Source organism: Anolis sagrei, chromosome 4 (genome assembly GCF_037176765.1).
Source record: "Anolis sagrei isolate rAnoSag1 chromosome 4, rAnoSag1.mat, whole genome shotgun sequence".
Classification (NCBI taxonomy): Eukaryota; Metazoa; Chordata; class Lepidosauria; order Squamata; family Dactyloidae; genus Anolis; species Anolis sagrei.
In genome coordinates this window covers 237,841,487-237,913,575 of record NC_090024.1, presented here as the reverse complement: position 1 = coordinate 237,913,575, position 72,089 = coordinate 237,841,487, and the positions used below count along the sequence as shown (strand labels likewise).

The 72,089-nt window shown below is 42.5% G+C and overlaps 1 protein-coding gene across 1 annotated transcript; it reads left to right on the top strand.

Annotated features, from left to right (window-relative positions):
* Positions 1–15,291: 15,291 nt before the first annotated feature.
* PRPF6 (pre-mRNA processing factor 6) lies at positions 15,292–59,598 on the top strand. The gene is made up of 21 exons (XM_060771920.2): positions 15,292–15,519; positions 20,158–20,326; positions 20,781–20,899; positions 21,186–21,264; positions 22,138–22,314; positions 23,274–23,429; positions 23,697–23,791; positions 24,268–24,424; positions 25,440–25,602; positions 35,755–35,873; positions 37,556–37,774; positions 39,367–39,489; positions 40,658–40,779; positions 42,907–43,045; positions 45,062–45,181; positions 47,240–47,416; positions 47,943–48,076; positions 49,404–49,495; positions 53,193–53,307; positions 57,338–57,464; positions 58,100–59,598. Exons 1-21 carry the CDS (start codon positions 15,308–15,310, stop codon positions 58,250–58,252), a joined length of 2,967 nt encoding a protein of 988 aa, XP_060627903.2. The 5' UTR covers positions 15,292–15,307; the 3' UTR covers positions 58,253–59,598.
* Positions 59,599–72,089: the final 12,491 nt, after the last annotated feature.

The following is a 72,089-nucleotide window of genomic DNA, read 5'->3' as shown; positions in this document are numbered from 1 at the left end:
TGTGCTGTGGAGTCATGGGATGGCACAGTTTTATAAGGCCTTTAGCCATCTCTACCAATAGTGTCCATCAAACTGCAACTTCCATGACTCCATAGCATTGTGCCATGGCGGTTAAAGTGGTATCAAAATGAATTAAATCTACAGTGTAGATCAGTGTTTCTCAACCTGGAGGTCAGGACCCCTGGGGGGGGTTGCAAGGGGGGTCACCAAAGACCATCAGAAAACACAGTATTTTCTCTTGGTCATGGGGGTTCTGTGTGGGAAATTTGGCCCAATTCAATCATTGGTGGGGTTCAGAATGCTCTTCGATTTTAGGTGAACCATATATCCTAGCAGCTACAACTCCCAAATGTCAAGGTCTATTTTCCTCAAATTCTACCAATGTTCATGTTTGGGCATATTGATTATTTGTGCTGAGTTTGGTCCAGATCTATCATTGTTTGAGTCCACAGTGCTCTCTGGATGTAGGTGAACTACAACTCCAAAACTCAAGGTCAGCAACCCCAGCAACCACAACCCCCAAATGGGAAAATCAACCCACCCACCCACCCCCTCCCTAACCCCACCAGTATTCAAATTTAGATGTATCGGGTATTTGTGCCAAATTTGGTCCAGTGAATGAAAATAAATCCTGCATATCAGATATTTACATTACATATTTACATATTCATAACACTAGCAAAATGACAGTTATGAAGTAGCAACAAAAATAATTTTATAGTTGAGGTCACCATAACATGAGGAACTGTATTAAGGTGTCACGGAGTTAGGAAGGTTCAGAACCACTGGTGTAGATGCACTCCTAATCCAGCACTCAAACTGCTATATTGCTTTGAGTCTCTGCTCTTGCTTTGTTTTATCAATTAAAGATGGAAATTTGATTAAAAAAAGGACATTAACTCATAGAATTATGCCAGTATTAAAAGAACCAAAAAAGTTACTTTCCCAAGTGGTAACTAAGGCAATAAAGAGCTAAATAATGCAATAATGGGTTGTTGTAGGTTTTTCTGGGCTATATGGCCATGATCTAGAGGCATTTTCTCCTGATGTTTCACCTGCATCTATGGCAAGCATCCTCAGAGGTAGTGAGGTCTGTTGGAAGTAGGAAAATGGGTTTATATATCTGTGGAATGACCAGGGTGGGACAAAGGACTTTTGTCTGCTGGAGCTAGGTGTGAATGTTTCAACTGACCACCTTGATTAGCATTTCATGGCTTGGAAGTGCCTGGGGGAATCTTTTGTTGAGAGGTGATTTGATGTGCCTGATTGTTTACTCTCTGTTGTTTTGCTGTTGTAATTTTTGAGTTTTTTAATACTGGTAGCCAGATTTTGTTCATTTTCATGGTTTCTTCCTTTCTGTTGACATTGTCTACATGCTTCTTGTGGATTTCAATGGCTTCTCTGTGTAGTCTGACATGGTGGTTGTGAGAGTGGTCCAGCATTTCTGTGTTCTCAAATAAAAGCTGTGTCCAGGTTGGTTCATCAGGTGCTCTGCTATGGCTGATTTCTCTGGTTGAAGTAGTCTACAGTGCCTTTCATGTTCCTTGATTCGTGTCTGGGCAATGCTTCTGCATTTGGTGGTCCCTATGAAGACTTGACCACAGCTGCATGGAATACGGTAGACTCCTGCAGAAGTGAGAGGATCTCTCTTGTCCTTTGCTGAACGTAGCATTTGTTGGATTTTCTTGGTGGGTCTCTAGATGGTTTGTATGTTGTGTTTCCTCATCAGCTTCCCAATGCGGTTAGTGGTTCCCAAGAACACTTTTCCTCTGGGTGGATCTTCGTCTTTATTCTCGTGGCTTGTTCTCGGTCTTGCAGCTCTTCTGATGTCTGAGGTGGAGTCTCCATTGGCCTGTAGAGCCCAGTTGAGGTGGTTCAGTTCATCTTGGAGGAGGTGGGGTTCGCAGATTCTGCAATAATCCAGAATAATGCAGAATGCAATAATGCAGAATGCAATAATGCATGTAATGTGGTTTGTACACTTGGAAGCGCTCTCCAAATGCAAAGCATTCTTGTTGAATCTTTCCTTCATGCTTTCAGCCACCTGAAACATTTTATCAGCGGAAGGAGGGGGCATGGAATTAATTTGGGGTCCTTGTATTAATTTCTGCAAGACTTTGAAATGAAAATGATAATGAAAGCCCCGGCATGGCCTTTCATCCGCCACCGATGGAAATTGCACAGTGCTTGGGCCCAGCCAAAGAAGAAGCTCTCATTCTCGGAAACGAGAGAAGGAATGCGGCAATTTGTTCGGGGAGAGCAAAACCCGATTACGGTTTTGCCACAGGGTGAAAACGAGAAGGGAAAAGAGAGAGAAGGAAATAATAAAGTGCCGTGACATTTCTACAGTAATGAAGTAGAAGGCATCTGAAACCAGAAGCTGGTTTCCGGAAGACAAAAAATAAAGCCCCCGAAGAAGCCGCTAATGGAGATATTTGCAGAGGAGTTGTTTTATCACAAGGGTGCATCCATCCTTGAGATGTTTCCCCAGTCCTGACTAAACAAAAGAAGAACATTAAAGCTGGTTGCATCTCAGGACAAACCCGCAGCAGCAAGAAACAGAATTGCTGTGAGGCTTAATTAGGCTGAGTATTCTCCAGAAAGTGTTTTCGGCTCAAAAGTGCTTCTCTGTTCAAATGTGTGGGTTTTTTTTAAAAAGGAAAGCAAGGAGGAGGGATTAAGCCCTTGGGATGATTGCTAAAGCAGCTCCCAAGTGGAAATGTTTTTCTAAAGCCTTCCAAGAGATGCAAAACCTATATATACACACACACACATAAACAAATAGAAGAGCTGAAATTCCATTTTGCCGGCTGCATCTCCGGGCACCCAAAAGACCGTGACAAACCCAAGAATCATGCATTGGATTCCGATGCCGTCTGAAGGACAGATGGGCAAATATAATGTGTTGAAAATGAGTGTGTTTCGGCAGCTTCGTTTTACACATTTAGCAAATGGTCGTTTGATGTAAAGAACTGTAAGGATTAGCATTAATCTGCCTGGATCAAGACATACATTTTGCTTTTGAAAATTCATGTAAGGCCTCCAGCTGGGTTTGTTTACCATCCTCTACAAAGGTAGGGAGAAAAGAAAGAACCATCAGTCGCTCGTGGACAGGTACAAAGGAAATGCAGGACTTCAATACAAATGGGACAAATGGAATGGAGTGCTGTGATAGAATGATAGAATCAAAGAGTTGGAAGAGACCTCGTGGACCATCCAGTCCAACCCCCTGCCAAGAAGCAGGAAAATCACATTCAAAGCTCCCCTGATAGATGGCCATCCAGCCTCTGCTTAAAAGCTTCCAAAGAAGGAGCCTCTACCACACTCCAGGGCAGAGAGTTCCACTGCTGAACAGCTCTCACAGTCAGGAAGTCCTTCCTAATATTCAGGTGGAATCTCCTTTCTTGTAGTTTGAAGGCATTGTTCCATTGTGTCATAGTCTCCAGGGCTGCAGAAAACAAGCTTGCTCCCTCCTCCCTATGACCTTCACTCACATATTTATACATGGCTATCATGTCTCCTCTCAGCCTTCTCTTCTTCAGCCTAAACATGCCCCACTCTTTAAGCCACTCCTCATAGAGCTTGTTCTCCAGACTCTTGATCATTTTAGTTGCCCTCCTCTGGACACATTCCAGCTTGTCAACATCTCTCTACAATTGTGGTGCCCAGAATTGGACACAATTTGAATGCTGGTGGGGTTGGGATGGGGAGATTGGTTTTGTCATTTGGGAGTTATAGTTGCTGGGATTTATAGTTCACCTGCAATCAAAGAGCATTCTGAACTCCACCAATGATGGAATTGAACCAAACTTGGCACACAGAACTCCCACGACCAACAGAAATTATTGGAAGGGTTTGGTGGGCATTGACCTTGAGTTTTGGAGTTGTAGTTCACCTACATCCAGAGAGCACTGTGGACTCAAACAATGATGGCTCTGGGCAGTGGCAGCCCTAGGTAATTTTCAACGGTAAGCAAACAGTATTTTGGTGCCCCCCCCCCCCCAACCAATCATTGATATATATTTTCTGTTCGTCGTGGGAGTTCTGTGTGCCATATTTGGTTCAATTCCATCACTGGTGGAGTTCAGAATGCTCTTTGATTGTAGGTGAACTATACATCCCAGTAACTACAACTCGCATATGTCAAGGTCTATTTTCCCCCAAGAGTGCTTCAAGAGTGCCCCTGGGCAAAATCAACTATACTGCGAATGCTTACTTTGCGTAATGGGTTGAGACACCACTGGATCTGGGCCAAGCTTGGCACAAATATTCAATATGCCCAAAAGGTGTACACTGGTGGAGTTTGAGAAAAAAATAGATCTTGACATTTGGGAGTTGTAGTTGCTGGGATTTATAGTTCACCTACACTCAAAGAGCATTCTGAACCTCACCAACAATTGAATTGGGTCAAACTTCTCACACAGAACCCTCATGATCAACAGGCAATACTGTGTTTTCTAATGGTCTTTGGCAACCCCTCTGGAACCCTCTCATGACCCCCCACAGGAGTCCTGACCCCCAGGTTGTGAAACGGTGCTCTTTTCCACAATGCCATGTTCATCTGCTGCCGGTTTGCCTCCTTCCCATGGCTAACCCATCAATAGCTCACAGTGTTGCAAATGTTCTCCTTTTCTAGAGGTTTTTAAGCGGAATATAGAAGGCCACCTGTCAACATTGTTTGAATTGTGTCTTCCTGCATACTAGAATGAGGTCAAACTGGATGGCCCTTGGGGTCTCTTACAATTATATGATTCTACCTACCTTTTGCAATGGATGCACTCTGTTTCTGTACTGATATAGAATCACAGAATCATAGAGTTGGAAGAGACGTCGTGGGCTATCAAGTCCATCCCCTGCCAAGAAGCAAGCAAATTGCAATCAAAGCAACCCCAACAGATGACCATCCAGCCTCTGTTTGAAAGCCTCCAAAGAAGGAGCCGCCACCATACACCAGGACAGAGAGTTCCACTGCTGAACAGCTCTCACAGGAAGCAAGTTCTTCCTAATGTTCAGATGGAATCTCCTTTCTTGTAGTTTGAAGTTATAGTCAAGTGACTGGAAGCCATGAATTCCTCTGAGGAATGGCTTAGGGATCTGGGTAAGCTTATCCACAAACTGTCAAGTTGGCACAATTTCACAAATGAGGAGAGGCGTGATATCAAAGATGCTCATCCCAGGATATATATTATCAATGAAAGCTCAACTCCCAAGGAATAGTGGCTTCATACTCAGTGTCATGAGTGTGAGGTTCATATCAAGCAGAAAGATCCAAATTAGCAAGGCATGAGAGTAAGGTGTATTAAAAAAAAAACCTTCTGCAGTATAAATAGGTACACACTTTGAGACAAGAATGCTTTCAGTGCTCCAATTTATCAACGAAATACAGATTGTTCTTTCTGACATAAGCATTCAGAACATTTCAGATCAAAGCACATCCTCCCTGTCTGGCATTAATCAATATTTCAGATTGTCCCAGAGATGCCTCTGTCTAGTCTGATCCATTTATCAAAGTAGATAGTAACACGATTTCTTCCTGTTGCTGGATGTATTCATTTTTTTTCTAACTGATGGTGGCACTCAGGCAAAACTATCGCAGGGGTATCTTGGATCAGAAGAGGTTTGCCATTGCCTTCCTCTGAGGCTGAGAGAGTGTCTTACTTACTTACTTGCTTACTTAGGCGATCCCTCGTAGTCCGAGGATGATGGTCCTCCAAGTTCGGTGTCCTGGCGGTGGATCCGTAGGTGGCTGTGGAGCTCTATTCTTGATCTGCATCTTCTTCCGCATTGAAGACATTGGTTTCCAGGTGGAAGGCGATCTCGGTCGGGGTTGGCTTGACACGCCTTCCTTTTGGCACGTTTCTCTCTTTCACCCTCCATTCATGCTTCTTCAAATTCTGCAGCACTGCTGGTCACAGCTGACCTCCAGCTGGAGCGCTCAAGGGCCAGGGCTTCCCAGTTCTCAGTGTCTATGCCAGAGTTTTTGAGGTTGGCTTTGACCCCTCTTTAAATCTCTTTTCTTGTCCATCAACATTCCGTTTTCCGTACTTGAGTTCGGAGTAGAGCAGTTGCTTTCGGAGACGGTGGTCAGGCATCCGGACAATGTGGCCGGTCCAGTGGAGTTGATGGCAGAAGACCATCACTTAAATGCTGGTGGTCTTTGCTTCTTCCAGCACGCTGACATTTGTCCGCCTGTCTTCCCAAGAGATTTGCAGGATTTTCCGGAGGCAGCGCTGATGGAATCGTTCCATGAGTTGAATGTGATGTCTGTAGACAGTCCACGTTTCGCAGGCATATAGCAGGGTTGGGAGGACAATAGTTTTATAGACAAACACCTTGGTATCCCTATGGATGTCCCGGTCCTCAAACGCTCTCTGCTTCATTTGGAAAAATGCTGCACTTGCAGAGCTCAGGCGGTGTTGTATTCCGGTGTCGATGTTGACTTTGGTGGAGAAGTGGCTGCCAAGGTAGCAGAAATGATCAACATTTTCTAATGTTACACCATTAAGCTGTATTGCTGGCATTGGAGAAAGGTTGGCTGGTGACTGCTGGAACAGCACCTTGGTTTTCTCGATGTTCAATGACAGGCCAAGTTTCTCATATGCTTCTGTGAAGGTGTTTAGAGTGGCTTGTAGATCTTCTTCTGAATGCGCACAGAAGGAGACTGAGAGAGTGTGACTTGCCTGTGATCACTCAGTGGGTTTTCATAGCTGAGCAGGGATTTGAATCCTGATCTCCTAGCATCCAAGTGCAGTGTTTTCTTTTAATCATGTCAGAAGCAACATGAGAAACTGCAAGTCGCTTCTGGTGTGAGAGAATTGGCCATCTGCAAGGACGATTCCCAGATGTGTTACCATCCTCTGGGAGGCTTCTCTCATGTCCCCGCATGGGAAGCTGGAGCTGACAGATGGGAGCTCACCCAGTTTCGCAGATTCAAACCACCGACCTTCAGGTCAGCAGTTCAGCAGGCACAAGGGTTTCACCCATTGTGCCACTGCGGCTCCTACTCCAGCATTCAAATCACTATACCGTGCTGTCTTCGTAAAGGATGGCAAATATTTCCTAATTTAACCTCAAGAATAGACTTTACGGCGAGGAGAGATCTAATTAAGAGAAGTTTACTCTTAATGCAGCTCGCGTCGTACAAAGTCACGATACTGGAAAATAGATGCAAAGGGTCGCGTACCCACTCTCTGTAAACAGGCCGGCTCCCTTTAAATCAACTTAAGTGATGCCATTTACCATTAGATGAGTTCTGGCCCATGAAAAACAGCAATTTTCTCCTTGATGGAGGGAAGGGGGAGAATCCTAATAGCTTCATCTTAGACAGAACAAAAGGTGTGTGTGTGCATGCATTTAAATAACTTCAGCTACTTTTTTTTCCCCCCACTGATTAATTGCAAACTTTTTCACTCATTTGCATTTGCAATTAAGAAGTGAAGGAGATGGTTGAAGTTTCGATTGAAGGAGAGAGTGAGCAAGAGCTGAGATTTCCTGCATTTGAGGTCGAGAGATATTGGAAAGTTTTGGGGGAAAGCGAAGAACTGCGTGCTTGTTTTAACAAAGCAACAACCTCACACCCTTTCCTCAATGTCAAACATGAAATTACAGAAGCTCTTACATTGTATATGTACTTACTTACTTACTTACTTACTTAGGCGATTCCTCATTGGACGAGTCGGATAGTCTTCCATGATCAGTATTCTTGTGGATCTGTAGGTGGCTGTGGAAACCCTATTCTTGACCTGCATCTTCTCCCACAGTGAGGGCATTGGTTTCCAGGTGGAAGATGGTCTTGGTCGGGGTTGGCTTGATGGTCCTTCCTCCTGGCACGTTTCTCTCTTTCACCCGCCATTCGTACCTCTTCAAATTCTGCAGCACTGCTGGTCACAGCTGACCTCCAGCTGGAGCGCTCAAGGGCCAGGGCTTCCCAGTTCTCAGTGTCTATGCCAGAGATTTTAAGGTTGGCTTTGAGCCCATCTTTAAATCTCTTTTCCTGTCCACCAACATTCTGTTTTCCATTCTTGAGTTCAGAGTAGAGCAACTGCTTTGGGAGGCGGTGGTCGGGCATCCGGACAACGTGGCCGGTCCAGTGGAGTTGATGGTGGAGGACCATCGTTTCAATGCTGGTGGTCTTTGCTTCTAACAGCACACTGACGTTTGTCCGCTTGTCTTCCCAAGAGATTTGCAGGATTTTCCGGAGCAGCGCTGATGGAATCGTTCCAGGAGTTGCATGTGACGTCTGTAGACTGTCCACGTCTCACAGGCATACAGCAGGTTGGGAGGATAATAACTTTATAGACAATCACCTTGCTATCCCTACGGATGTTATACATTGTATACATTGTATATGTAGAGCAAGTGGAATATAGTGGTCCAAATATTGCTTTAGGACTCTCAGAGATGCATCTCAGACCGGCGTACATATTTTTCCAGAACTTGCAATTCCTATACCAGCCATAGAACCTTATTTTCCTAAGGGAAACAGATGAACTGTAAACCACACTCCAGTCTCTCTCCCTCTCTCTCTTTGCATCCCATTTCTCTTTCTCTGCCAATGCCAGTGGGGGGGGGGGGGGCAATGTCACTTGTTTATTGATGTTCCAGGTCTTAACACTGTTGGCTGGAAAGTCCCGGGCACAACGCCAGTGCCGAGCAAATAATCATGAATAAAAATGTCACTGATTTCAGCCGAGAACAAACGAATTCTCAGAACTGCTCAAGAGTCCTGAGGAGAGAGCACCAACTCATTACCGCCGACATTGAAACCTCCTTTGATATCTGCATGGCATCCCAAATCATTTTCGTTCCACCCATCCCTTTGGTTCTGGCGGCTCAAAAGGGCCTATTTTTCTCTTTTGCTGCTTGCAAAATTCGGGTGCCAATGGGATTTTTCAAGGAGCCAGCTTAGAGCCCGGAAATGGAATTGAGTAGCAAGAATTCCTTTGCTCTCATCGCATTCATTTGGTTTCGTTGGATGCATTTACACTGTAGAAGGAATGCAGTTTTGATGCCATTTTAACTGCCCTGGTTCAATACTAGTATGAACTTCAAGGAGTTGCAGTTTTACAAGGTTTTTCGCCTTCTCTGCCAAAGGGAGCTGGTTTCCTCCCAAACTACAAATCCCAGGCTTCCATAGCACTGAGCCATGGCTGTCAAAGTGGTGCCAAATTATATTAATTTTACAGTGCAGATGCACCAAAATGCTAACTTCTGTTTTCTTTAGATAAGAAAGAAAATCTTCCAACATCTGATTGCCTAGAGGTCATTTCCACTTGCCACAGATGACCAGTTTTTCCCCCCCATGTCAGAAGCACCTTGAAAAACTGTAAGTCGCTTCTGATGTGAGAAAATTGGCCATCTGCAAGGATGTTGGCCAAGGGATGCTGGGATGTTTTGATGTTTTACCATCCTTGTGGGAGGCTTCTGACTGTGAGAGCCGTTCAGCAGTGGAACTCTCTGCCCCGGAGTGTGGTGGAGGCTCCTTCTTTGGAAGCTTTTAAGCAGAGGCTGGATGGCCATCTGTCAGGGGTGATTCGAATGCAATATTCCTGCTTCTTGGCAGGGGGGTTGGACTGGATGGCCCATGAGGTCTCTTCCAACTCTTTGATTCTATGATTCTATGATTCTCTCATATCCCTGCATGGAGAGCTGGAGCTGACAGAGGGAGCTCATCTGCACTCTCCCTGGATTTGAACCTCTGGCCTGTGGGTCTTCAGTCTTGCTGGCACAAGGTGACCAGTGAAGTGATGGCTTACAAAGGAGTCTAATTAAGACCCTCAGCAGTATTATAATATCTTTACCACCAAGATCCCTTTCGGTGGCATAGGGACTTCCTTCAAAGCTATTAATGTTACTTTAGCCCTCTAAACCTTAAATGGAAGGGCTGGAATACAAAAGCTTTGCACAAGCACCCTGTAGTTCCCATGAAAGCGCAATTTTTGCTCTGCTTCTTTCCCAGGCAATTTACGGCAGCCTTTAAAGTCTAAGAGTGTAATTCTAATTCTGATCTTGCTGCAGAACTCTCCTTGTTGTTGGGAGGTGTAGCATTGCACTGACACTTTTGGAGACGAGGATTTGAATCCCTGCTTAGCTATAAAAGGCAAGTCACACACTCTCGGCCTCAGAGGAAGGCAATGGCAAACCCTCTTTGAGCAAATCTTGCCAAGGAAACCCATTGATAAGGTTGTCATAAGTCAGAAAGGACTTGAAGACATAGAAGAACAAAGTAAATATGGTATCTGCAGATTCTGCATCCACATATTAAATCATCCATGGCTTGAAAAATTAAATAAAAAATAAATTCGAAGAATTGACTTTGCTGTTTTATATAAGGGACATTACTTTACACCACTGTATATAATCGTACTTGAGCAATTTTTGTATTATCAGGAAACCAAGCCCAGCAGATATTAAGGATTCCACTATACACCCAAGTGACAATAATAATAATAATTCCATCCTGCTTAAAAAGAGACCCAAAGCGGCTAACAACACAAGCAATAAATATATAATGTAAAACCTAAACAAATGTTGCTTCCTGGCTTGGTTTTTGTTTGTGATTTAAATGAGAAAACATTTAATACCAAAAAATCCTTAAAATGTGCTGCAGACTTTTTTTCTGTGTCAGGAGCAACTTGAGAAACTGCAAGTCGCTGCTAGTGTGAGATAATTGGCCATCTGCAAGGACATTGCCCAGGGGATGCCTGGATGTTTTGATGTTTTACCATCCTTGTGGGAGACTTCTCTCATGTCCCCGCATGGGGAGCTGGAGCTGACAGAGGGAGCTCATCCGCGCTCTCCCCGGATTCGAACCTCCGACCTGTTGGTCTTTGAGCTTGCTGGTACAAGGGTTTAACCCATTATGCCATCAGGAGATCCTATGTTCCACACATGTTTCCAGAAAATCCCACAATATCTGGTATGAACTGGGTTATCTGAAGGCGGTTCTAGACAGGCCTTTTATTTTACTTTTCAAAGTGGTTTGGGGGCTTTGGGGGAGGGGGAAAGGTCCCCAGATGTTCTGCCAGGCTGTGCGCGCTTTCTGGGGTGGGTGTAGACAGGCACCCAGGAACATCCACAATTTTAAAACGTGGCTGGTTTGGGCAGAAATTATATCATTCATATATATGGGAAACAAGCTTGCTCCCTTTTCCCTATGACATCCCCTCACATATTTCTCAGCCTTCCCTTCTGCAGGCTAAACACGCCCAGCTCTTTAAGCCGCTCCTCATAGGGCTTGTTCTCCAGACCCTTGATCATTTTTAGTCACCCTCCTCTGGACACATTCCAGCTTGTCAACATCTCCCTTCAATTGTGGTGCCCAGAATTGGACACAGTATTCCAGATGTGGTCTAACTCCAAGTCTACAGTTTAGAGTTGCCCCTAGTTAGTAGATGGTAATCCACTAACAGTCTTGATCAGCTGTGATCCACATCAGCAGCAGTGTTTTCAAAAAATGAATGCCCAGACACATGAAATAGTAGAATAAGAACTGGACAAAACTTATAGTTCAAAGGGGGAAAAGACAAGCCCCTCCAGCCCTGTAGATGCTGTTCTTGAAACAGGAATATATCTGTGAAATTGCTCTCTCGCTTGACAATAGCATCAATTTTCATGGCACCAGAGCAAACCTGAGATATATAAATGGAGTTTGCTGTCAAATTAAACACTTTTTGCTCTAGCATTTAATAAAGAACAAGATTGGTTTATTGCTCTGCATATGCCTCCGCTATGGGCATTATTTCTTAAATAATCAAGGGTGTGCGGGACAGGACACACCATCCACAAAGATTAAATTTAACCATGCCTTAGGACTAAAATATGATATTGATTTTTTCCCCCCTGTTAAGAGAAGAGAAGCCAATGCACTTGCTGTACAAAGCTAGGCTACAATCGCTTGGTTGAAAAGCATATAGGATTTTGTTCAAGCTGTGAAGAATTTATGCCTTTGAGGGATGAATTAATTTTGGCCAGAGGTTGTTAAAAGAAGGAAAGGGAGTGGAAAAAGAAAGGAAAGAAATAGAAGATTAGTACGAAGCCTTCATAGCATTTGCTGAAACTTATATTAAAAGAAAATGAAAAAATTGGACCAACATATTTTGTGAGAATATACAAAAAGTAATCTGCAGATTTTTTGGAGGGGGTGCATTGCTTCATACATATTTATATCTGTGTGTGTGTTGCACACACAAACATACATACACAATATATATCAAACTTTCAGTTAATCGGAACTTAAGCAACTGCAACTCTCAAACAACCGGACAAAAAATGGAAGAAATACAGTAATACTGCTGTAAAGGCTTCCTCTTCGTTGTCTGATACTCTATTCAATCTAGTATGCTGCCACCATCTGTGAGGTGCTAGGTGATGCTGCCACCAATTAATAAGGGTTTCCTATTCAGTTTATTAATGGATTCCCCTATTTTCAAATAGATTCACTGCTACCACTCTGTAGTGTTTCTTTTGGTGTGTAGCGAGTTTTCCCCCCCTTGAAATAGTACACTGAGACTTGAGTTACTAAAACAAGAACAAGTTTTGTTCTGTCGCGCGCTGGGCCTGTAAAGAATTTCCTTTAAAATAGGATGTGCAACCTTTGCCCAGCGGGAAGCCAGGGGCCCCCAAAGAGAAGTTCTCGGGGATTTTCTAGAAGTGATGGTTTTTAAAGTCTTTGATAATGCAACAAAGTCTTTATTATGGAACATACAACAAATCTTCAATTGTTCAAACAACACTTCAAGGCTTTCCCAGTCTAGTCCTCAATGGACTGGCACCTGACTTTGATAAATTAAACTTTCTCTGTAGGAAAAAACCCTTTTTAACTTCTCCCAGGCTGACTGTAATCTAATCCTTATTGATGTGGGCTCCGCTACCAGGTCGATCTGCATCTCGAGCATTGAGTGGACCTACCAGTAAGGCTAGTAGATTCTCCACCTAGAATTTTGTGGTCTTCCAAACTGTTTGCCCTCCAAAATTCCTCAAGGCTTTAGAGCTGTTTCCCTGGAAATCTTCGGAGATCTTTGGATGCTCTTAAGACTGCAAAGTCTTATGGGTTGAAGCTTTTGTACAGGAGAAGCTTGTACACGTCCTCTACATTAGCTTTCCTTACTGAGACTAACTAAAAATGGCTCCCTTCCCTATTGCCCTGAGCAAGGGGCGGGACCAAAACTTAACGATGATGGGCAGGTGACTTGCCCTACAACTGCAACCAAAGGAAGCCACCTATCTGCAGAGTCCCTGAAACCTTGGACTGCAAGCAAACATTTAATACAAAGCAAATAAAGTTGGAGCTCCTGGTACAGCCGTACTAGCACAAGTTTATTTGGAGTAATAAATAGTTTCAGAGTTCTCTTCTCCTGAGGTATAAAGCTTCACGAGTTACAGTTTCAACAAATCTTAACGTAACTTTAGGACGTCTTTTACTTCACCAACTAGTTCTTTAGTTGTTATACTTCTAAATATGTTTCCTTATTTGACAGATTAACTAAGGTTACCTAATGCCCTTGTCTCCCTTCAGCTTCCTGCTGAAGTAAAGATTCCCAGTGGGATTTCTTCTATTAGCACACAGCTAAACCACAAACCTAAATAAGTCCCCTTGACTTGATTAAATCACTCAGGCTAAAAGCTTTCCCTTAGTTTGGTTCACCACACGTTTGAACCACCTTCCCTTTAGCTCGCTGACTAAAGGACTGAAGCCTCAAAATGTCTGCCTCTGGTAAGTGCAGTTGGCTTCACCCTTTTCTCCATGGCAACCTAACTCAGAGTGGCAGGGTTTATATATCTATGGAAAGACCAGGGTGGGACAAAGGACTCTTGTCTGCTGGAGCTAGGTGTGAATGTTTCAACTGACCACCTTGATTAGCATATAATTAGCATATAGCCAGGAACTGTCAGGCCATTTTATGCTAATCAAGGTGGTCAGTTGAAACATTCACACCTAGCTCCAGCAGACAAGAGTCCCTTGTCCCACCCTGGTCATTTCACAGATATTTAAACCCTTTTCCTATTTCCAACAGACCTCACTACCTCTGAGGATGCTTGCCATAGATGCAGGCAAAACGTCAGGAGAGAATGCTTCTAGACCATGGCCATATAGCCCGAAAAACCTTACAACAGCCCACTCATAGGGACTGTTGGAATCAAAAATGTAAAATGTAGGCACCAGATGGCGCTGTGAATGCTCACAATATGCTCAAACAGAGAGACATATTGTAACACTACCAATTTGGATAAAACTTCAGAATTATATATAAAACAACTGTACAGATTTGGTTCATTTAAACCATGTGGATATTCTGTGCGTATACCAGTACTCAATCTGGTGGAAACCAGAGCAGAGACTCCTAGAAATCCCAGATCTTTTGCTAAAGATTCCTCTGTATGTAGGGTTGAAGATATTCTTCATTTATTTCTATTCTTCAAAGCTGAGCTGGTGCAAAAGGCATTTTTAAATGTATAAACATAAATGAATTCCATGTTTAGACTCGGATTCCATTCCCATGATATTTTGTTATGTGTATGCAAGGATTCCAAAATCGGAACAAAACTCCAAATATGGCACATTCCATCTGAACATGAGGAAGAACTTCCTGAGAGCTGTTCAGAAGTGGAACTCTCTGCCCTGGAGTGTGGTGGAGGCTCCTTCTTTGGAAGCTTTTAAACAGAGGGTGGATGGCCATCTGTCAGGGGTGATTTGAATGCAATATTCCTGCTTCTTGGCAGGGGGTTGGACTGGATGGCCCATGAGGTCTCTTCCAACTCTTTGATTCTATGATTTCTGGACATGGGATGTTCAATGGTATCGTCATCACCATCATTTCTTACTTGCCTTTTCCAATGGATTGAGGTGGGCAACAATAACAGAATTAGGAAACCAAAGGACTAGGCCATTATTAGGCCTCTATACTTAGGTATGGGCCAACTTGGACCCTTCAGGTGTTTTGGACTCCAACTCCTACCATTCCTAATAGAATTGTGGGAGTTGGAGTCCAAAACACCTGAAGGGCCCAAGTTGGTCCATGCCTGGTCTAAATGCATGCCAAAAAGGAGAGAAAAAGTAGAATTGGGGAAAAACCCTGGTCCCAAATTGAGAAACTCCCAAACTCTGGATCTCCAAGTGTTTTCCTATTTTTGGACTTCATATCCCAGAATTCCTGGCCGTTGATCAACGCAGCTGAGGCTTCTGGGAAGTGAAGTCCATAATGGAATAGAGTCAAGACGGGCCTCTGTCTCCTCCAGACGCGCATGCGTAGTCGGTTTCCGTCCTTACTGCGCATGCGTGCCGCCTTCCTCCTCAGTCGTCGCCAAGATGGCCACCGCGGCTGCTTCTTCGTCGGCCTCTGGCGCCTCTTCCTCCTCCTCCTCCGGCCCGGGAGGCTCGAGCTCATCCGGGCCCGGGGGAAGCGGAGGGTCTGCATCCTCAGGCCTCACGGCCTCGCTGACAGGGACCATGAACAGGAAGAAGAAGCCTTTCCTGGGCATGCCTGCGCCGCTGGGCTACGTGCCGGGCCTAGGCCGCGGGTGAGCCGGGGGCTCGAGTTGGGAGTTGGGCGGCCAGCGAGGCCTCGGTTTCCCTTCCATTCTGTCTCTCTCTTTGGACTTGTATCTACACTGTGGAATGAATGCACTTTTGACACTACTTTGACTTGATTGCTAGGACTCATGTTGTTTCACAAGGCCTTTAGCCTTCTCTGCCAAAAAGTACCGAACTACAACTCCCAGGATTCTATAGCAGTTAACGTGGTGTCGAACTGCATTAATTCTACAGTGTAGTTGCAACCCAAGCAATTCCTGCTTCAGTAGAAAATTGCGCTTTTCTTTCCTTCTTCCTAAAATACTAATACTAATAAACTTTATTTATTGTTGTTGTTCATTCGTTCAGTCGTCTCCGACTCTTCGTGACCTCATGGACCAGCCCACGCCAGAGCTCCCTGTCGGCCGTCACCACCCCCAGCTCCTTCAAAGTCAGTCCAGTCACTTCAAGGATGCCATCCATCCATCTTGCCCTTGGTCGGCCCCTCTTCCTTTTTCCTTCCACTTTCCCCAGCATCATTCCCTTCTCCAGGCTTTGCTGTCTCCTCATGATGTGGCCAAAGTACTTCAGCTTTGTCTCTAGTATCCTTCCCTCCAGTGAGCAGTCGGGCTTTATTTTGGCCTTGCCCTGTGCAATTTCTGTGTTTACTGTCCGATTTTATACTGCTGTCTCGTTTATTATTTAGGTTTTGCATTTTATGTTTTTTTTAGTTCTGTTATGCCTTGTGTTATATTGGGTTATGCTTTTGTGTAATATTGTGTTTACTGTATTGATGGGTGTGGCCTCATGTAAGCTGCCCCGAGTCCCCCTGGGGGAGATGGAGCAGGGTATATTATTATTATTATTATTATTATTCCGGACCCAGCTTTCATACTATTACCGCCTTCTCTGTGGTTGCCTCCCGCCTCTGGAACTTCCTCCCTAAAAATATCAAAACAGCCCCCTACTTAAAATAATGTAAAAATACAGTAAATTAATAAATAGGAAAGGGTATAAATAATGTTTATTGTTATTAGTGGGATGGGCATACCAAGCCACCTTGTCTCTCTCCTGAGGAATTTGTACAAGGACCAAGTAGCAACAGTCAGAACTGACCACGGAACAACAGACTGGTTCAAGATTGGGAAAGGCGTACGGCAAGGCTGCATACTCTCACCCAACCTTTTAACTTGTATGCAGAACACATCATGTGAGGATGTGCAGGGCTTGATGAATGCAAGGCTGGGGTGAAAATTGCTGGAAGAAACATTAACAACCTCAGATATGCAGATGACACCACTCTGATGGCCGAAAGCGAGGAGGAGCTGAGGAGCCTTCTAATCAAGGTGAAAGAAGAAAGCGCAAAAGCTGGGTTGCAGCTAAACGTCAAAAAAACCAAGATCATGGCAACAAGAATGATTGACAACTGGAAAATAGAGGGAGAAAATGTGGAGGCCGTGACAGACTTTGTATTTCTAGGTGCAAAGATGACTGCAGATGCAGACTGTGGCCAGGAAATCAGAAGACGCTTCCTTCTTGGGAGGAGAGCAATGTCCAATCTCGATAAAATAGTAAAGAGTAGAGACATCACACTGGCAATAAAGATCCGCCTAGTCAAAGCCATGGTATTCCCTGTAGTCACCTATGAATGTGAGAGCTGGACCTTAGGGAAGGCTGAGTGAAGGAAGAGAGATGCTTTTGAGCTGTGGTGTTGGAGGAAAGTGCTGAGAGTGCCTTGGACTGCGAGAAGGATAAAAATTTTAAATTTTAAAACACTGGGAGATTGGGCAATGGAAATTGTTGGGGAGGGAGATCCAGATTGAGGAAGGAATTAATTGCACGAACCATAAAGTCCTTCTGAAGTCATTTGTACGAAATTTGGTCAGGGAGTATCTTACATTCAATCATTGAAGGCACGTTGGAATAACCAGGTTTTCAGATTCCTCCTGAAGATTGCCAGTGTGGGGGCTTGCCGAATGTCTCTGGGGAGTGAATTCCAGAGCCGGGGGGCTATCACAGAGAAGGCCCTTTCTCTCGTCTCCACAAGTCGCACTTGCGATGCAGGCGGGAGCGAGAGAAGAGCCTCTCTGGACGATCGAGCTTTACGCTCTTTCCACTTCGCTCCTTCAGGAGTGCTGTTTGCGCAACGCAGAACAGAACACAGATATTGTAGAAGGAATGTAACAATTCTTTAATGGCAAAACCTTAACCCAGAGGCTGGATAGTCATCTGTTAAGGGGTACTTTGTGCTTTTCCTGCATGGCAGGAAGTTGGACTTTATGCCCCATGTGATCTTGTGCAACTCTATGATTCTATCATTCTAGGTGTTTTGGACTTGAGTTTTTCTGTTGTGTGTTAATACAAGTTTTCCACCCCAAGATGGTGCTAGTAGAGCAGAAGACTTTTACTTTTGCCTTTGTGGTCTCTTCTGCTCCCACCCTGGGTCCAAACACTTTGATATGTATGAAACAGGGAGTCCTTTGGAATCTTCAAAACTAATAGATGAAATTCTGAGTAATACTACTTTAATGCAGGGGTCCTCACTTTTTAAGCCAAGGGCTGGTTTACAGTTGTTTTGGACTTAGGGCAACCCTAAGTCTAAAGTTGAGGAGGAGTGGGGAGAGACCTCACTTTAGCACTTCCACATCCTTTAAGTATAATCCATAATTTCTAGGAAAAGAATAAAAGTACATTACAAATGGATCGATTTGGTCGGAGATGCCAAGATCTGCAGTAGGCAAGCACCGAGCTGTTATTTCTAGGGTGCCATAGATTGAAGTCGACTTGATGACAAACGACAACAGTAAATGCAGTGTTCAAAGTGATAAATCTCACTATCTTGTGTTCTGGGTAGATAATGAAAGTTCAAGGTAATACTTCTTTGTGCCAGATTAATTGATCTATAATTGATAAAATTTCCAGATACAGTGAATTTATCTTTGAAAGTGTTACAGGGCCCTTTGTTGTTTCTTGCAATAGATGGACAGGACTACCACTTTGGAAACTGTAACTGTTAATTTGCTATTCACAGTAGTGAGCTGTAAAAGCATCAGAGGACTCATTATATAGGTATTTCAGCTCTAAAACTGAAACATAGATCTCTGAGGCTAAATGATTGATTGTTCCAGTTATGGAGAATTTTGTAGCATCAAATTCCCATCAGGAATAGAAGAATGAATGCCAGGCTGATTTTTTTCCTCTTTTCTTGCCTCATAAATAATAGTTGAAACCATGGTATAGTGACTTAGACTACTACAGATCTGAAGACTAGGGTTCAAATCACTACTCTGGCATGGAAAGTTCTATAGCAATGGACTGAAGATTCTGACCAATGTGTGAAAAATAACTGTGTTGTATTCAGGAATGCTTTGATTGTGTAATCCTGTATGGCAGGCGGTGGGACCGGATGGCTTTTTAAATTTAGTAATGGAACCTATAATCTGCTTTTAAAGAACATTTTCTGGCAACTTCAATAGCACTACAACAATATTCAGCTGAACAAATTAGTGGTATAGATCTATAGAATCTCTGTTTATGTTAGAGGGCCTAGAGATTTTTAGAGATGTGCAAAAATTGTTTTTATATTTGGGGCTTTCCCGCTTTGACAGAGACCCTGCATCCCTAACTTCTCTGAAAGTGGAGGTCTCACTGTATTTAGAACCATAGACTTTAGTGGTGGGATCACACAAGTGGAAAGATCATCAAGCGTTATCAGAAATGCACAACTAAAACACTCTTTCAAAATGCCCATCCAACCTTTGTTTAAAGGCCTTTAAAGAGAGTCCACTTGTTCTTCCTTATTTTTTTTCTTCATTTGAATCCATTGGTTTGTGTTGTAGTTTACTCCATCTTCTACTCGAGATGTCTCAGCTATTTAAGGATGGCAATCATGGCACTTCTTAGTCTTCTCTTTCAGTCCCAACATAGCCAAACTCTGTGAGAATAGACAGTCATGGAATTAAGTCCACAAAGGTCACTATCCTACACACAAAAATATTAACTGGCTTGCCCAAGCATTTCTGCCGCGTATTGTTTGAGAAAGAAAAGTTCATACATTTAAATTTATTTATTATTTCCAACATTTTTACCCTGTCCTTAACCCTCGAGGGAGGACTCAGGGCAGCTTACAACTTGTAACAGTTCGATGCCACAACATACAGACAAATATAACAAATAGAACAATAATTTTAAACAATATATAAAACATTAAATTAAATCAAATTAAAACATTAATGTCAAATCATATAGCCATTTCCAGTCCAACTCAACATCCAAAGTGCCGTTATGCCTGCTGTCCAAAAGCCTGGTCCCAAAACCATGATTTAAGTTTCTTCCTAAAAGAAAGGAGGGATGAAGCCAACTTAATCTCGCTGGGGAGCAAGTTCCACAGGCAGGGGGGCACCACCGAGAAGGCCCTGTCTCTCGTCCCCACCAAACACATTTGCGAAGCTGGCGGGACCAAGAGCAGGGCTTCCCTGGACGATCTTAAACTACGAAGCAGGACGTAAAGAGAGATACATTCAGATGCAAATGTATTGTTAACTCTGGGAGTGAGATAGACTTTTTGAAGGATTTGTAATTAGCAGTGTATCAGATTTTTCCTCATATTTAGTTGTGTTCTCTCCCCACTCTCTGTCTCTCTCTAGTGCTACGGGTTTTACTACTCGCTCAGATATTGGTCCTGCTCGAGATGCAAATGACCCTGTGGATGATCGTCATGCTCCACCCGGGAAGAGAACTGTTGGGGATCAGATGAAGAAAAATCAAGCAGCGGATGATGACGACGAAGATCTCAATGATACCAATTATGATGAGGTGATTCCTTGCAGCATAGATTTGTGCTGAGGACTTAATTATGTGAACTTGCAGTAAATTGGGGGCATAGGTCTACTCTAATTAGACATGTTTTTCTCAAAGTTATTGATAGAGGTCTTTTGTACCTCTTCCTGATCTTTCTTCAATTTACTAGAGATGAAATGGATTGAACTCTGGGTTTTTGCTTAGAAAGTATGTGCTGTGCACTGAGACCCTTTGAAAAAAGTGTTTTAATCAAATAATAATTGCTTATTTTCCAGTTCTGGAATTTAGGGTAACTTATAAAATATGCAAATGAAAGTTCATTAAAAACACAGAGTAAGGTTTATGCAATGAGGCTATCAATAGAAGTGAAAGGAGTGTAAAAGCAAAGGCCTGGCTTTTTCTTGATTTTTGTGATGTATGCTATGCGGAGAATGGATTCTCTCAATTAATGCCACCATATTATTCACAGTTTAATGGATATGCTGGGAGTCTGTTCTCAAGTGGGCCTTATGAAAAAGATGATGAGGAAGCTGATGCGATTTATGCTGCTTTGGATAAAAGAATGGATGAAAGGCGAAAAGAGAGAAGGTAAGGGTGTATTTTTTCATTGCTGAGAGACAGTGTATATGTGGCTAATGCATCTGAGGTCTTTGTATGATTTATTCATTTATTTGCTTATTTTAGAATGCACTTCACACCCTTCTGGTGTTTGCATACCTCTTAGGGAAGTATTAAAAATTTAGCTGCTGCTTCCTTTGGTTAGATGCTTGGTCTGATCTTGGATGCTTAGAGTAATAGAATCACTGGCAGTTCATGTTTGAATAAATAAGTTTAGATCCTACAGTCACTGATATCTGTACCTTCTGTTTTCTAGAGAACAACGTGAAAAGGAGGAGATTGAAAAGTACAGAATGGAGCGACCCAAAATTCAGCAGCAATTCTCAGATCTGAAAGTAAGGAGTAAACAGTCTCTTTTTCTCTAGGACTGAAATCATAAAATTATGAGTTGGGGGAACAGCAGTTTTTTTGGGGGGGGGGGGGAAACACTAATAGACATTGAGTATATAGAATGGAATAGAATAGTTTTATTGTCATTGTACTATTGCACAACAAAATTAAATGCCTTCCCCAAGGCGCACTACAAAACAACACACCCATCCCTCCACACCCCAACCACTACGGTGTAGTCCCAGATGCCACATCAATATTGTCTTATATATATTGAATCTATGTGACCTAGTGAATAATATGGCACTTCAGTTTGACTTTGGTTCAATTTTTGCCTTTGTTATGGGTGTAGGCAGATGTAGAAAAGAATATTATGGCAAATTTGTAATAAAGTATCTGCAATTGGGGGAGTGAATTGCCATTGTTGCACAGCAGCTATTTGTGCTAATAACACTTGCATAAATTGTATAAAGAAGTCCTATTGCTGTGTTATTGCCACTTCCATAATTTTGCAAGTGTCATCCTGATTGCTGCCTTGCTCTTGGCTGAGACAGTGTGGTGTGATGGAGAAATGACTGAAATAGAGAAGGGTTCATCTCTTCTGCCAAGGGACAGAAATTAAATGGGTTGAAAACCAGGGGCAAGAGAATTCAGAGGAAAAGAAGACTGGCAAAGCCATGGAACTGAAGTGGAGGGGGTATTATATATAGTCTCATCTAAATTAAAAAGACAGGGAGTCCTTCACAGGAAACAGACAGCTGAAGGGGATTCTGTAGGCAAGACTGAAGTTGTGCAGAGAACCAATATGGTGGTGAAAGAGGTGTGTGAATGAGCTAAATTCAGCATAAAAAAACACATGTATGGTTTGTCCTTCACAGAGAAAACTGGCTGAAGTTACTGAGGAGGAGTGGCTGAGTATTCCTGAAGTTGGTGATGCTAGGAACAAACGCCAAAGGAATCCACGTTATGAGAAATTGACTCCTGTTCCAGACAGCTTCTTTGCAAAGCACTTGCAGTCAGGGGAGAACCACACATCTGTGGATCCTCGTCAGACGGTGAGACAAGAATATATGTAGCTGTAGATTGGTCAAAGACAGTAGTCCTGAGAGAGTAACTTGTATTATCTCAAACAAACATTCGGTGTTAAAATGTACAGAAAGAAAGTGGCAACCACAAGCAACAGAGTTATTGTTCCTTTCATATAGAGTGGGAGAACAAAATAATAATTTAGGCACAGCTTGAGGTTTTGGTGTGATTACAAGGCTTATGAGGAGATTTTCTTTGGACTGTAGTTTCAGATTTCAGGAAGGGGGATTGACAGTTGAATTTTCTAAATGAAAAATGTCTCACTTGTGGCCCTGTAGAATAACTACGACTATACTAATATTCTTCGTAGTTGTTAGGATCTCTGTAATTCTTTTACATTTAGAAAGACTTTGGGCTCAGAAGAGGGAAGAGCACTTAATTGTACTATTTTTGTTGGGTTTGTCTAATAAATTGATTGTGGAAAGATTGGACCAAATGTTTCATAACAAACTACCCAGAAGCATTATTTGCCTCTGCTTATGAAGTGGAAATTGTAGGTACTAAGAAGAACTACCTAGGTTATGTAGAAGTAGTGCTGTTGGCTTATGATTGGCTCCCATCTAGCATATGTATTACGAGGTTTAAGGAAGGATATTTTCCCTGCTTCTGTTTCATACATTCATCATGGCCAAGAAGATAGTCCAGAGGCTAAAGTGGTTGGAAAGATTTACCTCCATAGACGGATCTGGAAGAGATGTTGAACTTTGTATCATGGCACAGTCTGTGAAACAGTTCATTGGTATTGATCTTACTGTCAATGTTTGCAATCCTGCAGTGTTTTGCCTTTTTTCTGTGCCCTTTCTTTCATGCTGATAGATATTTTGCACTTTTTGTCTTATATAAAACTGATTGCTCAAATGAAAGTTAGATATCTGGTCTATGTCACACTGAGAACTATCCCCCCCCCCCCCACTTTCTCCTCCTGCAGCAATTTGGTGGTCTGAATACGCCCTATCCTGGGGGCTTAAACACTCCTTATCCAGGTGGAATGACACCGGGATTAATGACCCCTGGAACAGGTGAACTGGACATGAGGAAGATTGGACAAGCTAGGAACACCTTGATGGACATGCGACTTAGCCAGGTAAGGACTGTAAGAAAAACAAAAAAATTCTGATCATTCCTTTTCCTGCTGAATAGATGTGGTAAGCATTACTGTGTGTTGAAATGTTCTCTTAGAACGTACACTTTCAGTAGATAGGGAGTCAGTTACAAGCTAGATTTTTTTAGGGTTTTTGTAGAAAAATGTTAGTGGTGTTGAACTTTTTCAATCTGTTCGAATTTTGTTGCATGTTTGTGGCTTCAGTGTGGCACTTTAATAAATGTCAACAATGTTGGATCAACTCCCTAGGTGTCTGACTCTGTGAGCGGCCAAACAGTGGTGGATCCCAAGGGTTACCTCACTGACTTGAACTCGATGATTCCCACACATGGCGGAGATATCAAGTAAGGTGATGGGTACAGGGTATTGGCACTGATTTGTTAATGACATTTGTCCATGTAAAGGGATATGTTAGGACTTTCACGGAATAGGACATGGTGCAGGGCCCATGCTTTGCTTGTGAAATAGAAAGAAATAGAAATTGTTGCAACAAAAAGGTCTGACTAAGATGTCAAGCCTATTTTCCCTCTTCTGGATGCAGAAAGCCACCCTAGAACTGTTTTTGTCAATGAGTTATGCATCTTACTAGTTCTTTTTGGGGCAAGGTGACATGTGACAATATATCCAAAAAATGAGATGTAAGCATTTTGCCTGGCTATAGAATGGGACATTAAGTTGTCAGTGACCAGTTCGTTTGCCTAAAAAGGCATAATTGATAATTAGGCAAATTATGTGTATTCCTGTAAAATAGCTTAGCTAGTAAATGTACATGGTATTTACAGATAGAAAGTTACCACCTGTACATTTTGTGCTCTGCTAGTGACATCAAAAAAGCACGTTTACTTCTGAAGTCGGTACGAGAGACTAATCCTCACCACCCACCAGCCTGGATTGCTTCTGCACGCTTGGAAGAAGTGACTGGCAAGCTGCAGGTTGCTCGAAATCTCATCATGAAAGGGACAGAAATGTGCCCCAAGGTAAGATTTGTATTTATTTTGGCCTCCATTTTAAGCAGGCATGTGGAACCTTTGCCCTGATGGATGCTGAACTTCTACTCTCATCATGCCTCACTATTGGCTCGCTGGTTAGATGTGATAGAAGCTGGCATTCAGTAACTTCAGAAAGGCCAGAGGTCCACAGCTCTGCTTTTGTGTTCTGCATTTGTGTTCTGACTCATTCTCTGGAGCTTTTAGAGGAACCCTTCTCTCTTCCTTCTACATTGCTTTCTTGTACCCATCGCCCTATTTCTTTGAGAAGACCTTGTGTCTGTTCCTGGATTCTTAACAGTAAAAATAGTAACCAGAAAATGACCACTGTGATGCCATCTCTTACCTGCTTTTATTCTTTCCCCTTCTTTGCAGAAATTCCAGAATTGACAACAACAATAGAGTAGACTGTGAACTGAAAACCTCCTCCTGCTCTAGAGGCATTCTTGTCATATCTTACTCATTTTATTTATTGTTCAGTGGAAACAAATTCCACTATGGAAACATACATCCTTGTTTTGCTTTCATCTGTACTGTTAGTTATCTAGGAGGATTTTCAAATAAAGGAAAACTAAAGGGGGTGAGAGCTGTTTTTCATCCAGGGATTAAAAAAAAGTGTTGAGGAACATGGAAGGTTGCTAAATGTTGCAAGATGTGGGGAAAGTAGATAGTAGTTCCTTTCAAAAATAATTATGGAACTTGAGGAAACCCACTCAAAATTCATTAATATAGCTTCATTACAAAAAGCAGAAATACGTTGTCACATAATGTGGTTTTTTTCCATTGGGTTTTCTCCTGAAGCAACTTTCTTACTACTTGAAATGTTTTCTTTTCCTCTAGTAGCATTTGATCTCTTCTTCCACTGTACTTACCTTAGCATCCATTTGCATGATCTTTATCCTATACAGCATGCACCTACTCTTCTGGTGTCACTCTTGAGTTCTTCCCAAAGCACTCACTGTATTCAGAGCAAACTACTGATTTGTGTTTCTTCTTGTTTCCCCAGAGCGAAGATGTGTGGCTTGAAGCTGCCCGTTTGCAACCTGGGGATACTGCCAAGGCTGTGGTGGCCCAGGCTGTTCGCCACCTTCCACAGTCAGTGCGAATTTATATCAGGGCAGCAGAATTGGAGACTGATATTCGAGCAAAGAAGCGTGTCCTTCGTAAAGGTTAGAGAGTTCCTCTGGCAGGAACTGCCTTTAACAATAGTGTAGAAATTTCAATTACCAGGAATTCAGAATATAGCTGCCAGGCTGTTAACTGAAACCAATCAGATGGATTCTTGTGCTGTAGCTGAACAGGTAGTTTGGTTCCTGGTCTGTATCTGAACTGAGTTGAAGTGCTGGTAGTTCCCTTTGGACCCTTGCATGACTCTGGACCGTCTGTATGTTGGAGTGTATTCCTTATGAGAAAAGAGAGAGACATCAGTCATGTTTTTTCTGTGGTCTGATGCATAGTGAGTGAGTCAAGGCAAGAGGCAGCATCTTATTGGTTGTGGCCACCTGTTATTTAGAACTGGCTGTTAGGAATTGTGGGAATTGGATGGCCAAGGTTTGCCCAAGCCTGATTTAGAATGTTCTCCTCCAAGGAGTTGAGCTGGCAGCTAAATGCTAATAGTTGCAGAACTATCTCCTTATTCTCATAGGAAGTTAGACTTCTAACCATTAGAATGTTTTAATTTACACTCCTTATGAGTGTAAATTGCTTCACTAATTGTATAAATTATAATCCACCCTAAAAGTGCTGAAGATTTGCAAGATACACATTTTCATATATAGCAATAAAGGAATGTGAGTGTTTTGGAGATGTAGCTTCAAGACAATGTTATTTAGATACTTGAAATTTGTTATGTATACTAAAAGGGGACTTGACAGTGTCCCCTGTTTGTTTGTTTGTTTGCCTTAGTTTGTTGTTGTTGTTCATTCGTTCAGTCGTCTCCGACTCTTCGTGACCTCATGGACCAGCCTACGCCAGAGCTCCCTGTCGGCCGTTACCACCCCCAGCTCCCTCAAGGTCAGTCCAGTCACTTCAAGGATGCCATCCATCCATCTTGCCCTTGGTCGGCCCCTCTTCCTTTTGCCTTCCACTTTCCCCAGCATAATTGTCTTCTCTAGGCTTTCCTGTCTCCTCATGATGTGGCCAAAGTACTTCAACTTTGTCTCTAGTATCTTTCCCTCCAGTGAGCAGTCGGGCTTTATTTCCTGGAGGATGGACTGGTTGGATCTTCTCACAGTCCAAGGCACTCTCAGCACTTTCCTCCAACACCACAGCTCAAAAGCATCGATCTTCCTTCGCTCAGCCTTCCCTAAGGTCCAGCTCTCACATCCGTAGGTGACTACAGGGAATACCATGGCTTTGACTAGGCGGATCTTTGTTGCCAGTCTGATGTCTCTACTCTTTACTATTTTATCGAGACTGGACATTGCTCTCCTCCCAAGAAGTAAGCGTCTTCTGATTTCCTGGCTACAGTCTGCATCTGCAGTAATCTTTGCACCTAGAAATACAAAGTCTGTCACAGCCTCCACGGTTTCTCCCTCTATTTTCCAGTTGTCAATCATTCTTGTTGCCATAATCTTGGTTTTTTTGACGTTTAGCTGCAACCCGGCTTTTGCGCTTTCTTCTTTCACCTTGATTAGAAGGCTCCTCAGCTCCTCCTCGCTTTCGGCCATCAGAGTGGTATCATCTGCATATCTGAGGTTGTTAATGTTTCTTCCAGCAATTTTCACCCCAGCTTTGCATTCATCCAGCCCCGCACATCGCATGATGTGTTCTGCATACAAGTTAAAAAGGTTGGGTGAGAGGATGCAGCCTTGCCGTACGCCTTTCCCAATCTTGAACCAGTCTGTTGTTCCGTGGTCAGTTCTGACTGTTGCGACTTGGTCCTTGTACAGATTCCTCAGGAGAGAGACAAGGTGGCTTGGTATGCCCATCCCACCAAGAACTTGCCACAATTTATTATGATCCACACAGTCAAAGGCTTTAGAATAGTCAATGAAGCAGAAGTAGATGTTTTTCTGAAACTCCCTGCCTTTCTCCATTATCCAGCGGATATTGCTCTCCTCCCAAAGGTCTCTCGTTCCTCTACCTTTTCTAAACCCAGCTTGAGCATCTGGCAACTCTCGCTCCATGTATTGCTGGAGTCTTCCTTGCAGGATCTTGAGCATTACCTTACTGGCATGAGAAATAAGGGCCACTGTACGGAAGTTGGAGCAGTCTTTCGCATTTCCCTTTTTTGGTATGGGGATATAAGTTGATTTTTTCCAGTCTGATGGCCATTCTTGTGTTTTCCATATTTGCTGGCAAATGGCATGCATCACCTTGACAGCATCATCTTTTAAGATTTTAAACAGTTCAGCTGGGATCCCGTCGTCTCCTGCTGCCTTGTTGTTAGCAATGCTTTTTAAGGCCCATTCAACCTCACTCCTCAGGATGTCTGGTTCTAATTCATTCACCACACCGTCAAAACTATCCTCAATATTATTATCCTTCCTATACAGATCTTCTGTATAGTCTCGCCACCTTCTCTTGATCTCTTCAGCTTCTGTTAGGTCCCTGCCATCTTTGTTTTTTATCATACCAATTTTTGTCTGAAATTTACCTCCAATGTTTCTAATTTTCTGGAAGAGGTCTCTTGTCCTTCCTATTCTGTTGTCTTCTTCCACTTCCATGCATTGCTTATTTAAAAATAGTTCCTTATCTCTTCTGGCTAACCTCTGGAATTGCGCATTTAACTGGGCATATCTCCCCTTATCCCTGTTTCCTTTTGCTTTCCTCCTTTCTTGGGCTACTTCCAGTGTCTCAGCAGACAACCATTTTGCCTTCTTGGTTTTCTTTTTCTTTGGAACGTACTTTGTTGCCGCCTCCTGAACAATGTCGCGGACTTCTGTCCATAGTTCTTCTGGGACTCTGTTTACTAAATCTAGTCCTTCAAATCTGTTCTTCACTTCCACTGTATATTCGCTAGGAATGTTAGTGAGATCATATCTAACTGGTCTGTGTATTTTCCCTGATCTCTTTAGTTTTATTCTAAATTGGGCAATAAGAAGTTCGTGATCTGAGCTACAGTCAGCCCCAGGTCTTGTTTTCACCGACTGGATGGATGTCCGCCACCTTTGGCTGCAAAGGATGTAGTCAATCTGATTTCGGTGTTGACCGTCTGGTGAGGTCCATGTGTAAAGCCGTCTTTTAGGTTGTTGGAAGAGAGTATTCGTTATACACAGCGAGTTTTCCTGGCAAAATTCTATCAGCCTGCGTCCCGCTTCATTTTGTTCTCCCAGCCCATGCTTGCCTGTGATCCCTGTTGTCATTTGACTTCCCACCTTGGCATTCCAGTCTCCTGTAATGAAAATAATGTCTCTTTTTGGTGTATTATCCAGTAGTTCCTGCAGATCCTCATAGAACTGATCTACTTCTGCTTCTTCAGCAGCTGTGGTTGGGGCGTATATTTGGATCACTGTAATGTTGAAAGGCTTTCCTTGCACTCGAATTGAGATCATTCTGTCATTTTTTGGGTTGTATCCAAGCACCGCTTTAGCGAATTTCTTATTAATTATGAAGGCTACTCCATTTCTTCGATGTTCCTCTTGTCCGCAGTAGTAGATCTGGTGGTCATCTGATGTGAAGTGGCCCATTCCAGTCCATTTCAGTTCGCTGACCCCCAGAATGTCTATCTTTAGTCTTGACATCTCACCAATAACAACATCCAATTTGCCCTGGCTCATAGATCTTACATTCCAGGTTCCTATGGTGTGTTGATCTTTAGAGCATCGGATTCGTCGTTCACCTCCAGTACCGTCGGCCGCTAGCCTTCCTTTCGGCTTTGAGCTAGCTGCGTCATCACATCTGGGGCTAGTTGAACTTATCCTCTGCTCCTCCCCAGTAGCATTTTGGCCATCTTCCGACCTGGGAGTCCCATCTTCCAATGGCATACCGACATATCTCTGTTTGTACTGGTCCATTTAGTTTTCTTGGCAAGGATACTGGGGTGGTTTGCCGTTGCCTTCCCCAGGGATCACGCTTGGTCTGACCTCTCTGCCACAACCGTCCCGTCTTGGGTGGCCCTTCACGGTTTCGCTCATGACATCATTGAGGTGCTCAAGCTCCAGCGCCCCGACAAGGCGGTGATCCTTTGCTGGAGGCCTTAGTTAACTTACGTGAATCATTATATTTGAAGCATGCAGTACCACTTCAGTCATTGGGCTGTTCTCTTCTCTAACTAATGCATAGCTTTGCAGTTAGTAGTTCGGAGGGGGTAGTTTGAGGGATTGTGTTACAAGTCTCTTGTGGGGCATTTCTTTTAAGGGAATGAATTAGGCAAATCATACCTTCAGGAAGCTTTGAGGTGCCTTACGAAAGTGGATATACCATAGGGGCTCCATGTCTTCGCTGAAGCCAACACAGTGCAACCCACTGTGAGAGCTGTGTAACTTTGCTTAGAATGAATTAGGCAAACCATACCTTCAGGAAGCTTTGAGGTGCCTTATTAAAGTGGATATACCATAAGGTCTCCATGTCTTCACCAGAGCCAACACAGTGCAACCCCTATGAGAGCTGTGTAACTTTGCTTTAAGGTACTGATGATAAAAATAAGGGCTATTCAAAGCTAGATACCATCACTAATGAATATTCATTCGTGATAAGAGATTTAAAAAGCTATGGTTATAATCACCTTTTGGGTCTTCAGTTTTTTTAATATTATACACTCTTGTCTGATACATGATTCTTGTAAAATGCTAGGGATTGGAGACATATGGTCCCTCCATGGGACTTTTGCGGGCTATGCTACCTCTTTGCAACATCTGAGACATTTGAAAACAAGTTGTTTGGGGAGTGGTAAGAGCAAGATGGATGGACAGTATCCTTGAAGGCTGACAGGGAGCTCTGCCTTGGCTGGTCCATGAGGTCACAAAGAGTGAATGAATAAACAAAAACAAGGGAGACCAGTGTGGTATAGTGTCTTAAACATTGAAAAGTGACACTGGAAACCTGGGTTTGAATCACCACTTGGTCATGGAAAACCACTGGATGATAGTGGGCAAGTCACATTCTCTTGATCTCAGAGGAAAGCAATAGCAAATCCTGTATGAGCATGTCTTTCCAAGAAAACAGCATGATAGATTAAGACTTATGGTCCCTATGAATCAGAAATTCACTTCTTAGGGTGTACTGTTTCTGGTTCACTTCCTGTTTTTTTTAAAAAATATATATATCTTTCTCACTTCAAAATGTCTTTGGATGTGTGTGATGAAATTTCCCTCTCAATCTCTGAAAAAAAAAATAGAGGTTCAGAAATTGGCCTTGAGGGCTACATGTACAAGCTGTTCTTCCCCATTCTTGCTTTTCTACTTGTGAATGACGCAGATAAGGATGCACTAATTTTTTTCTGATTATGAGGGCATAGTGGGAGGAATGGTGAAAATTTAATCTTTAATACCAATGGCTGGTATTTTAGTTTTTTAGATGTAGAGGTAGGCTTGAGCCACCTTGAGTCCCATTTTGGGAGAAAGGCAGGATATAAATTCAATCAGTCAATCAATCAATCAATCAATCATTCAAGGCTGTTGCAGATCTTAAGGGTTCTCTGAATATTATTCTTGTTGTTTGGAAGAACATTAAAATGATCCAGCCATGTAAGCAGTACCTGCTTAATGTTTATTGAAAACACAATATCTCATTATGATGGACTGGTGCTCTATGTCTAAGGTTTGTATGGTTAGGTCACCTAAGTGGGCCTAACAACAACAACAACAAAACAACACTTAATAATGATAATGACAACAACAACACTTATTTGTATTCCGCCCTATCTCTCCGAGGGGACTAGGCGGATTCCAGCATATACAGACACAGACAAACATTCAATGCCTCAAAACAATGAAACACAGATACACAAATACACAAGGCTTTCCCTTTGTCTCCGCCTCTGGGGAATGTACTCATCTCCATTTCCAAAGCAAAGAACCTGCGTTGTCTGTAGACACCTCCTAGGTCATGTGGCTGGCATGACTACATGGAGTGCTGTTTACCTTCCCGCCAAGGCTGTACCTATTGGATAGGTACATCCATCAATAAGAGCATAGTGTCTAGATCTAGGGAAGTCATGCTACCCCTCTATTCTGCTTTGGTTAGACCACACCTGGAATATTGTGTCCAATTCTGGGCACCACAATTTAAGAGAGATATTGATAAGCTGGAATGTGTCCAGAGGACGGCGACTAAAATGATCAGGGGTCTGGAGAACAAGCCCTATGAGGAGCGGGTTAAGGAGCTGGGCATGTTTAGTCTGAAGGAGAGAAGGCTGAGAGGAGATATGATAAATATGTGAGAGGAAGCCACAGGGAGGAGAGAGCAAGCTTATTTTCTGCTTCCCTGGAGACTAGCACGCGAAACAATGACTTCAAACTACAAGAAAGGAGATTCCATCTGAACATGAGGAAGAACTTCCTGACTGTGAGAGCTGTTCAGCAGTGGAACTCTCTGTCCCGGAGTGTGGTGGAGGCTCCTTCTTTGGAAGCTTTTAAACAGGCTGGATGGCCATCTGTCAGGGGTGATTTGAATGCAATATTCCTGCTTTTTGGCAGAATGGGGTTGGACTGGATGGCCCATGAGGTCTCTTCCAACTCTTTGATTCTATGATTCTATTGATCTCACATTCGCATGTTTTTGAACTCCTAGGTTGGCAGGAGCTTCGGCTGCCAGCAGGAGCTCACCACGTCTCATGGATTCAAACCGCCAACCTTCCAGTTAGGAAGTTCAGCAGCTCAAGAGTTTAACCCGCTGTGCCACCACGGCCCTAGTTAGATGATGATTACTTAAAAGCTAGTATTTATTGCTTGCTTCCTAAATGGTAATAATGATTCATTGGGAACCCGAATCACCCTAACAGTTTAGCTTTTAACATTGTAGCTTTTAAGGTGCAAGGTCCACTCCTAAAACTCACTGGCAGCCCTTAGCCTCTTTTTTTTATTTAAGAGAGAAGGGGAGAGAACTTGGTCTCATACCATAGTTTTAACTGGTCTTTACAGTGGTTTTTATAGATTAGCTGAGGCTCTTTAGATTTTGTCATGCTTGTTATTTTGAGCCCATTTTTGGCAGAAAGACAAATGCCAAGCAGTGCTGTGAGTTGGCATTTGTTCCAGTTATTATATTTTCCTTTTAGTTTGTTTCGGTTGGGGTTGATACTGTACATGGTCCCGAAAAGTACTCCAGCATGTTCGGCATCCGTTGTAGCATTTGGAAATTAAAAGTTCTCATTGCAAGGACGTGCTGATTCCTGCTGTGCAGCATTTCCATCCGATGGGCCTGTCATTATGAATTTAGGAAGCACTTGGAGAACCCCCTGCTGCAACTGCAAGCGTAATGGAGACTGTTAACATTCAACTAGCGAGAATGTTGTCCTAATAAATTCTCAAAGAATAACTTCTGCTGCCTCAAAGCCTGAAGATAACAAAACCATTATTTTTCATGGGCTGTTGCGGGTATAATTAAAAACACAGCACTAGCTTGACATTTTAAGAATGGACTTGAAAGCTATTGAAGACATTTTGCTTCTTGTATTAAGGCAGCAATTTCCAGCAGCTCTTCTTTTATTCTCTCCCTCCTTCACTTATTTTGTGAAGTATTTATTCTTACTTGTCACTTTGGTGGCTATAACAAGTACACAGATAATTTTCCTTTAAATAAAGATGAATAGGCTTGATAGATAGATAGATAGATCCTTTCTTTAGATTCAGCAAATAATAGTCTGGCTTGCTTGGAAATTACATATTTGCTAATGTGATACTTTTGACATGGCCGAAGCTCTGCTTGGCTGAATGATACTAACATAAGAAGGATTTTGGCACACTCATCCCTGTTTCTTGTTCTTTGGTCTGCGATAAGAAGAGATAAGGGTGGTCCATGCCTTAGTCACCTCCAGATTGGACTACTGTAATGCACTCTACGTGAGGCTGCCCTTGAAAACGGCCCGGAAATTTCAGTTGGTCCAGCGGGCGGCGGCCAGGTTGTAAACTGGTGCTCCTTACAGGGAGAGGTCAACCCTCCTGTTTAAGGAGCTCCATTGGCTGCCGTTCATTTTCCGATCCCAATTCAAGGTGCAGGTACTTACCTACAAAGCCCTAAATGGTTTGGGACCCACCTACCTGCATGACCGCATCTCTGTATACGAACCCACACGATCTCTTCGATCATCTGGAGAGGCCCTGCTCGCGATCCCACCTGCATCGCAAGTGCGATTGGTGGGAACGAGGGATAGGGCCTTCTCAGTGGTGGCCCCTCGACTCTGGAACTCACTCCCCTAGGACATCAGGCATGCCCCAACGTTGGCAGTCTTTATAAGGAGCTTGAAGACGTGGCTGTTCCAGTGTGCCTTCCCAGAATAAGGAAACTCCAAGCAATATGTCCCAAATGCACTTTACTAGAGATCTAGAATTGCCTGCACGCCCCACCTATCCCTAAAATATCTATCCTATTTCACCTTATCATGCCCAGCACTTTTAAAGATTTTAAGTATTACATTTGGCCCTGCCACAGGTTTTAATGCGCCGCGGTGTTATTGTTAATGTTTTTGCTTTGTTTATGAGTTTTTATTATTGTATTGTTGTTGTGTTTTACTGATGTGTTTGGGCTCGGCCTCTTGTAAGCCGCACCGAGTCCTTCGGGAGATGGTAGCGGGGTATAAATAAAGGTTTATTATTAATATTATAAGTGGTATGTTCCCCGATTCAAATGCAAACTGATCTGCCCAGCAGGCAAGATTAATCTGCAAGTTAGGACACCTTAAATTCATCCCTGAAGAATTAAAAATGGCCTCCTCTCTCCCCTCCTTTAAGACACATTTATCCACTTTAACCTATGGAGAGAAGGAGGACTAATGACACCTTATATACACCCCTGCCTTTATTTATTTATTTACTACGTTTCTATACTGCCATTCTCAGCCCGAGGGTGACTTGTAGTTGAACATCTATTTTCGTTAATCTGGTAGATACTTTCTTAACTTCAACCATTTTAGTCTATTTTTAAAAGGATTTAAAAGGATTTAATATGTTATATGTGAGGAATATATTATGCCTTGTTTATTTAAGCTGCTTGATTTGTTATATATTATCCTTGGCATTGAATGTTTGCCACTGTGTTTTATTTTGTTGTAAGCCACCCTCGGGGAGATAGGGCGGGCTATAAATAAAGCATTATTATTATTATTATTATTGACACCAAAGCACAGTATGTCACCGCAAACGAGATCTATGTGCTGGATTTCGTATCACAAAATCACAAGTCGAACACTTCCCAAGCGTCTAGGACTGTGTGCTGTATTTTCGAATGATGCGCGCAGATCCAAGTCAGATGGCCTTTTGCAGTTGACAAATCGTGATTTTGTCAATGTTTATTGTTTCCAAATGTCGGCTGAGATCTTTTGGCACGGCACCCAGTGCGTCAATGACCACTGGGACCACTTGTACTGGTTTATGCCAGATTTTGAGGTCTTGATAGCGGCTGAGTTTTTCCTGTTGTTTTTCCTCAATCTGACTCACCTGGTATGGTGATATCAATAATCCAGACTTTTTTCTTTTCCACAATTGTGATGTCTGGTGTATTGTGTTCCAAAACTTTGTCAGTCTGGATTATTATTATTATTATTATTATTAATTATTTGCTGCTTCTGAATTGCTCTGCACTGCAGCCAAAGACAAAAGCAGAAGTTAACCCAGGGTGCTCTTATGCCATCTTCCTTTTTCTCTCCCTTTTTTGTTTGCATTGATAAACTTGAAATAACCCAAAGGCACCTCAGCATTTCGGGAAAGGCTTTATTAGAGCACCAGCTGAAATTTGCAAAATAAATAAATAAAAATAACCCTCTCCGATTGCCCAGAGCATAGATGAACAATGGGAGTTACACTTTTGAAAATACAAGAATCAGCTTCTATTCAAATGTAGCCTTTGCAACAATGAATCATCTTGTGAGGAAGTGTTAGTAGAGTAAGAAAATGAGACACATTTTTTAAAATGCACAACCTGAATGAAAGAAATCCAATTTACAGATAATGTTACATAGTGATTGTATCCTCCTCTCTCTCCAAATGCTATTCTTCCTTCAACAACACATTGATATTCTTTAGAGTGTAGAAAGGTGATGGGTACCTGATTGTACTCTTTGCGCAGTTTCTGTCCTAATCGTTAGAAGGTTACCTGTAGCCACGAAAGTTTATTTCCTTTCCAGCACTTTTGCCATATTGAGTGGCCATAGGCAGATAATTATTCTGTTCTGTGTCCAGTGATGTCTATCACTGCTAACTTATTTTCTTTTTTGTCTTTTCTAGCACTAGAGCATGTTCCAAACTCTGTCCGCTTGTGGAAAGCAGCTGTGGAGTTGGAAGAGCCTGAGGATGCCAGAATAATGCTCAGCCGAGCTGTGGAGTGCTGCCCCACAAGTGTAGAAGTAAGTTGGAAAAATCATTTTCTGTTACAGGATGCACATGGATTGCCCCAAAAGGGGTTTGGGGCTGAGCTGAAAGTGTTATTGGAAATTTGATCTTGAACTGGGGAACCAAAATTGTGAGGAGGCAGGAAGCACACTTACACACACAGCAAAATTGTTTAGGATAACTGCTTATCAGATGACTTAACTATATTGATATCAACTATGGCACTTTAATACTTTTTCTTGTATTGCCCATTTTAAATTAGCAGCTATTGCTGCATTTTTATTGAGTGTTTTATAGGTTGTTGTAATTTTTGTGTTATTTATCTTCATTGACATTGTAATTGTTGTTATTATGGATATTGATGCATTTATGTGTTATTGCACAATATGCGCTGTGTTGTAAGCCTCCCAGAGTCCCTTTTTTGGAAATGGTGGAGGGATATAAATTATTATTATTATTATTATTATTATTATTATTATTATTTATAGTTTGCTGTTTCTAATATCGCAGTGGTGGCACCCCTGTTTTCTTCCTCCAGTCCCTCTCAGAATCTCTCAAATGTTGATACTCTTTCATGTGTCAGTATCTACACATGAAAGTAGCATTTACTACTGCTAAAGGCCCTCCATATCTCAATTTTTCTACTCATCAATATATGGAAAAATGTTGGGCGTTTGACTTTGCCTTAGAAGGCTTTGCATGCTAGTGATTCTCAGTCTCTTATATCATATGGTTCTGTCTGTTCTGAAAAAATTGGCACAGTTTTTCTGAAAGAAATGTACCATATATACTCATATATAAGTCAACCTCACGGATATGTCGAGGGTAGATATGGGGGCCAAAATGAGAGATTTTGCCATAATCTATAGATAAATCAAGGCTCATTCCATGGAGAGGGTAAAGGAACCCCTCAGGGGGGTCAGCCCCTTCCTCATAGCTGCCACCATTTCCTCACCCAGGCATTAAAAAGTCTAGGAATGGCTTCCTAGAAGGCAAGAAAGTAAGGTGTCAGTGCTTCCCTTAGGTTTTCCATATGATCCTGGTCATCTCCTTAGACTAAGATCTTTCACCATTTTTTTCAGAGAAGGAGATGGTTCCTTTTTAGATAAGCATTCAAGTGTTCACACTGAGCCACAGATAAGTTGAAATATGTTTTTTGGGGTTATTTTTCACATCGTCTTTTGAGGGTTAATTTCTTGTCTAAAATTTCTAGACATAGGTAAAGGTAAAGGTTTCCGCTTGACATTAAGTCTAGTCGTGTCCGATTCTGGGGGTTCGTGCTCATCCCCATTTCCAGCGTTGTCCGTAGACACCTCTAAGGTAATGTGGCCAGCAAGACTGCATGGAGCGCCGTTATCTTCTGCAGAAGCAGTACCTATTGATCTACGCACATTTGCATGTTTTCAAACTGCTAAGTTGGCAGAAGCTGGGCCTAACAGCGGAAGTTCACCCTGCTCCTTGGACTCAAACCGTTAGCCTTTGAATCAGTAAGTTCAGCAACTCAGTGTTTAACCAGCTGCGCCACCAGGAGGTCCTTTTTCTAGACTTATACATGAGTATAAAGGCATATATTTACATACATGTTAAAACTCTTATTTGTCACCAGTGATAAATGTTTTTTTAGAGAATTTGCTGAGGGAGTCTGTGTGGTTTTAAGGTGTGTCACCTGACTGAGAAACCTTTTTTGCTCTTGCAGCTGTGGCTGGCCTTGGCAAGGTTGGAGACCTATGAAAATGCCCGTAAAGTCTTAAACAAGGCCCGTGAAAACATCCCAACTGACAGGCACATCTGGATCACAGCTGCCAAACTCGAGGAGGCCAATGGGAACACACAGATGGTGGAGAAGATTATAGATCGAGCCATCACTTCGTTAAGGGCAAACGGAGTGGAAATAAACCGGGAGCAGTGGATCCAGGTGCTGTTTTGGATTTTCTGTTTGGAAACCCTGCTTAATTATTGCCTTGTTTTTGACCCTGCGATATGTGCTTAACGTGAATGGAACACTGGATCGCAGTACTATGAATGAATGCAAGAAGTTATGATGGACAATTGCCTTTAAAACCTTAAATTATGATTAATGTATTAGCGTTTTCTGCACATGAAAACAACTAGTCTTCTGAAATCCATTATGGATGGATAGAGTAGGAAAACCAAGTGACATGCCAGAAATTTACAGCGGGTTAGAGTGATGGGATTCAGGGAGAACAATACAAAAGGGAGAGATGAATTTTACTGATGCGCAACACTTTTCAAGGATGTTTAAACTTTACTATCTTATATTAAGTCTCATTGTGAGACTTATCTGCGCAATCATGCATATTTTATTTCACCCAGATTTTAATGATTGTGTAGAATTTTGCTGATATCAGATCCGGTGATGGTTTAGAAGTATAGTAAAATGGGATTAGACAAAGTCTTTACCAAAATGTTGCTAAACACTGATTGCTGGGAGGCAAGCGAAACATTCTCTGAGTGTGCTAGTAAGTATTAAGATTGCTCTGAATAGTTTATTTTAGGTTGGTAACCTTTCTACATTGCCACGTGTCAATTTTCAATTGATCTTCCTCATGTATATGATTCTTCTTCCCTTCTCCCTCCCTGTTATCCTTACAATGGAGCCCCTAGTGGCGCAATGGGTTAAACCCTTGTGCCGGCAAGACTGAAGACCGAGAGGTTGCAGGTTCAAATCAGAGGAGAGCACGGATGAGCTCCCTCTGTCAGCTCCGGCTTCCCATTTGGGGACATGAGAGAAGCCTCCCACAAGGATGGTAAAACATCAGAAACATCCAGGCATCCCCTGGGCAATGTCCTTGCAGACGGCCAATTCTTTCACACCAGAAGCTACTTGCAGTTTCTCAAGTTGCTCCTGACATGAAAAAAATCCTTACAATAACTTTGTACAGTTGACTGGCCAGATATCACCTAGTTAGCCCTATGCCTGAGTGTGGACTTAAGCCAGGTTGTCCCCAGGTGTACTTCTGGCAGTAGCCTTCATACAACCTTTCCCCCTGACACGACAAATAAATAAACCTTTCCCCTTTAAAAAAACCCCCAGTTCTGTCTGAAAATATAAACAACATACAGTACAATCCCTGTATCATTGAGACACAGTTTTATTTATCACCAACTGGAAAAAGTCCTCTCTACACATTTTCTTGGTCCACCACTGTGACTGTGTGGTATTCTTGATCTGAAAATCATTTATCTCAAGGGGGTTTGCTTTTACCAGTGGTTTTATGTATCCATGAGATGTGTGGCAGTATGTTTTCGCTGGATATGGGGGTTGTACTGTGTTTCACTTCCTTTAAGGTATCATGTGGGGAATATAGTAAAAATGTGTTGTGATTACTGTTATTATCTAGAAATGTTAGTTAGCTTGTGTTCCTACTTGGATATTTGCTGTTTAGAAAGGTTAATGTCCCAGATAATTCCTTTCGTGTTCCTTCAGCCTTGTTTTATAGTCCAGTCCTGAATTCCCAGCATTAATTGTTGTGGCTTTTCTTCTAGGATGCTGAAGAGTGTGATAAAGCAGGGAGCGTAGCAACATGCCAAGCGATTATGAGAGCTGTGATAGGAATCGGCATTGAGGAAGAGGATCGGAAGCACACTTGGATGGAAGATGCAGATAGTGTAAGTTCAAATCCTGAGTGTGAAATAAGGACACCAAAAGCAACTGCCTAATAAGTTGGGCATGTTTCAGGTGGATGGCGTGATGTCTCTGGAATCAATAGTGAACGTCATGTTTAGATGCACCTGGCAGTATGTTTATAAGTCTGCTCTAAGACTGTTTCGGTGCCATATTTGAGGAACTGATGTATTCATCTGCTGTAAAAGTGTCCTGTGGCAAATACGCTTCAGTGCTTAACTCCAAAATAACCCTTTAAAAAGATATTTCTGGGTGCAATTTCATATCACTCCTCTGGATTTCAGAGAAAGGAATGGCAAAACCATCTGGGTTACTGTGGGTTTTCTGGGTTTCCAGAAGCATTTCTCTCTTGACATTTTGCCCACATTATGGCAGGCATCCTCAGAGGTTGTAAGCTTTGTTGGAAACTAGGCAAGTAAGGTTTATATATCTGTGGAAGGTTCAGGGTGAGAGAAAGAATTCTTGTCTGCTTGAGGCAAGTATGAATGTTGCAGTTGGCCACCTTGATTAGCATTTAATGGCCAGCAAATAAAGAACAACACTCAGAAAATGGGAATTCCAGGCAGGAATCAGTCAGGGCCAGCTAACATTTTCAATTAAAGTATTCCCCAAAGAGTAAGCAGCCAGGCTTTGAAGCTACAAGGCCATTCAATGCTAATCATGGTGGCCAATTGCAATATTGACACTTGCCTCTTCAGACAAGAGTTCTTTCTCCCACCCTGAACATTCCACAAATAGAGAAACCTCACATGCCTAGTTTCCAATAGATCTCACAACTTCTGAGGATGCCTGCCATAGATGTGGGCGAAACATCAGGAGAGAATGCTTCTGAAACATGGCCATACAGCCCAGAAAACTCACAGCAACCCCGTGATTCCGGCCATGAAAGCCATTGACAACATGCAAAACCATCTGTTTACCTAAAAAAGACCTCTGGAATATACGAGGTTGCCCCCGTTAACAGGCAACTTGAAAGGGCATAAACATAAGACTGTCATGGGGTTTCAGGGGTTTGTTTCGAGGTTTGCCATTTCCTTCCTCTAAAGTTGAGAGTGTTAGTTGCCACCTCAAGCTAGAGGTATAAGCACTGACCTCTTTTGTTCCAAGCCCCAATAATACTGTGTATTTGTATTATTTTCCACTTTCCTACAGTGCGTTGCTCACAATGCTCTGGAGTGTGCCCGTGCAATCTACGCGTACGCCTTACAAGTTTTTCCCAGCAAGAAAAGTGTCTGGTTGCGAGCGGCCTATTTTGAAAAGAACCATGGAACCAGGTACAAAATGCTTTATAGCATTTCCAAAAATTCTGGTTGTGTTGACTCCTGATGAGGGGAACCATGTTTGGGTGGGGTATTTCATTTCACTTGTAGTATTTTGGGGGAACACACTCCAGGAGATGTGAATGCATTTTCTTGGTTTTATTTTGGTTATCTGTAGGGTCTTGCCTTCCATCTTATTTATTTATTTATTTACTTACTTACTTACTTACAGTATTTATATTCCACCCTTCTCACCCTGCAGGGGACTCAGGGCGGATTACAATACACACATACTGTACATGGCAAACATTCAGTGCCATTTAGACATACCACATATATAGACAAATATAGACATACAACATATATAGACAAATGCAGAAGCAATTTAATATTCCAGCTGTGCCCAAGCTTTTTCTGGCTTTATGAGGGTATGCTGGATTCCGTCTCGATTCCAGCCACAGGGGGAGCTGCTGCTTCATCGTTCATTCTGATACCAAGTCCTTTATGGAGTACTTCCTCATTCTTCTGCACACTGCTGGAAGGTTTTTATGGCATAGTAGAATCATAGAGTTGGAAGAGACCTCATGGGCCATCCAGTCTAACCCCCTGCCAAGAAGCAGGAATATTGCATTCAAAGCACCCTTGACAGATGGCCATCCAGCCTCTATTTAAAAGCTTCCAAAGAAGGAGCCTCCACCACACTCCGGGGCAGCGGGTTCCACTGCTGAACAGCTCTCACAGTCAGGAAGTTCTTCCTCATGTTCAGATGGAATCTTCTTTCTTGTAGTTTGAAACCATTGTTGATAGTAAATTAGTTAAATTGGCCTCCCTACATAAGCGGTACCTAAATTTCCTACTTGACAGATGCAACTGTCTTTTGGGCTGTATAGGTTGACAGCAAGCTAGATGAATGGCCAGAAGCTCATTCTAACCCGGGCTGGATTCAAACTCATGACCCAGTGACATGCAACTTGACGTGGTAGCTGCAGCCTGATTTGCACTATGGGGCTGCTTCCATTACATTTCAGGCATTTTAGAATGCCTTATAACCCCATTTTAAGAAGTTGGGCTACATTGAGTTGAATGAAGAAGACGAATCCCTAAAATACAGTATTCTGTCATTGGTCTTGTAGGATTTGCAAATTCATTTGGTCTGTGGCCATTGTCAAGAGACAAAAAGTTAGAGATTTAAGAGATTTGAGTAGAAATGTGGAAGCTGCTAATTGGCATATCAATAATAATTATATTAGCAGAGGGGACTCGGAGCTGTTTTCAAGTAACATCATCAATACATACAGAGTAAACAACATAGACATAAAATTAACAAAACAATATAAGCATAAAATTGTCACAATAGTACATAGATATTAAAATAAATCCTGCCTGTTCAAGGCAATTGTAAAGGCCGGGCCTAGACTAGTGCAAGCTCAAAATTTCTAGAGGGCCCAGGAAATTAGGTGCAGTGCTATAGCAGGCAATAACAGGTACGATCTATGGCTGTTCATTTCCGGGGCCTATTAGAGAGAGTAACCTGGGTAATTGGTAGGGAAAAAATTGGTAGGAAAAAAGGCCATATTCAACAATGTCTGAGGCTGAGCTAGAACTAGTCATTCTCAAAGGCTTGTTGAAACCACCAGTCTTCAAGCTCTTACGAAAGGAGGGGAGGGATGGGGCCTGTCTTATTTCCCTAGGAAGGGTGTTCCAGAGGCGGGGTCACCACTGAGAAGGCCCTCTCTCATCCCCACCAACCGTGCTTGTGACGGTGGTGGGAGCGAAAGGAGGGTCTCCCCAGAAGATCTTAAAGTTTGTACTAGCAGCAATAGATATGAACATCTGGGTATATTTTCCTTTTTTGCTTCTGCAACATTCACTCATTCCTAATCTGCTGTATATCTAGAGATATCAGGATGGGATGCAACAACTTATTTGTCACATGAACCAATTTGGTTTACGACCTAATGAGTCTGAGAAGTGGGTGAGAGAATAGGCTGTGGCAATGGTCATTGTATACATCCTTCATAAAATAATGGCGGAAGGTTTTGTCTCTGAAAGCTACAACAGTAATAGTATGATGTAGCCCCAACATGCCCAGACACTGAGGACGCACAAGTCATTGATGCCTGCCTTTGGTATTTTTGCCAGGGAATCTTTGGAGGCTCTTTTGCAGAGGGCTGTAGCTCACTGCCCCAAAGCAGAGGTCCTCTGGCTGATGGGGGCCAAATCGAAATGGCTTGCTGGAGACGTCCCTGCTGCTCGGAGTATTCTGGCTTTGGCTTTCCAGGTGAGTTTCTCTTTCCATCCCTGTCTTATCTTGATTTTAGTATATTTAGTATTTTAGTTTTTTATCTCGAACATGCAGCCCCGCTCACTGTTATTTTATTGTGTATGATTTTGCTTTAGCTTTTTTTTGTACTCGTATGTTGTATGCATTTTATTATGTTGCTATTGTGTTTTGGTTTTATTTTATTGTAATATGCTGTTGGGCTTGGCCTCATATAAGCCGCCCCGAGTCCCCATTGGGGAGATGGTGGCGGGGTATTAAATAAAGATTATTATTATTATTATTATTATTATTTGTTTATCTTTCACAGAATCCACCATCATTCAGACAGCAAACCACAAAGAGAGTTGGCTCCTTTTGAGAGGCTTTTATATTTTTTCCATTGCAGCAAAATGCTGATGCCGTGGCATTAATGGAACATCCTAATCATCATTTAAAATGTGCTATTTATATACAATACAATCCCTGTTTACATGTAGAACTGCATTATGTGATCAGTGTAGACCAGTCATGGGCAAAGTTCAGCCCTCCCTCCAGGTGTTTTGGACTTCAACTCCCACAGTTGATAGATGAAGGAAAGCTTCGAAATATATCTAATATTAAAAAAATAGTGGACTGATAAGATGTAAATTCTAAGAAGGCAGGACTGATAGGTGAATATTTCATTTTTGTTATTCTCCTTTTTGAAAATGGTCCACATCCTTGGGAAAGTGCATGCTTCCGGTAAGAGTGTCTAAATAGCAGCACATTACTTTAAAATTCCCAAGCGAACTTGAAAGGAGTGTTTACATGTCTGCCGTACACTGTCAGCTAAGACAAATGGGAATATCACATAGGTTGCACAGTTGCTTCAATTCTTTCTGTTGGGATATGCCATATTGGCATTGGACAAAATTTGAAATTTATTTATTTATTTATTTATTTATTTATTGTGTCGTCAGCAACCAGACCATTGTATTACATTTCTAACCGAACAAAACAAACAAACTGATTAAAAAACCACAAATTTTGCAAACTTGGTAGTTGATTAAATGTCCTTTGACCAGTATCTGGCCACTTGGAGTTCCTCTGGAGTTGCCGCAAGGAGGTCCTTCATTGTGCAAGTAGCAGGGCTCAGGTTGCATTGCAGCAGGTGGTCTGTAGTTTGCTCTTCTCCACACTCGCATGTCGTGGATTCAACTTTGTAGCTCCATTTCTTAAGATTGGCTCTGCATCTCGTGGTGCCAGAGCGCAGTCTGTTCAGCGCCTTCCATGTCGCCTAGTCTTCTGTGTGCCCAGGGGGGAGTCTCTCATTTGGGATCAGCCATTGATTGAGGTTCTGGGTTTGAGCCTGCCACTTTTGGACTCTTGCTTGCTGAGATGTTCCAGCGAGTGTCTCTGTAGATCTAAGAAAACTATGTCTTGATTTAAGTCGTTGACGTGCTGGCTGATACCCAAACAAGGGATGAGCTGGAGATGTCACTGCCTTGGTCCTTTCACTATAGGCTGCTACTTCCCAGCGGATGTCAGGTGGTGCAATACCGGCTAAGCAGTGTAATTTCTCCAGTGGTGTAGGGCGCAGGCACCCTGATTAATTAATTAATTAGAAATTAGAAATTAATTAGAAATTAATCTCCAATTCCTAGATTACCTATAGAACTGTGTCATGGGACCTTTCAAGGTCAATAATAATAATAATAATAATAATCTTTATTTCTACCCCGCCACCATCTCCCCAATGGAGACTCGGTGCAGCTTACATGGGGCCAAGCCCGGACAACATAATACAGCAATAAAATCAAAGCATATACATCAGACAACAATCACGATAGAAATGACAATGGGTGAGCCACATATTCCGAATAAAAATAATTAACAGACTATGATGAGATAAAATAGGAGCAGGAAGTTTAAATGGAACTCATAAAACACACAAGACCATGTCTCGGTGTGATATATCAATTTGGAAGGTATATGAAGCAGTTGAAAATGAGCCAGGACTTAAATTTTTTGATGCCATACCCATCTGTCTTTCAGGCCAACCCCAACAGTGAAGAGATTTGGCTGGCTGCTGTGAAGCTGGAATCTGAAAACAATGAATATGAAAGAGCAAGAAGGTTGTTGGCAAAGGCTCGAAGCAGTGCCCCAACAGCCCGGGTAAGCTGTGGGTAGTTATGAGGGTGCTTTCTCATGAGAAATGATGCCACATATGAAGGTGCCTTGGTTGGATCAGACCCATGTTTCTGTTTAGCTTGGTAGCTGTAAACCATGAAGACCTCCTATTGGCACCACACTGTTACAGTCTATAATGCAGCAGATGGTGGAGACTGAAGTTGAGTCTTCTCACAGAATCATAGAATTGGAAGACACCATCCAGCTTCTGTTTCAAAACCTCTTGAGAAAACTATACTCCCTTATGCTTATGAATAAGCCCACCTCTCTCCCTTGTGCTTTAAAAGTCAAGATTCCCGAAGGAGCCTGATGCCCAAGTGTCACATAATCCACATTAATGGATCACGATAAATTGCTTTGTGTTCTGGGTCAGCTGGAGCAAAAATGTCCAGGTCTTCCTCACTGGTGAATGGTATTGTTGTGGAAGAAAGGCCAGGTAGAAGCAGTCATGGACTTTAACCCAGCACATTTGTTGAATTTTATGCTTTAAATTTCAAGGCATCCACGACGTGCTTGCATCTTTTCTTTTAGAAGGTTATGCCCTACCTTTCTGCAGTCCTCTTTCTTGGTGGAATTTTTGATAGTTGAGAATGTAGGAGAATTTGTATCAGATCCCCTATTTATAATGATAGGAACCCCTGGTGGAGCAGTGGGTTAAATCTCTGAGCTGCAGAACTTGTTGACTGAAAGGTTGACAGTTCGAATCCGGGGAGTGGGGTGAGCTCCTGCTGTCAGTCCCAACTTCTGCCAACCTAGCAGTTAAAAAACATGCAAATGTAAGTAGATCAGTAGGTACCACTTCTGCAGGAAGGTAACAGCGCTCTATGTAGTCATGCTGGCCCCATGACTTTGGAGGTGTCTATGGGCAACGCTGGCTCTTTGGCTTAGAACTGGAGATGAGCATCACCCCCCAGAGTCGTACTCAACTCAACTTAATATCAAGGGGAAACCTTTACCTTTACTATTTATAATAAACTAGCCGTCCCCTGCCATGCGTTGCTGTGGCCCAGTCTGATGATCTGGAAAATAAAGTGTTGATTTCTAATATATGTAATGTCTTGATGCTTGTGGGTAAACAGTATTTCTTGTTGTTTCTTTGTCAGTGTTGATGTGGAGATAGTCTGGTTTGCCCACTCTGGAACATGCAACATATAGTTGTCCTTCTTCAGGAGTCCCTTTCAAATCTATGATACTATGCCTCTGTATGTGTGAATCATATCTATCTATCTATATATCTATGAATGAATGGCTCTTTGCCAAGAGGGATTTGATTACGTTTTCTTGTCCTCATGAAGGGAGTTGGATGGCCTTAAGTATTTTCTGTTGGTCATGGGGGTTCTGTGTGGAAAGTTTGCCCCAATTCTATTGTTTGTGGGGTTCAGCATGGTTTTTGGTTATAGGTGAACTATAAATCCCAGTAACTACAACCCCCAAATGTCAAGGTCTTTTTCCCCCAAACTCCATCTGTGTTCGTATTTGGGCATATGGAATATTCGTGCCATGTTTGGTCCAGATACATCATTGTTTGAGTCCACAGTGCTCTCTGGATGTAAGTGTACTACAACTCCCAAACTTAAGGTCAATGCCCACCAAACCCTTCTAGTGTTTTCTGTTGGTCACGAGAGTCCTATCTGCCAAGATTGGTTCAATTCCATCACTGATGGAGTTCAAATGCTCTTTGATTGTAGGTGAACTATAAATCCCAGCAATTACAACTCCCAAATGACAAACTCAATTTTTTGAGTGAAGGACATACATTGGGTTGTTAGGTATATGCTGTCCAAATTTGGTGTCGATTCCCCCAATGGTTTTTGAGTTCTGTTAATCCCACAAATGAACATTGCATTTTTATTTATATAGATAATCCTACCTCATCCTTGCTGTTAGTTGAAAATGCCTTGCCAATAACTTAATCATTCAAAACCTAGTATAAGATCAATTGCAGCCGTGTCTTGTGCCTTACAGCAATATCTTACTCTTCACAACCAGTTAGTAGGGATTCAGAGGTACAGTTAAACATGCTTTCTTTGTGTGCCTTCTCAGGTCTTCATGAAGTCGGTCAAATTGGAATGGGTGCTTGGGAACATTGCTGCAGCTCAGGAACTTTGTGAGGAAGCCCTAAGGCACTACGAAGATTTCCCCAAGCTGTGGATGATGAAGGGACAGATTGAAGAGCAGGAAGAACTGATAGAAAAAGCTCGAGATGCCTACAACCAAGGGGTACGTAAGGGCAACGCTTCTTTTTCCTCCTCACCTAGTTGCTTGAGAAGATGGGCTGTCTAAATATTCCTGCAAGAGCTGCAGTCCAGCTTCTCTGCATGGAGCAAAACAAGAGCTATGAAGGTCATCCTCTGGGCTCAGGCCATTCTCATCCATTCCCATCAAGCTTTTGGAGAAGGACCAGGAATTTACCAGATGTGTCAACAGTTTTTCCCCCCAATCTTTTATGCACACTTGCTGGGATGTCCAGCTTCAGCTGTTCTCCTCTTACAAGGATTAATGACTTGTTCTGGGAAGGTGACTAACTTGCACAGCTATTTTTAAGTATGTGATTGATTAAACCAGGGCTTCTGGAGAGGTGCCCAACTTGTAAATGAGTGAGGGAAATTTATCAACAGACAAGCATGTTTCTCTTTGACCTTTCCTGCCATAATGGTGAGCAGAAAGTTATCCCAGGGGAAGAGTATCTGCTTGTATGTGCATCTGCTTTCTTTCTACTAAGGTTTTCTCCTTTTGCTTCCAACAGCTGAAGAAGTGCCCTGGCTCCATACCTCTTTGGCTCTTGCTGTCCAGGTTGGAAGAGAAGGTTGGCCAGCTCACCCGTGCCAGAGCCATCTTGGAAAAGTCTCGCTTAAAGAACCCAAAGAACCAAGATCTGTGGTAAGACATCACATGGGGATTATGGATATTTCAGTGGCCTTATCTCTGGCAACATTCACAACATCTCAAATAGGGTTAGAATTAAGTTTTGAAAATATTTAGCAATTGTGCAAAAACCATTTTCTTTGAATATCAAGAACACCCAACAAGAATTTTCAAGAGTCTTTTTAGTTCAGGACTTATTTATTTTATTTACTTGCAGTATTTATATTCCACCCTTCTTACCCTGCAGGGGACTCAGGGCGGATTGCAATGTACATATACATGGCAAACATTCAATGCCATAGACACACAACATATATAGACAGACAGAGGCTATTTAACATTCCAGCTTCTGGCCACCAGGGGAGCCGTCCTTTGTGACACTGATGAAGTACTTTCCTCATTCTTTGCATACTTCCTGGAGATGTTTATGTAAATCAGTTAAAATAGCCTCCCCATGTAAATGGTACCTAAATTTCCTACCTGACAGATGCAACTGTCTTTCGGGCTTCAAAGGTCGACAACAAGCTACACAATTTTGGTCGGGAACTCACTCCAACCCGGGCTGGCTTCGAACTCATGACCTTTCGGTCAGTAGTGATCTTAATGCAGCTGTCTCCCAGCCAGCTGCGCCACATTCCCGGTGCTTACTTGGTTGGTTTGCACACACAAAAAAGGATTTCTTATTTTTTCCTCCAAGAAATAATTAAAAACGTTCTTGTTTAGACAGACCTTTAGTGAAGGAAACTAAGCTGGAGTGATAAGAAACACAATAATGTTTGTGGACTGGAACAGAGTGCAGTATGATCTGACATGATGCCACAAGGATGTGAATGTATATTAGCATTGTTTTAAATTGCTATTTTCTAGTTATTGATGTATTTGTATTGTTGTTTACATGATTTTAATACATTGGAAGCTGCTTTGGGTCCGGTGAGGGAGAAAAGTGGGATATAAACAAGAATTATTTTTATTTTATTTTCTGCCCAGAAAATAGCCTTTCCTGTTCATAAAAAAGCTATTTTTCCTATCTGGAAAATGCTGTATTTGAGGACATTCCATGTGAAATTTACCCATGATTGTATTGGGAATGGCTTTTTTCTGTACAGGAAATAATACTTCTGTGTAAAATGCTATGTTCTGCTTAGAAAACTCTATTTTGTGTACAGAACAACTATGTACAAATTTTGCACACAATAAATCCCAAATTGTGAATAGGTCTTGAAAACTTTGTGGTTTTTAAAACCTTTCTAGAAACGAGAAGAAAATTGCTAAAATTACTCATTGCTTCATTTTTGAAATAAATTGATGACAAATTGCATCTGTAATATGTTTTCTCTCATAGGTTGGAATCTGTGCGATTAGAATACAGAGCTGGCCTGAAAAACATTGCTAACACACTGATGGCAAAGGCACTCCAAGAGTGTCCAAATTCTGGTAATAGAGAAGTTACTTTTTCTTTGGCCTGTTGCCTGTTGTTTAGCCTGTGATTTAATTTATTTATGAAGAAAGTACGATGACGAACCATTGAGAAGGATTGCTTTGTCTCCTAGTCCTGCTGTGTAAAATTTCATCATTATATCTGCCTGAAACTTGTGTATCAACAGTATTTCTTTCAGTGGAGTGTTGTCTGGGTTCTGGGCTGTATAGCTGTGTTCTAGCAGCACTTTTGCCTGACATTTCACCTACATTCCTCACTACATTCCAGCCGTTCAGCAGTGGAACTCTCTGTCCCAGAGTGTGGTGGAGGCTCCTTCTTTGGCAGCTTTTAAACAGAGGCTGGATGGCCATCTGTCAGGGGTGCTTTGAATGCAGTTTTCCTGCTTCTTGGCAGAATGGGGTTGGACTGGATGGCCCATGAAGTCTCTTCCAACTCTTTGAATCTATGATTCTAAGTAGTAGCCATATAAAACTAGTTTTCTTTTTGAGGAGTTAAAATTTAGATATCCATTTACTGTTGAGTGAGGCTTATCAACAAAAGACCCTCCTCATAAATGCACAGCAGAGTAACTTATTAGCAGCAGCGTGACCCAGCACCAGTAGCCCAAAGTGGCAAAAAGAACAAAACACAGAGACCAATGTTATATTTTCCATAGGAAGCTTTTCTTTATAGCAAAGTAATATGGTTGCACTATTTACAAGAAAAGGTTTCCATAACACAAATAAAGTTCTCTATACTTCCTTCTTTGCTTCCACGCTGGGCTTTTTTCTCATGCAGATAAACAACTTCGCTGTCACAGAGCCTCCTCTCACATAGAAGTTACACTGGAGCTTCACACACGATGGCCTTCAACCTGGGGCTTCTCTCCCCAAAGCTTCTCTCACCAGGCCTACTCACACTGAGGCCTACTAAAACTGAGGCCTTCTCACACTGAGAACTCTCTCAGACCGTCGCCTCCTAACACTGAGACCTTTTCTTACTGAGGCCTATTGACACACTCAGGCCCTTCTCCCACAGAGACCTCTCACAGACTGAGGATTACTAAGCTTTTTTTTTTTTTTGGTCGTGTCAGGAGTGACTCCTGGTGTGAGAAAATTGGCCGTCTGTAAGGACGTTGCCCAGGGGACGCCTGGATGATTTGATGTTTTTATCATCCTTGTGGGAGGCTTCTCTCATGTCCCCACATGAGGAGCTGGAGCTGATAGAGGGAGCTCATCTGCCTCTCCCCAGATTCGAACCTGCGACCTGTCGGTCTTCAGTCCTGCCGGCATAGGGGTTTAACCCACTGCGCCACCGGGGGCTCCATTACTAAGCTACCGGCACACCTGCCTATATTGAACTTCAGGTTTTGCTGAGTCATTGCATCTATTTGACCCTTCCAGTGCTTAACTCACATTTTTGTAATTAAAAAATACCTGGTTAATTTTTAATATTTCTGACATTTACGCCATTGTTAGGAAAGTGGAAAGTCATTTTTAATCCTTGTATTTTACCATAGTTCAGCTTAGCATTATAGTAATTTGCAGAGGCAGTTAGCAGTAGTTTTTGTTTTGTATTTGGATATATAATATAAACATCAAATGGAAAGAAGTAGCTCAGAGGAATTATTAACCAATTGATTGATTTTGTGGTTTATCCATGATAATAATAATAATAATAATAATAATAAAACTATTATTGTTTATACCCTGCTTTATCTTTCTCGAAGGGGACTCAAAGGATAAAACTTGCCTTTACAGACATGGTGGAAATGCATCCAGACAGGTCTTAGTTAAGAGTTGCCCTGTCTGATTTTTTTTCTCATCCTCAAACTACTCAGGCACTCCCCTGTCCACTCTCTGCCTATTAAGCAGTCAACATGTGTTATCTTCCACAGGTGTTTTAAGGTGTGAAGTGTCCTTTTCACATAGTATTTCTTGCATAGCACTCACTTGAGAGTGAAGAATGCGGGCATCAGGTCAAGCTCTGGAAAACTGCTTTCTTAGGCCCTTTGCCAAACTAGACACTGCCCATTTCAAGCCCCCTGTTTATCCATACATGCAGAAACCCAAATAAAATTTTCCATGGTGTAAGAATTTTTAAAAAACAGAAATAATGAAATGTTTTAAAAAACCTATCTTTGCTCTCTGTGCTCAAGATAAATAATTTGTAAGGTAAATATTTTTGTAACTAGAAGACTTCTGATAATAATAAAACCATTTTATTTTAACAAGAAGAGAAAAATAGCAGCAAACCCAAATTATTGCATAAGTCATGAGCCAAAGACAAATATGGAAGAATATTTCTGTGGGAGAGGAATGGACTGGTGCTTATGTTGTCAACAGGACGGGTCTATCTCAGGACACCAGAACATTCCCTTTCTTATGGCCCCATGCTTCATAGAGTGTTAGGACATATGGAAAAAATCTCAGGAGACATACATCTCCTTTCTAAAGAGATGACCAGGATCATATGGGGAATCAAACCCTAAACGGTTTGGGACCCGCCTACCTTCGTGACCGCATCTCCGTATATGAACCTACACGATCTCTCCGATCATCTGGAGAGGCCCTACTCACGATCTCACCTGTGTCGCAGGCGCAATTGGTGGGGACGAGGGATAGGGCCTTCTCCGTGGTGGCCGCCCGACTCTGGAACTCTCTCCCCAAGGACATCAGACAAGCACCAACATTGGCAGTCTTTAGAAGAAGCTTGAAGACATGGTTGTTCCAGTGTGCCTTCCCAGAATAGGAAACTCCAAGCATCATGTCCCTAAATGCACTTTACTAGAGATTTAAGATTGTCTGCACATTGCACCTATCTCCAAAAATCCTATCTATTTCACCTGCCATGCCCAGCATTTTAATTTTTTAATCATTACATTGGCCCGGCCTTAGTTTTTTAAATGTGTCATGGTATTATTGTCTACTGTTACTGGTTATTGTTTTAATCTTTATGAGTTATTTTGTTGTATTTGTGATGCTGTTGTTTTTGTTGTGTTTGGGCCTCGGCCTCTTGTAAGCCACACCGAGTCCTTCAGGAGATGTTAGCGGGGTACAAATAAAGGATTATCATTATTATTATTACTATTATTATTACTATTATTATTATTATTATCTCAGGAGTTTTGTTTTACCAGAAAGCATAGAGTGGCTGCAAGAACTTGAGAATTAAATGGTTGAACCAATGTATGCTGGAATAATAAGCGTTTACCAAAAGCATGGTGTCACATAAATTTATGGCTGAAGTCCTCATGAATATAGGCTCTTTTCTGGGCCTTGGTATCTGCTTGGATTTGGCTCCAGGACCCCATGTGAATAGCAAAATCAGTGGATGCCCAAATTCCATTATATTCAAAGTTGTTGTAAAATGATTCCCTTGTATAAAATCACCAAAACAAGGTTTGCTTTTTAGGTTGAAAAAATAATAATTATAAGCCATTGATGGTTGAATCCATGGATAAAAAATCCATGGAGCTGGCTGTATAATGTTAGAATAAACTCAGTTTAAGAGACCACCTAGCAGTCTGGTAGAAGAGCTAACATATGACATACTTGGTTGAGATTTGTTCCTTTTAGAAATATCTGGAAGCAATATATAAAGACATCTATTTGTGGGAGCTTTCTGGGTTTGTTTTTGTTTGTAATGTCATTTGCTTATAAACAGTGATAACTAGTTGGGGATCAGCTCTCTCTCGTCTCTTTTGACTTTTAGGAATCCTGTGGTCAGAAGCCATCTTTTTAGAAGCCAGACCCCAAAGGAAGACCAAGAGTGTGGATGCACTGAAGAAATGTGAGCATGACCCACACGTCCTTCTGGCTGTGGCCAAGTGAGTAATGATCTCGGTTTGCTTTGTCCTTTAGATAATTAAAATGACATAATTAACGTAAAAGTTGGATTGTAAAGAGAGGTTATTGCAGTCTGACTGTATTAACTTATTCTATTTCTTGAATTCCTTTTTTTAATGCCCAAGCATCTAAAATAATTTAAAATGTATATGATGTAAAGGAGAGCAAATACATTGAAATGAGATGGCTTAGGATCAACATCAAAACATTTAGTCAGTCTCATTCCCTTGATATATGGAAAGAGAAGTAACTTAACCTCGCAATAAAAATGTTATGAGTAAGAGTAAGTAAGGCCCTGGTTGGCATTTTATGAAATAGTCATAGAAAGGCCTTTGATGATGAAGGATATGGGAGGTATTGTGATTAAAAGTGTTTGTTTAATAGGTCACAAGCTGTATGAGACCTGTTTGCGTAAAACTAGGCATTATTATTTGGTTCTAGGCAACATTTGACAGCCACTGCATCTGGGGCACAATTATTTAATTAGACATTTTGATTCTCATAATCAGTGTGTCTACTGTATTCTGCCCTAGCAGCATTTTCTAAACAGTCTTCAAGGGCAGCCTGTTATATAGTGCATTCCAGTAATCTAATTTAGACGTAATTACTAGGCTTGGGCAATCCATGGTTCTAAATGGTTCTAAAGTACTTACAAAACTAAAGTTCCGGTGGTGAAAATTTCAGAACTCTAACAAAAGTTTCAAAATTTAATTATTATTTCATTATTGGTGATTTTAATGACAGAACCAATTAGGAACCGCCATTTATTATGAAATTTTGAGAGTTTTGTTAGAGTTCTGAAATTTTCACCACCAGAACGTTAGTTTTGTAAGTACTTTAGAACCATTTAGAACCATGGATTGCCCAAGCCTAGTAATTACCACATATACTCGAGTATAAGCCAACCCGAATATAAGCCAAGGCATGTAATTTTACCACAAAAAACTGGGAAAACATAATGATACCAATATAAAATTACATTAATTGAGGCATCAGTAGGTTAAATGTTTTTGAATATTTACATAAAACTGTAATTTAAAATAACTGCCCCACTCTGATTAAACCGTTATTCTAACTTTCTTCAATGTAAATGTGCTTACCTATCCTTCCAATAATAATAAACTAATAAATGTAATAATAATAATAATAATAATAATAATAATAATAATAAACATCATAATAATAATTATAATAATAGTATGGCCATGTTCTAGAGGCATTTCTCCTGACGTTTCGCCTGCATCTATGGCAAGCATCTTCAGAGGTCTGCTGGAGCTGGGAAAAAGGGGTTTATATATCTGTGGAATGACCAGGGTGAGACAAAAGGCTTTCAGCAATCTCAAGCTAAATCCAAATGACAAACTGATCAGCTTCGATGTGGTGTCTCTATTTACCATGGTCCCAGTTGCAGACACCATGGCACTCATCAACCAGAGGTTCCCAGAAGACATCACGGCGCTGTTTCACCATTGCCTCACCACCAGCTATTTTCAGTGGGACAATGAATTCTACGAACAGAAAGATGGAGTAGCTATGGGGAGCCCTCTCAGCCCAGTCATAGCTAACTTCTACATGGAACAATTTGAAAAACAAGCTCTTGAAACAGCAACCAAAAAGCCCACTATATGGTTCAGATATGTGGATGACACTTTCACCATTTGGAGCCATGGAGATGAAGAACTCAACAGGTTCCTGGAACATCTTAACAGCATCCACCCTAACATCCACTTCACTATGGAAAAAGAAAAGGAAGGAAGACTGCCTTTTCTAGATGTCCTAGTCATCCGCAAACCTGATCAACAATTGGGTCACACCGTTTACAGAAAACCCACACACACAGATAGATATCTACATAAAAACTCCAACCATCACCCAAGTCAAAAAAGAAGCACCATTAAAGCCTTGGCAGACCGTGCAAAAAGAATCTGCGAACCCCACCTCCTCCAAGATGAACTGAACCACCTCAACTGGGCTCTCCAGGCCAATGGATACTCCACCTCAGACATCAGAAGAGCTGCAAGACCAAGAACAAGCCACAAGAGTAAAGATGAAGATCCACCCAGAGGAAAAGTGTTCCTGCCATACATCAAGGGAACCACTGATCGCATAGGGAAGCTGATGAGGAAACACAACATACAAACAATCTACAAACCCACCAGGAAAATCCAACAAATGCTACGTTCAGCAAAGGACAAGAGGGATCCTCTCACCTCTGCAGGAGTCTACCGTATACCATGCAGCTGTGGACAAGTCTACATAGGGACCACCAAACGCAGCGCCCAAACAAGAATCCAGGAACATGAAAGGCACTGCAGACTACTCCAACCAGAGAAATCAGCCATAGCAGAGCACCTGATGAACCAACCTGGACACAGCATTTTATTTGAGAACACAAAAATGCTGGACCACTCTCACAACCACCATGTCAGACTACACAGAGAAGCCATTGAAATCCACAAACATGTGGACAATTTCAACAGAAAGGAAGAAACCATGAAAATGAACAAAATCTGGCTACCAGTATTAAAAAACTCTAAAATTAAAACAGCAGAGAGAAAAACAGGCAGGGACATCTAATCACCTTGCAAGAAGAGTTTGCTCCAGGCACTGTCAGCCCATTGTATGCTAATCAAGGTGGTCAGTTGAAAAGATTCACACCTAGCCCAACTTACAAAAGCCTTTTGTCTCACCCTGGTCATTCCACAGATATATAAACCCCTTTTTCCCAGCTCCAGCAGACCTCTGAAGATGCTTGCCATAGATGCAGGCGAAACGTCAGGAGAAATGCCTCTAGAACATGGCCATATAGCCCGAAAAAACCCACAAGAACTGAGTGATTCCGGCCATGAAAGCCTTCGACAATACATAATAATAGTAAATAGAGTAAAATAATAAATGTAACAAGAACAACAACAACAACATAAAATAATAAATAACTGGCTCAAGTATAAGCCGAGGGGGCTTTTTAAGACTAAAAAAGGGCTGAAAAGCTTTGCTTATGCTTGAGTATATACAGTAGCCTGCTTGAAAGCACTGGTATAAAAGTCTTGGCATGCATTCTTTTTACTGATCATTGAAACTGCCTGACTGTTCAACTCACTGGTCTTGATAAACTTTTATGATCCACCGACCTTTTTAATGGTGTTCACTGGCATCAAGTTGTTTCGCCCTGCAAAATGTACAGATAGTGTTCCATCTTTCTCTTTAACAGCCACAGTTCAAAGCTTTGAAAGCTATTATGTTCACCAGTCCATAAAACCTACCCTGGCACTACTACATTTGCCAAGACAACCTTCCCATTGAATAGCAAATGAAAATTATTGGGTTGTGACTGAGCAGGTCTATTGCTAGGCAGAAATTGGCTCATCTAAGGCAGCGATGCAGCTGTGCCATTGAGGGATGAGTATGTTACACACTGGAGAGCAAGACAAGCTTGAAAGCTCAAAATTGGGCTTGTATGGGTTTGGACCGAGCTCTGCGATTTCCCACCACAGCTGTGGGCACTGGGCAGGAAGCCTTGGTTGGCTGCTTTTCACATGGACTCCCGTATTTGCCAGCTGTGCTCCGCTGGAAGATGGGATCTCATTTGGCTGCCAAAGTTCAACACTACTTGTGTGCCAAGTGTGCCTCTTGTGCTGCTCCCATTCATTTTGTGCTCATACAGGAGCTGTTCCTATGGACCTGTGCCCTTGGGTGGTTAGATAAGTGAGCAAAGCCCCTCTCCAGTTCCTGATCATTGTGCCTGTTAGCCTTAGGCAGCAGTTTTGGTTATGTGTTCATGAAATTTCTGTTCCAAGATTGAATTGGCTTCTGCCAGGTGAGGCGTTGAGCAAATGCACCAAGAAGAGCCCGTCTTGTGTGAAAATATTTGCTTCTTTCCCTGGATAAGCTTATCTTTGAACAGATGGAACACCTTTTAGCTTCTACGCTTAATCCCTATACAGGGGACAAAATAAGCTGCTGAGGAGTCTCCTTCGAAGTTGTCCTCTTTGTCACTTTTGTTTTACTCAGATTGTTCTGGAGCGAGCGTAAAATAACCAAGGCACGTGAGTGGTTTCATCGGACTGTGAAGATCGACTCTGACCTGGGTGATGCTTGGGCTTTCTTCTACAAGTTCGAGCTACAACACGGCACAGAGGTAACGTGGGGGATGAGAGATTGTGACTTGAATTGGGCCAAACAATAAAATAATTAAAATTAAGAACAATTTTAACAAATACAAAAGTATTAGTATTTCAATGGGAAGTGTGGCCCTGCTTTTGGCTGATGAAATAGGATTGTTCTTGTTGTTGTTGTTGTGTGCTTTCAAGTCATTTCAGACTTAGGTTGACCTTGAGCGAGGACCGGGTAAATGACCTTTGAGGGCCGTATCCGGCCCCCGGGCCTTAGTTTGAGGACCCATGATTTAGAGCAATGTTGTAGTTGTTTGTTGTTTATGTTTTGATTTTATTGCTGTAATATGTTGTCCGGGCTTGGCCCCATGTAAGCCGCTCCGGGTCCCCACCGGGGAGATGGTGGCAGGGTATAAATAAAGTTTATTATTATTATTATTATTGGACTCCAACTCCCACAATTCCTAACAGCAGGTAGGTTGTTAGGAATTGTGGCAGTTGCAGTCCAAAACACCTGAATGGCCAAAGTTTGCCCATGCCTGCATTAGTGGCTCTATTCCAGTTGAAATTAATAGTAGGATTTTGGCCATTTTATTATATTTTTCTAACTAAAAGGGGATGAAGGTAACTTGTCCTGTCCTGTATTCTCTTCTCTCTTTAGGAGCAGCAAGAAGAGGTGAGGAAGCGTTGTGAAAACGCTGAGCCCCGGCACGGAGAGCTGTGGTGTGAGGTCTCCAAGGACATCAACAATTGGCAGAGCAAGATTGGTGAAATCCTGGTGCTGGTGGCAGCAAAGATCAAGAATACCTTTTAGGCCAGAGGCCGTATGGACTTGTGTCTCAAGCAGGGTGAGGGGCCCAGCTTCTTCCTTCCACACACATGTGGAGACTTTTGTCTCTGGGTGGAAGGCATTTGGAGGAGAAATCAACAGGAGAAAATGGGATGAGATTTCCTGGTTTAAAAGGAAGCCCAAGTTTTTACCCTGGCACTTTTTTTGTAGTGAGCAGGTAGCAGCTGTGAGAAAACCAGCACTTTTGTGGGAGAGTGCTTTGTATGACCCCATGCCTCAGGGTTGTTAAATAACAGGAGAAACTTCAGAGTGTGGATAGGGAAGGCAGCTTTATTCAGACTCCTGAGCAGCAGCCCTGGTGTTCTTTGTGTCTCAGGGTCTCTGGCAGATGAGCTGTCCCTCTGGGCCTTTCTGCTTCCTAAAGTTCAATTTGTCTTGTTGATGTCCTCAACACAAGTCATTTCCAGTGACCGGTAAAGGAGACAGAGCAGTCTATTTTTGTACAGTGGAGATGAAAACCCATTTTCCAGTGGAGCTCAGTGGAGAGCCCTGAGAACTTTTGTAAGGGTATGTGTTTTTTGGAAGAGGGGTGACTAGGGGTCAGTCTTGTCAGAAGATAACATATTTCAGACTTAGTAGAGAATTAGAACTGTTTTGTTTTAGCCATATAAGCCTGACAGTATGGCATCCAAACAATTGCAACATTTCATAGGTCAATGTCTACTATCAGGAGCTGCAAATGTTGACCACAATAAACTCAGGACAGGGCAAAACGCCTTAATGAGACATAGCTTCATCGGTTTTCCGTGGAATTGGAAATAAGATAGTTTTGTGACAGTTGATTTTGGGAATGAACGTGTCATTCTTGTAGGAGAGGAATGTCACATCACTTAATATAATCGAAAACACACCTTGGAGAGAGATCACTGTATTTGGTGTAAGCCTCCACTAGCAACCAGGCAGACATTTATAAGAAGAGTCTTATGGTTGGAATAATGTAGACAAAATCTCTCGGTTTCAATACAGTCTAAGAGGAACAGCTCTATTGAAGTTGTACTGGAATGAATGGGTGTCACACACCATCAATTGTGTGTCTTCTCTATAGTTACAGTAAATTCTCTAATAGTTAGATTCAATTCATAGTATGGCTGTTGCTCACACCCTCCTACCACCAATGCCCCAAAGCATTCCTAGTTTTGGATAAAGCAAACTATTCCCATCCCAGTGGCAGTGCAGTCAAAATATCTTGATGTATTAGGATATGTCCAGTGTTTCTGCATGGCAACTTGGGTTTTTTTTAGTAGTCCGTGACCATTGTACATAATATGAAACTGTAAAATACAACCTTTTTTGTTCTTTGTGATACTTTATTTTTTACTCAGTTCTCTTCTGCTTATATTTCTGGTTTGGGGGTTAGCGTGTCGAGTACGAATGGAACTTTGGGACATTATTACCTGTGTGTTTCATATCTTCAAGTAATTTTAGATTTATGGTAACTCTCAGGTGAACCTATCACAGGGTTTTCTTGTAATGTTTTCCTTGGGGAGGGTTTGCCATTGCCTTCCTCTGAGGCTAAGACAGTGTTACTTGCTCAAAGTGACCAGTGGGTTTCCATGACTTAGCTAGGATCCAGCCCTTGGTCTCTTAGAACCCTAGTTCAGTACTTAAGCCACTACAACGCTTTAAATCTGGCATGGACAAACTTGTGGAAGTCCAAAACACCTGGAGGGCTGAAGTTTGTCCATGCCTGCTTGAAATTCAGGGATATTGGGCTGCCTTTTGATCTGGTAATAGTTCCATCATCTCCATAATGGAAGTTCTAATTTAAAACATCTGGTGGGCAGTAGAGTGGAAAAGGTGATCAGCAGCGTGGACAATGCCTGCCCTTCAACACATAATTTTCCTTCAAGCTCTTGGGCACATTGGGTATAATATCTGAAGCATTCTAGTGTCAGAAACATGGAATTTTGAATTGTCTGCCAAGGTTCATTGCATTTACTACAGGAACAGACTCCGTCCCTTCTTGTTTGACCACCGTAATAGTAATAACAAGAAGATTCTCTTGAATTTTCTCCTTATAGGTCAAAACCATTTCACTTTTGGTGAAATTTCACACCTAGCTCCAGCAGACAAGAGTCCTTTGTCTCACCCTGGTCATTCCACAGATATATAAACCCCTTTTCCTAATTCCAACAGTTCCTTCTTCCATATTAGACTACATGCATGTCTAGTTCCATATAATGACAGGTAGCCTAAGCAGGTCTACAATGCACAATTGCCCTGCTTGTAGTGGCTTAGTAAGTTAACCAGGCTTTGCACCTGGGGCTTGTCTTCATGCAAATAGGTACTCTAGTAGAATCATAGAATTGGAAAAAACCTTGTGGGTCATCCAGTCCAACCCCATTCTGCCAAGAAGCAGGAAAATCACACCCAAAGCACCCCTGACAGGTGGCCATCCAGCCTCTTTTTCAAAGCCTCCAAAGAAGGAGCCTCCACCACATTCCGGGGCAGAGAGTTCCACTACTGAACAGCTCTCACAGTTAGGAAGTTCTTCCTAATGTTCAGGTGGAATCTACTGGACTAGTACTCTCAGGAAAAGCAAATTGTTATTGCATCTTATAAATGATGAGTTTACCATGTTACTCAGGAAGAAGAAAACAGCAACAGGAAGTCTACTCTAGCCCCATCCATTTTCTTCCCTGAGAAGGAGAGCTGCAGGGAATTTGCTTTTTCCTCCCCATCAGAAAATTCTTGGCTTTGGTTGCTTGCTCCCCACAGATTTCAGAATTTAGTAGAAACCCATTCTGTCCCTATATTTACAACCTGTTTTAGGAGAGGAGGAGTAGGGACGTGGTGTTATTACCTGTTGCTTGTAAACTGCCTTGGGAGTAATTTGTCTGAGAGATGGAGTCCGTCTTTGAAATAAATAAACCTTTAATTCAAAACAACCCCAGAGCTGAGGCGCTATCACATTTTGATGGCCTGAAAGACAGGCGCTTGCAATAAATTCGCAGCTGGCTTTGTTTAAAGGGTTGTCCCAGTTCATGCACATTATCAAGCACTTAATGGGTCTTCTGTTCTGTATTACACATTGCAACTTTTCAAGGATCGGGTTTTATTAATTCGGCATATTCCACAAAGTCCTGCATTGTTTCTTGCGTCTTGAACACAAGGGGGAAGCAGTGAACCATCGTCCAGCGCCTTTCCAAGGCATCCTTTCTCCCAGAGATCTGTACATGCAGACTTCTGTGCTCCATTTTGAATTTTGCATATAAAAGTGCTATGGAAAAACCCACAAAACCTCATGTCAGATTGTAAAACAGACCACCATCTTCTCGTGACCACTGCTTTAGTGCTGTTGGAATTCTTTTTCGCCAGATCAAACCAGGAGCAAAAGCAGTGCCTTGGTGCATTGACGCAAATAATATTGAATTCTGAGCTGTTCTCTGGAAGTTGTTGGTGATCTTAAATGTGGTGACTTAGCTACTACAAAGGGAGTGTATGAGTGTGGGAGGAAGTTAGTGGTGTAATCATTAGAAGCCCATCCCTCCACCATGCAGGGACACGCAATCAAAGCACTCTTGAGAGATGGCCACCCAGCTTCTGTTTAAAGGCATGCAAAGAAGGAAAGCCTGCCAATCTCAAGCAAGTCTATTTCATTTTTAATTGTCTGTCTGTCTTTCTCCCCTCGTGTTTAGGTGGACATTCTTTTCCTGTATTTTGAATCCACGGATTCGGAAATTATCTGTCACATTAGAAAACAGATATGTATTACTGTAATTATAGAGAGCTATAATGTCACAATGCCAGGGCTCTGCCATTATTTAGGTAGAGATGAACCACAAATACCCAGTTTGTATCAAGCAGTTTAATTAAAACAGCACTTACTTTCTGGCTGTTTTAATAGTCCAAAATATAAAACATAAAGATTGCACTCAGCCGCAGAATATAAAACAAAAACAGCAAACACTGTTGCAGGTTCAAAATAACTCCGTAGTCAAAAGGTCCAGTCCAGTGGTCAAACGCTGAGAGTTCAATAAACAAAGTCCAGGGATCAAGAGTCCATGCCGTAGTCAAAATACAGTCCAAAGATTCAATGTTCCAGGATTACAAAGGTTCAGGAGACCGGTCAGGACACCAAAAATCCACAAACCTGGGGGAAAACCAGCAGCATCTACCACCAAAATAAGATGAATACTTTTCTCCAAAAGATCAGTCCCAAGGTTAGCTCATTATATCCAAAAACACCCAGCTGTAACCTATCTCTTGCATACCTCCACCCTTAATTGCTTTCACCCATGAACTCTTACTTACAGATTACTCAACACTTTAGAACTAAGACTTACATTAACCCTTCCATCACCAACTGCTAGGCCTACCACCAACAACCAACAACAACTGCAGAACATGATACATGACACGTAACAGTTTGAATGTTGGATATGACTTGGGACCAGAGATCGATTCCTGCACAGGTATTAAATCCACTGGGTCATCTTGGGCATGTCCTACTGTCAGCTACAGAGTAGGAACAAAGGCAAATTCTGCCTACACATATCTTGCCATAGAATCATTGAGTTGGAGGAAACCTCGTGGGCCATCCTGTCCAACCCCATTCTGCCAAGAAGCAGGAAAATCACATGCAAAGCACCCCCAAGAAGACTCCACGTTAAATCCACCTTATAAGTCAGAAACCTTTCTTACTAGTTACCTGCACACCCTTCGTCTCCCCCGATTAGGCAGACGCTGTTATGATCCCCAATTTTTAAGTGTCCTAGTTTCTCTTCCACTTTCCTGGATCTATTATTTTCAGCCATTTCTACACAGATGGTTTTCACAGCTCACAGCCCTCTCTTCTCCCAAGTTAAACATGGCCAGTTCTCTTAAGCCACTCTTCATAGAACTTGGTCACCCTCCTTTAGTCATGTTCCAGCTTGTCAACATTGTAACCACAATCTTGATATCATGAAGCGGTCACCTGGAGCACTGGATAGAGCAGACATGGGCAAACTTTGGCCCTCCAGGTGTTTTGGACTTCAACTCCCACAATTCCTAACAGCCGGTAGGCTGTTAGGAATTGTGGGAGTTGAAGTCCAAAACACCTGGAGGGCCAAAGTTTGCCCATGCCAGGGATAAAGCTGCACAGAGACCAGGCATCAGGTTCATTGATCTGCCTATGATGCACTTTGGTCCTCAGGACTGGACTGCTCTGATTACTTACGGTCATGGAGGAAGGATGGGAATTATGCAGCCTTCCAGATGTTGCCAGACTTTAAGCCCCAGCAGCCTCAACCAACTCATGGCGAGGAGCTGCAACTCAACAGGAGGCCCATCCATCTTGGCAAAGTTGAGAATTAACCTCATCACTTTCCAAGTACCTTCACTTCTGAACTGAAGAGCTATTCCTGGCAAAGATCAAGAAGTAGGTCCTACAGTTCCAGCATTTCAGCTCCATATGTACCTTAGAACCAACCTATATCAACTGTCTCCACAACACTTTTCAACACAGCTGCAGGGAGTGACACCCTGCCAGTTACTGTCATCATTTTGCGAGGTTGAAGAGGAAAATTGGGGCATTTAGGATACTGGAGGTGTTGTCAGGTGCCCACCACTAGAACCAGATCAATTGGATCCACTCTATTCAAAATATCAGTGTGGATTTCCTTCTATACCAGCTGCCATGAATCCTCCCAGATGCAAAACAATCTCCTTTTTTTGCCTTTTCTTCTTCTGAAAATCTGTGACGCTTCACATCATGTAGTCAAGGAAATTGAGGATGAATAGTAAAGGTAAAGGTTTCCCCTGACATTCAGTCTAGTCATGTCCGACTCTGGGGGATGGTGCTTATCTCCATTTCTTAGCCGAAGAGCTGGCGTTGTCTGTAGACACCTCCAAGATTAAGTGGCCAGCATGACTACATGGCACACCGTTACCTTCCTGCAGAAGCGATACCTATCGATCAACTCACATTTGCATGATTTCAAACTGCTAGGTTGGCAGAAGCTGGGCCTAACAGTGGGAGCTCACCCCGCTCCCCAGATTCGAACCGTCAACCTTTTGGTCAGCAAGTTCAGCAGCTCAGCGATTTAAGCCAGTGCACCACCAGGGGCCCTTGGAGGATGAATGGGGAGGGGGGGGGGATAGAAACATTCTTCCGTATACATTTAAAGATCTTTCTTTAGACTTACAAAGGGTGTGGTATAGGTTTATTTATTATTTATTTATTTACTTCATTTATATACCGCTTTTCTCAGCCCTTGGGCAACTCAAAGCGGTTAACAATAGCAAAATTCAATGCTCAACATAATGAAAACAGTTAAAAACGATTAAAACAATAACATAATGAACAATTAAACATCAATATAACATCTCATTAGCATCTCATAAATAGAATCAAGATCCAATCTCATCATCCGTTGTTCCGTATTTCTATATTCATTACACTGCCTATTCAAATGCCTGCTCGAACAACCAGGTCTTCACTTTCCTCCGAAATGTCAATAGGGAGGGGGCCAATCTAATTTCTGTAGGAAGGGCGTTCCACAGCCGAGGGGCCACCACTGAGAAGGCGCTGTCTCTTGTCACCGCCAGACGTACCCGTGATGCGGGCGGGACCGAAAGTAGGGCCTCCCCAGATGATCTTAATGTCCTAGCTGGTTCATAGGAGGAGATGCGTTCGGACAGTTGGACCAGAACCATTAAGGGCTTTATAGGCTAATGCCAGCACTTTGAATTGTTCCCGGTAGCAGATTGGTAGCCAGTGGAGCTGGCGCAACAGAGGAGTTGTATGCTCCCTGAGCACCGCTCCTGTTAGTATCTTGGCTGCTGAGTGTTGTACCATTTGAAGCTTCCGAACAGTCTTCAAAGGCAACCCCACGTAGAGAGGTTGTCTATACGGGATGTAACCAGAGCATGGACTACCGTACCTTTTGCACTACATGTTCCCGTATCCTCTGCAACATATCCATTCCAGGAGTTCTAGTTCACAATAGTAATCTCCACCTCCTGCTAGTTCTCCCAAGTATATTGATTTTTCTTTGCCAACTGTCTTTTCAACAGCAGCTGAACAGACAAAAATGTAGCAGCGTTCCAGCCAGCTTTTAAAAATTAGCAGGGGAAACGGGCCAAAGCGTCTCTCCATGCCAGAAAAAACTTCCTCTGGTAAAATCTATTGGCTCGCTCTTAGACATGTTCTGGTTTGGTTTTGTTGAAGTAACAATGATGAGAGACCCTACCTTTCATTTTTCTCCAATGAGCTGGTTGGAGCTGTCACTTTCCCATCCCATCAGGTGCCTTTAAACACATTGCAAGGTTTAGCAAAGCCAGTCAACTAAAAATATTATTCTCCGTTGTCGAATCTCCATGCCAGGACTTTGTGCAAGAGTGTTTACAAACCATTTTTGGAATGCCTTTCTTCCAATGAATACAGAAAGGACTGTTTGAGTCCAGTTTATAAGGTGGTGCAATGGATTAAACCCCTGTGCCAGCAGGACTGCTGACTGAAAGGTGGGCGGTTTGAATCTGGGGAGTAGGGTGAGCTCCCATCTGTCAGCTCCAGTTTCTCATCCGAGGACATGAGAGAAGCCTTCCACAAGATGGATGTCCCCTGGGCAATGTCCTTGCAGACAGCCAATTCTCCAACACCAGAAGCAACTTGCAGTTTCTCAGGTCGCTCCTGACATGAAAAAAGTCCAGTCTATACCTTCCAATGTAGAAGTGGCCAAACAACTTCAGAGTGTGGTCAAAACAGCAACATATAAGTTATGGAGAAGAACATAGAAGCAAGGAGAGGTTGCAGCAATTTGCTTTTACCTGAGCCTCCTGGGAAGGACAAAACTTCATTCCTCCTTCTGCTGTTTCCACATTTCCACTTTGAATGCAGTTAGCAGCAACTGAAGTAAACTGAGGAAAAAAGGGGACGTGACAGGAGGAAAATATAAACCGGGACATTTTAAAAGCAATTGAAGAAGTGTGACGATGGAATTAATTAGAACTTTCCCTGAGAAATTGGATTGGCTGGAGAAAATGGGTGGAGGAGCCCATTTCTTGCATGTCTTGCAATTTTCTATCTGCAGTCAATCCTTGAGAAGTTATTCTTCCTATAAAATCATCCCGAAGAATTAAAATATTTGGGAATCAGCATACTGTGTGAGATCATGGAAGAAAACTTTCTTTACTCTGGCACCTTTATGGAATTAAAAAAAGGTAAAGGTTTCCCCTGACATTAAGTCCAGACCTGTCCAGCTCTGGGGGTTGGTGCTCATCTCCATTTCTAAGTCAAAGTGTCGGCGTTGTCCATAGACACCTCCAAGGTCATGTGGCCAGCATGACTGCATGGAGCACCATTACCTTCCCACAGAAGCAGTAGAATCATAGAACCTCATGGGCCATCCAGTCCAACCCCCTGCCAAGAAGCAGGAATATTGCATTGAAATCACCCCTTACAGATGGCCATCCAGCCTCTGTTTAAAAGCTTCCAAAGAAGGAGCCTCCACCACACTCCGGGGCAGAGAGTTCCACTGCTGAACGGCTCTCACAGTCAGGAAGTTCTTCCTCATGTTCAGATGGAATCTCCTCTCTTGTAGTTTGAAGCCATTGTTCCGCGTCCTAGTCTCCAGGGAAGCAGAAAACAAGCTTACTCCCTCCTCCCTGTGGCTTCCTCTCACATATTTATACATGGCTATCATATCCCCTCTCAGCCTTCTCTTCTTCAGGCTAAACATGCCCAGCTCCTTTAGCCACTCCTCATAGGGCTTGTTCTCCAGACCTTTTACCATTTTAGTCGCTCTCCTCTGGACACATTCCAGCTTGTCAATATCTCTCTTCAAGTGTGGTGCCCAGAATTAGACATAGAACCTATTGATCTACTCACATTTGCATGCTTTTGAACTGCTAGGTTAGCAGATGCTGGGGCTAACAGCCAGAGCTCATCCCACTCCCTGAACCCACACTGCCAACCTTTTGGTCAGCAAGTTTAGCAGCTCAGTGGTAAACCTGCTGTGCCACCAAGGAGTCCTTTCCCTTAAAGTCCCAATTGGCACCAAGTCAAAACATGGCTTTTCAGTATATCTTTTGAGATCTAATTGATTTTAATCATTTTGCGCATATTCTATTGGTTGCTGTTATTTCAGATGGTTTCCTCTTGTTTTAAAGTTGTCAATGAGTCAGGTTTTTACTGATTAATGACTTAATCTATGTTGGTTGTGTACCTTAGAGTCATTTCTGACTTTTGACGCTGTTCAGGTGAACCTATCACAGGGTTTCCTTGGCAATATTTGCCCAAAGATGGCTTGTCTTTGTTTCATAAGAGGCTGAGAGAGAATAACTTGCTCAAGTTGGTCCAGTGAGTCGCAAACTCAGCTCTCAAGAGGCATATTCCAATGCTCAGACCACTATTCCATATAGTCTTCCAAGTTATTGTTCATGTTTCTAACTTATGCTAACCTTACAGTGACAACAACAACAACAACAACAACAACAACAATAGAAGAGGAAAAACTGGAAAAGCTGACACGATATGAGGATTTAAAGATCAAACTGCAAAGACTCTGGCACAAGCCAGTCAAGGTGATCCCAGTGGTGATCGGCACACTGGGTGCAGTGCCTAAAGACCTTGGCCTGCACTTAAACACAATCGGCGCTGACAAAATTACCATCTGCCAGCTGCAAAAGGCCACCTTACTGGGATCTGCACGCATTATTCGCCGATACACCACACAGTCCTAGACACTTGGGAAGTGTCTGATGTGTGATCCAATACTCATCCTGGACTCATCTTGTGTTTCAAATAATAATAATAGTAATAATAATCATCATCATCATCTTTATTTATACCCTACCACCATCTCCCCAAAGGGGACTCGGGGTGGCTAACATGAGGCCAAACCCAAAGGTACAATGCAGCAAAATAAAATACAAAAATTACATCAGAATCAAATAAGTACACTAGCAAAATAAAATAAATAAAGCAAATTAACACAATATGAAATTGAACAGAATGGGCAGGCCAAATGGATGAGGTAAAGTGATAATACTCTAGATGAGGTAGTAATAGAAAATGTGTAATTGAGGGGAGCCCAAAAAGGATAAACAGTGAGGTCGGTTTTCAATTTAGGACAAGGGAAAGTGCATCATAGGGACAACACTATAGATGGAGCAGACAGAAATGGGATAAATGGTCACTCTCCGAAGGCACATCGGAACAGCCAAGTTTTCAGGTTTTTCTTGAAGACTGATAAGGTGGGAGCTTGCCTAATCTCACCAGGTAGTGAGTTCCAAAGTCGGGGAGCCGCAGCGGAGAAGGCTTTCTCCCTCGTTCCCACAAGTCTTGTCTGTGATATCACAAGCATTTTGGGGAGCTGAGACTTTCCCAGGATCACCCAGTGGATTTCCATGGCCGAGCTCTCTAGAGTCCTAATCCAGCACTGAATTCACTACACTACCCTTGCATTGTTTTTCTTCTGTTCCGCCCTGAGATACTCTGTTATAAGGTTGGATATCAATGTTTTAATAAACCGATTAATAAAATACTACATTGTTTTTGGTTGGCCTCCATCGTGGGAGAATCCATGTCACCATCTGCCTGTGGAAATGTGATGGCATGGAAAGCTGGAGCAGGAGGAAAGAAAGAGTGGAGGAAAAAGGGAGGGAGGAGGAAGAGGACATGGGAGCAAAACAACCGGAAGAAGGAAATTGGATGGGAGAGTCACACAAAAATAGTGGCTGCAGCAAAGAAGACATTTCCTCCCTGAGCAGCCGTTTAGGACTTTGAGGTGGCGGCATGATGGGGTTCACGAGGAAGGCTCAGGAAAGCCTCTAAAGCCATTTGATCCAGTGCTGGAAATGTTTCTGTGATATAATACACTAGAGCAGTGGCTCTCAACCTTCCTGATGCCACGACCCCTTAATGTAATACAGTTCCTCATGTTGGAGTGACCCCCAACCATAACATTATTTTAATTGTCATAACATTAATTTTGCTACTGTTATGAACTGTAAGCGAGGAGGAGCTGAGGAGCCTTCTAATCAAGGTGAAAGAAGAAAGCGCAAAAGCCGGGTTGCAGCTAAACGTCAAAAAAACCAAGATTATGGCAACAAGAATGATTGACAACTGGAAAATAGAGGGAGAAACCGTGGAGGCCGTGACAGACTTTGTATTTCTAGGTGCAAAGATTACTGCAGATGCAGACTGTGGCCAGGAAATCAGAAGACGCTTACTTCTTGGGAGGAGAGCAATGTCCAGTCTCGATAAAATAGTGAAGAGTAGAGACATCAGACTGGCAACAAAGATCCGCCTAGTCAAAGACATGGTATTCCCTGTAGTAACCTACGGATGTGAGAGCTGGACCTTAGGGAAGGCTGAGCGAAGGAAGATCGATGCTTTTGAGCTGTGGTGTTGGAGGAAAGTGCTAAGAGTGCCTTGGACTGCGAGAAGATCCAACCAGTCCATCCTCCAGGAAATAAAGCCCGACTGCTCACTGGAGGGAAAGATACTAGAGACAAAGTTGAAGTACTTTGGCCACATCATGAGGAGACAGGAGAGCCTAGAGAAGACAATTATGCTGGGGAAAGTGGAAGGCAAAAGGAAGAGGGGCCGACCAAGGGCAAGATGGATGGATGGCATCCTTGAAGTGACTGGACTGACCTTGAGGGAGCTGGGGGTGGTAACGGCCGACAGGGAGCTCTGGCGTGGGCTGGTCCATGAGGTCATGAAGAGTCGGAGACGACTGAACGAATGAACAACAACATGAACTGTAATGTCAATATCTGATATGTAGGCTGTATTTTCATTCACTGGACTAAATTTGGCACAAATACCTGATATGCCCAAATTTGAATACTGATGGAGTTGGGGTGTGTGTATGAGGGATTGATTTTGTCATTTGGGAGCTGTAGTTGCTGGGATTTATAGTTCACCTACAGTCAAAGAGCATTCTGAACCTCACCAATGATGGAACTGAACCAAACTTGGCACACATAGTACATGTATGTACTAGGTATACGCATACATCTGTGTGTTGCTCACTGCAGACACAGACCAATACAGGCCTGTGACGTTCCTGACCTGGCAATAGCACAGCATCTCAGAGTGACATATCATAAAATCAGTTTAGCTAATTTGAGTGATGGAAGACAATAAAAAATAATTGACACTGGCTAGAAACCATTTCAGACAGTTTGGCAAGTCAACGCAAGACAGTTAGCATTAGCTAAAGCCTTTTACAACCATGTAAAACCGTAACACATGTGCGCATTTGGGTAGAATCAAGTAGGCTCCAAAAGCTTTAATGAAAAGTCATATTTTTCCTTGGGATCAGACTGAAATTGGAGTTGGTGCCAACTGGGATCTAAGGGCAGCATGTTCCATAACAAAGACCTGTAGCAGCAGAAAGGGGCGAGATTGGGGCTCAAGGGAAGGGCTGGAGCATTTTAAGGCTTGCTAATTTGAAAGAAGGGGAAAAGAAGACAAAAGTTGTATTGGTAGATGGAAATGAAACCACTGCAGAGCTGTAAAGTTACAGTAAGATTGACATAACTGTGAAACCTATGTCCAGGGTTCACTTACCTAGGTCTACTAGGGACAATAAGCCCTATGAGGAGCGGCTTAAGGAGCTGGGCATGTTTAGCTTGAAGAAGAGAAGGCTGAGAGGGGATATGATAGCCATGTATAAATATGTGAGAGGAAGCCACAGGGAGGAGGGAGCAAGCTTGTTTTCTGCTTCCTTGGAGACTAGGACGCGGAACAATGGCTTCAAACTACAAGAGAGGAGATTCCATTTGAACATGAGGAAGAACTTCCTGACTGTGAGAGCCGTTCAACAGTGGAACTCTCTGCCCCGGAGTGTGGTGGAGGCTCCTTCTTTGGAAGCTTTTAAACAGAGGCTGGATGGCCATCTGTCAGGGGTGATTTGAATGCAATATTCCTGCTTCTTGGCAGAATGGGGTTGGACTGGATGGCCCATGAGGTCTCTTCCAACTCTTTGATTCTATGATTCTATGATTCTAGCTATCCTCTGAGGCTGAGAGTCTCAATTGCCCAAAGTCTCCTAATATGTTTTCATGGGTCTTCCAGGGTCCATGTCCAACACTCCAACTTTCACTCCATGTAGCCCTTGCACATGGATATCCCATCACATTTACATTTTCTTTAGTTCTTCCTAAAATATGTAAGGAGGCTGCAAAATTCCTGCAAAATTCTCTTTCAGTTTATTGTCGAAGGCTTTCGTGACTGGAATAACTGGGTTGTTGTAGGTTTTTCAGGCTGTATGGCCATGTTCTAGAAGCATTCTCTCCTGACATTTCGCTTTCATCTATGGCAGGCATCCTCAGAGGTTGTGAGGTCCTCACAACCTCTGAGGATGCCTGCCATAGATGCAGGTGAAACGTCAGGAGAGAATGCTTCTAGAACATGGCTATACAGCCCAAAAAACCTACAACATCTCTTTCAGTTTTATTTCAGGAGCCCCTGCTGGTGCAATGGGTTAAACCCTTGTGCTGGCAGTACTGAAGACAGACAGGTTGCAGGTTCAAAACTGGGGAGAGTGTGGATGAGCTCCCCATGTCAGCTCCAGCTCCCCATGTGAAGACATGAGAGAAGCCTCCCACAAGGATGGTAAAACATCAAAACATCCCGGCGTCCCCTGGGCAACATCCTTGCAGACGTCCAATTCTCTCACACCAGAAGCAACTTGCAGTTTCTCAAGTTGCTCTTGACATGAAAAAAAAAATCTTTTCAAATATTTTAACGATCACATCCCTTCTTAACCTCTTCTTCCCCAAGCTAAACATACCCAGCTGCTCTTCCCTGACATGAAAAAAGCAAGTGATATTCTTTAAAACAGGCATAGGTAAATTTTTATAA

Coding starts and splice junctions, on each gene's coding strand:
- PRPF6 (XM_060771920.2), top strand. CDS start 15,308: ATGGCCACCGCGGCTGCTTCTTCGTCGGCCTCTGGCGCCTCTTCCTCC. Junction 23,430..23,696: donor TGGACATGCGACTTAGCCAG/GTAAGGACTGTA, acceptor TCAACTCCCTAG/GTGTCTGACTCTGTGAGCGG. Junction 48,077..49,403: donor CCAAAGAACCAAGATCTGTG/GTAAGACATCAC, acceptor TTTCTCTCATAG/GTTGGAATCTGTGCGATTAG.